The sequence below is a fragment of the Silene latifolia genome, chromosome 6 (assembly GCF_048544455.1).
Source record: "Silene latifolia isolate original U9 population chromosome 6, ASM4854445v1, whole genome shotgun sequence".
NCBI lineage: Eukaryota > Viridiplantae > Streptophyta > Magnoliopsida > Caryophyllales > Caryophyllaceae > Silene > Silene latifolia.
The window spans coordinates 138,464,832-138,536,920 of NC_133531.1; the positions used below are offsets into that span (position 1 = coordinate 138,464,832).

At 42.3% G+C, this 72,089-nt stretch overlaps 1 protein-coding gene across 1 annotated transcript; it reads right to left on the reverse strand.

Moving 5' to 3' along the window:
* Positions 1-21,902: 21,902 nt before the first annotated feature.
* Positions 21,903-23,822, reverse strand: LOC141585811 (protein phosphatase 2C 51-like). Its single transcript, XM_074406850.1, has 3 exons — positions 23,261-23,822; positions 22,784-22,826; positions 21,903-22,295 (listed from the first exon to the last, which is right to left on the reverse strand). Exons 1-3 carry the CDS (start codon positions 23,807-23,809, stop codon positions 21,988-21,990), a joined length of 900 nt encoding a protein of 299 aa, XP_074262951.1. The 5' UTR covers positions 23,810-23,822; the 3' UTR covers positions 21,903-21,987.
* Between the last annotated feature and the right edge of the window lie 48,267 nt (positions 23,823-72,089).

Consider the following 72,089-nt stretch of genomic DNA (forward strand, 5'->3'; position numbering starts at 1 on the left):
TTTTTTTTTTTTTTTTCCGTTTTTTTTTTTTCGTTTGGTGTCTAATACTGTCTTGGTAGGTTTGGCTCATGGAACGCTCCCGATTGCTTGAGCCCCAGGTTCATGCACTTTCCTATCATGCCCGTATGATTTCGATGAGGACACTACCTGTACATGGTGGACTTCACCCGGTCGTGACTATTGGAAGAACAAGTCAAGACCGATGACGGCCCTTTGATCGGGTGGATTGTACCGTGGTGGCACCTCAAGTCCGCACATCGGGGTGTCTTCTTTAGATCCCACTAGGTCCGTGCGCATCCCCGGATTGGAGTTTATGGTGTGCATCTTTCCGAGAGGTTGATGAGGCAAGTTGGGTTGAAGCAGATGATCCCTAGGCTTGACACCGTCAGATCGCTATGGCGTTGACTACCGAGAGCCGAAGAGAGTGGGCTATGAAATGGGCCCAGAGAAACATGTGGTTCCTGAGCTTCTCCTCCAGTGCTTTGTGGGTGTCGGACTCTTATCTGAGGTGGAGGAAGGCTGCAACTTCGGGAGAGCGCGAAGATCGAGGAAGCGCGAGCCGTTGATTACAAGGTGCGCGAGGGAGAGAAAGAGAAAGAGAAGCATCTGACCGAAGGAGAAGAAGAAGCCGGCTTTCAAGTCATTCATCCTTCGAAGAAATCAAAGACTACTCCTGCCGCAGAGATGGTGGTTGACAAGAACGGGAGAGTCAGGCCTCGAGAAAGACCGTTGGTGATTAGGTCTGAAGTGGTGCAAGAGCGCCCGGCTCGAGGTCGTGACAAGAAATATGACAAGAACGACAAGGGCAAGGGAAAGATGGAGGAGTAGCCCAAGTCTTAGTTATTATTATTTGATTATTATTATTATTGTTGTAATAAAAAGGAGGGATTTTTAGAATCCTAGCCTATCTATTTTTATTATTTGTCGTACTATTATTATTAGAAATTGAATGAAATAAAAGAGGTTAAATGGTTATGAAACTGTTGGCATTTTCTTTAATTATTCTTGTCGAATTTCAGATGCGATGCAAATGTCCTTCTATTTACATTTATTTTATATATGATGGCGGGTTGAATCCCGTGAAGGATTGCCTACGTATTCACTTAAAGAAAGCGAAATCAAACCCTTGCGCGTAGCTCGAGTAAATGTAAAAGAATAATTGTTCGAAGCAAGAGCTTGTAATGAACATAGAAAATAAGCATGAGCTTTGCTTACTCGGGAGGTGCGAATTTAGTTTGTTTGATGATATGAGGATGACAAGTTTGCCAAGATGCAAGAGCATAGTGACATTCAAATGGGCCAGGGGCCGCTTATTTAGTGCCACAAGAGCGACACTTAGGCTTACGCGAGGCGCGTTTCTGTTCTATCCTAGGCATAGTACCGTTTCAGTTGGTCGAGATTTGTGGGGTTTGAAAACTCATTTCCATCTAGGTCTGTGATTCTAACCGCACCCCCTGGGAGTATGGATTTGACTAGATATGGTCCGGCCCAATTAGGTTTGAATTTCCCTCTGCCATTGTAAAAGAGCTCTAACCGATTTGAGAACTAAATCTCCTTCTTTGATGTTTCTTGGCCTAACCTTCTTGTTGAAAGCTCGTTTGATACGTGCTTGATATGTTTGGACATTATGTAAGGCACGTAGCCTACGTTCATCCAAGAGGATGAGCTCTTCATATCTATCCCTCTTCCAATCGGCTTCCGGGATTTGACTTTCTAGCAGAATACGCAAGGATGGTATTTCTAGCTCAACTGGTTGTACGGCTTCCATGCCGTAGGTCAAATAGAAAGGAGTAGCCCGGTGGGCGTCCCGATCGATGTACGATACCCCCACAAAGCGAAGGGTATTTTGCTTGGCCAATCTCTATAATTGTCAGTCATCTTCTTGAGGATCGTGACGACATTTTTGTTAGCCGCCTCTACCGCGCCGTTAGTCTGTGGTCGATAGGGCGAGGAGTGATGATGCTTGATCTTGTACTTGGCTAGCAATTGTTCGGTTTCGGCTTGGAAGTGGGACCCATTATCGCTAATGATTTCATGCGGGCAACCATATCGACAGATGATGTTGTTTTGTATGAACTTTGCCACATTTTTGGCCGTGAGAGCGGTGTAGGAAGCCGCTTCTACCCATTTCGTGAAGTAGTCAATTGCTACTAGGATGAAACAGTGACCTCCTGTTCCGGCTGGGGTTATTTTCCCAATTATGTCAATTCCCCATGCGGAGAATGGCCAAGGAGATGTCATCGTATAGAGCAACGAAGGAGGGACATGTTGTACGTTCCCGAAGATTTGTGATTGTGGCAATGCCTCACATATTTGATGCAATCGGATTCCATTGTGGTCCAATAGTACCCTAGACGTGTGATTTTCTTTGCCATCATAGGTCCGCTCATGTGAGGGCCGCATTCTCCATCGTGGACTTCTTCCATTACTTTCCGTGCCTGTGAATGATCAAGGCAACGTAGGACTACACCCAGAGGTGTTCTTTTGTACAATTCTCCTTGCATCAGGATGTATTGGGAAGCTAGTAGGCGTATAGCTCGTTGTCCCCTTTTGTCCATTTCTGGTGGATAGGTACCGTTAAGCTTGAAGTTTAGGATTGCTTGGAACCAGGGTTCTTGTGCGATTTCTTCTTCATCGGTAATTTGATGGACATACGCTGGCTCCGACCGTCGTTCGATACACAAAGGCATTTCCATCATGTAATCTGGCATGTTTATCAAAGATGCAAGTTTCGCAAGAGCGTCCGCAAATTGATTTTCTTCTCGAGGTAGGTGTAAGTAGGTTACATGATCAAAGAATTGAGCCACTTGGTCTATCCTGGCCTGATAGGGTGCAAGGCTTTCACTTCGGATTTTCCAGGATCCCGTAACTTGGTTGATGATCAGTGACGAATCCCCGTGCACTCGTAGGTTTTTGATACCTAAGCTTACTGCCGCTTGTAGTCCAATGAGACAAGCTTCATACTCTGCAGCGTTGTTTGTCACCTCGAAGTCGAGTTTGACAAAGAATCGGTGTATGCTCACCTTCGGGAGAAATGAGCAACACTCCTATCCCAAATCCTCTTAGGTTTGATGCTCCATCAAAGTATAGATCCCAAGAGTCTACATCGGTTTGAAGTATATCCTCGTCGGGAAATGACCAAGTATCTATGGTTTGTGCGTCGTTGATGGGATTTTTCTCGCGAAGAATTCGGCGACGGCGCGACCCTTTATTACTTTTAGTGGCACATATTTGAGGTCAAATTCGGAGAGCATCATGGTCCATCTTGCCCGACGTCCGTTGAGAACGGGTTTCTCGAAGAGGTATTTGATGGGATCCATTTTGGAGAATATCTTGACAGAGTAGCTAAGCATGTAATGGCGTAGCTTCTTTGTTGCCCACACAAGAGCGAGGCATGTCTTTTCGAGTTGTGAATATTTGCACTCGTATTCCAAGAACTTCTTACTTAGATAGTAAATAGCTCTTTCTTCACTTCCTACAGTTTGAGCTAGCATAGCACCCATGGCAGTTTCAGTTACTGTGAGATATAAACCAAGAGGTTGATCTCGTTGTGGTGGCATGAGCACTGGTGGTTTAGCTAATATCTCCTTGATTCGGTCGAACGCCTTTTGACAATCATCGTCCCACATGGTGTGGTCTGTTTTCTTGAGTTTCTTGAAGATAGGCTCGCAAATCATCGTAAGTTTCGATATGAATCGACTTATGTATTGCACTTTTCCCAGGAATCCTCTGACTTCTTTTTCTGTTTGAGGTTGTGGCATTTCAATTAGAGCTTTGATTTTGGAAGGATCTATTTCTATACCCCGTTGGCTAACGACGTATCCTAGGAGTTTGCCAGATGTCACCCCAAATGTGCATTTCTGAGGATTGAGTCTCATGTTGTACTTCCATAGCCTTGCGAAGAACTTGCGAAGGTTCGCAATATGTCCCTCTCTTTCCTTGGATTTGACAATCATGTCGTCTACATATACCTCGACTTCCTTATGCATCATGTCATGTAGAAGCGTAGTCGCGGTGCGTTGGTATGTAGCTCCGGCATTGATCAATCCGAACGGCATTACTGTATAGCAATAGGTTCCCCATTGGGTGACGAACGCGGTCTTATGCATGTCTTCCATGGCCATTTTGATTTGGTTATAACCCGCATATCCATCCATGAAGGATAGTAATGCATGGTCTGCAGTATTGTCTACCAATATGTCGATGTGAGGTAGAGGGAAGTCGTCTTTTGGGCTTGCTTTGTTCAAATCCCTAAAGTCAACACAAACTCGGATTCTCCCATCCTTTTTGGGCACGGGTACTATGTTAGCTACCCAGTCAGAATACTCGGAAACTTTGATGAACCCGGCTCTGAATTGTTTGTCAACTTCTTCCTTAATCTTCAGAGCCCACTCTGTTCTCATTCGTCGAAGCTTCGTTTCACTGTGTTTGAAACCTGGCTTAATCGGAATCCTATGTTCGGCGATATCCCTGTCGATCCCTGGCATGTCTTTGTAGGACCAAGCGAAAACGTCTTTGAATTCATTTAGGAGGTCTATGAAATCGGTTCTTTCGGTTGAGCTCAAGGTGGTCCCTATCCTAAGTTCTTTGGGTTCTAGTTCGGTTCCAACATTGATGGGTTCGGTGTCCTCAATTACAGGTCCCCCTTCCCCTTCCTGTAGTATTTCTTTGGCTACGTAGGGAGGTATTTCGGTCAAGTCTGGGTTTTGGTCATCCTCAGTATCATCATAAACAGAATTGCACTCAAGATAACGCAAAGAGTAAGAACCCGATTTATTCATATTAAGATTTGAGTAAAGTTGAAACAAAGAAGCCAACTGATCCAAGGATAGTGGCGGCAAAGGGACGAATTGGGGCATTTCCGAACTACGTGACTACCCGAAAATAAGCTAGAGAAACGAGGGGAGTGGGGATGACGACGGGAGTAGACTCTCTAATGACTTCTCTAGACTCGACTCGACTCCGACTCGACTCGATTCGAATTCGTCGTCTTCTCGGTTCTTCTTTGAACATCTCTCCTTCTCCAGTGGTGAGCTTGAAGAGTCTTCCTTGATTGTTGGTCCATTTGATTGATTTCCTCCACCCTTTCTGCTGCTTTGTGTCGATTTCTGTGATCAATGCGGTGGGGTTGAAGCGATCGTCTTGAAGTATCGTAGTAATGATCTCATCCTGTGCGGCCCTAACAAATCGGTCCTCTCCAAACAGGAGGCTAACAGCTTGTTCGTCTAAGCAAGGTGCTTGACGGTTTTGACGGTAGGAACGTTTCGGAGGGATAAAGTAGCAATCGTGAAAGATCTCAATTCCGGCTAACTTCTTTTCGAGGTAATGCCAAGGTTCGGGAAATCCATGAAAGAGTTCCGAACTTCCTTCTTGAACGAAGTATCCATTGAGGGTAGGAAGATATGGCCTCATTTGGACTCCTACATACTTGCGGTTTTGGACTTGGGCGAGCATTTCGAGAACTTCTTTCATTTGTGGGTTTGTACCCTAGTCCAAGTGGTATTCTCGATGAGTTGCCTTTCTTGTATGGCGCGAAGGTGTTTTTCCGAACTGGGTTCAAAGGCATTCCAGGGAAGTATCCTTGGTTTTTGAGAATGTGGTTGACCACCAAGTTGGAGTAGGGATTATAGTATAAGGGTGCCAACTCACTTTCTATGACATTTACACTTTGGAAGCCCCCAAGTTCGTATATGGGATCCGCAAGGACTTGATTATTCGATTGCTTCTCGATTATGGCCTTAATGGGTGACGAAGTGATTGTCACAACTTTGCCATTTAGTGGGATCTTGATCTTTTGATGAAGGGTGGATGTTACTGCTTTAGAAGCATGAATCCAAGGCCTTCCCAGAAGTATGTTGAATGAAGCTTCGATGTCTACTATTTGGAAGTTGACCTTTCGTTCGATTGGTCCCGTTGCTATGGTTAGATTGGCAAGTCCTACCACTTTTCGTCGTGTACCGTCATATGCACGTACACCTTGATTTGTAGGAGTCCAGTCCGACTCTCTCATGCCTAGTTTGTGTGCCGTTTTGAGGGGTATGACGTTGACCGCGGAGCCATCATCTACCAAGGTCATTGGCACATTCTTCTTTAGACAGATGACGGTGATGTATAGAGCAAGGTTGTGACTGGCGCCAAAAGGTGGCAAGTCTTCATCCGAGAAAGTAACAGGGTTACTTAGTTTCGGGGGTTCTTGGAAGACCAAGTTAACTACATCTTCAGGAGTAGAGTTATGTGCCACATTTAATTTGGCCAAGGCTTGCAGTAAAGCTTGGCGGTGTGGAAATGAGCTTGCCACTAGTTGCCAGACTGAAAGATCAGCCTTGGTTCTTTGTAATTGCTTGAGCAAATGATCAGTGGGGTCGTCTTCGTTGTCATTTGGTGTGATGACATTGGTGGGACCGTTCTGAGTAGCGCTTTGGTATGGACGACCCGAGCGAGTTAGGTGATCCACATCTTGGTCTTCGCCATTTTGGACTATTTCTTTGACTAAAGAGTTTTCAATGAGATATTCGTCTTCATCGTCATCGGCCCAAACTCCATTGATTGCGGCTAGTTCCCTCATCCTCATGATATCACTTTCTAGTTGTATGATTTGATCGACTAGTTTATCGACCACGGTGATGACTTCTTGCATAGTAGCATCTTGAGAGAAGATCAATGGTACGAGTTCTTTAGGTGTTGCATTGGGATCGCGCAAGATCATTACCATGCTTTCTAATTCCCACACTTGTCTATCTACACTCCTTGCCCAGGCGATGAAGTCGGAAATGGTAGGGGAGATGGTAGAGTAGAGTCTTTCTTTCTCAATCGCATGGATTTCATCCTCGGCGGGAGAAATGAGATGTGAGCAATCTAAGGTAGATTCATCACTTGTAATCACTAGAACTCCAAGAGGATTCTGAGTGTTATTAGGCTTACCTCCTGGTGGAATTGGAAGTCGACCATCTTCGATCATATCTTGAAGCACGTGTTTCAACTTGTAACATTTTTCGGTGTCGTGCCCCTTACCCCTATGGTATTCACAGTAGGAATTTTCGTCCCAGAACTTGGACTTCCTTTCGGGTTCGGGAGTAGGTCCAATGGGTTGGAGTTTGCCTTGCTTCACTAGCCTTTTTAGAGCATTGGAGTACGTATCACCAAGGTTTGTGAACTTCCTTGGTGGGCTAGTTTTCTTGGATGGCTCGAGAAGGTTAACCTCGTCGGTCTTGCTAGTAGAGCCGTATGAACGACTTGTGGACCCTTGATATCCTCGACCTACCGTTTTGGACAAGAGCCCTTTGCGGATGTCATCTTCAATTCGTGTCCCCAACACGGTTAAGTCTTTGAAAGTCTTGATGTTTTGATATCTCAAATGGTTGGCATATATGGGCTTGAGATTGTCCACGAATTTCTCCACAAGAGTGGCCTCATCCGGGCGTTCTACTAGTTGAGTACTAGTCTTCCTCCACCTACTTAGAAAGTCGGTGAATCCTTCTTTGTCATTCTGGGTAAGAACCTCTAGAGTGCGCATATTGACTTGGATCTCGGCGTTATCCGCATATTGTTTTGAGAATTCGATCGCGGCGTCCTCTCAAGTAGCGACCTTCTTGTGATCTAGGGTATAGAACCATTGCTTCGGGATGGTGTCGAGAGATGAAGGAAAGATCCTTAAGAACATCTCGGGTTTGATGCCTTTGATAGACATGTAATCCTTGAAGGCACGGATATGGTTCAAAGGGTTCTCATGTCCCTTGAACTTAGGGATATCCGTCATGCTAAAGTTAGTGGGCAATTTGGAATTGACGGCTTCATACTTACGATTGTTCTCCTTGTAAATGTCATCCCCCTTAAGGTACATCAATTGCTCCTCTAGGTATTGGAGCCTTTTCACCGGTGCGGTCGTCCCCATGGGAGGACTTTCATCCTTAGACTCGTCATCGGAAAATTGTAGTACTTCACCTTTAATGGGAGGCAACCTTCCTTCTACGTCAAAGATACGGCCTTCGATGAGCTCGAGGCGGTCATAGGTTTGGTTTTGGGTAACTTGCATTTGGGCAGCCGCGGCTAGGATTCGATCACTATTCTCTTGAAGTTGCTTTGGAGGTTCGTATCATCACTTGACCCAGGCATCTTGGAAACCGGATAAGAGATCGGCGGCGAATCAAAACATGATCGACCATTCTATCACACTTGCTAAAAGAGGAAAAGACTTGACTCATGAAGTGGGTGTGTGCCACTTGTGTTGAGTGAGTTTTGAAGAAAGACAAGGTCTTTGAAAATGTGTGTCCTAGCCAACTGTAGTGTAGTTGTAGGAGTGGACTCGAAGTGAGGTTTTGAAATGGGCTTGTGGCCCGAATTTTGACACGACAAACGGACAGAGTTTTGACCGGATTTTGTACTAATTAAAGGCCCTATTTTCGAAATTCTTGATTGAAAACGGGTTTTGATTTTTGAAAGTTCGTTATGGTTTTGTCTAGAAATGGTGATCATGTAGAGTTTTACACATTTATACAAGCATTATAACGGGATGCTGAGTGCTTTTAGAAGGGTTTTGGTTTAAAGGGTGGGTTGCCATACCGAACCATCAAACCCGAAGTCTGTGGAGAGGCTCGTGCCAAACAAGAGTAAGGCCGATTCCTAGTCCATTTCCTCAAGTAGTGAAGGCCCTTGATACAAACAAGAGTAAGCATCATGGTATGGATGACGTCAACCGCTATCCATCCTTAGGCCCAAATAAGAATTAGGACCGTTTAGACGGGACGATTGGTCGAATAGGTTGGGTTGGGCCTAGGAAGGCCGAATTAAACGGTCTAGGAAGACCGAGTTATGAAAACCGACAATTGTCTTGCACAAACTTATTCCCTAACCTTGTTCAAGTTTCACCCTAGCTACACGTAAGTGTATATTCCCCAGCGGAGTCGCCAAACTGTGGACAGCGGGCCGCCCACGGGGGCGCTTGGGAGTGAAGGGGCTCGAAAACAAGCGTTTGCATTTTGTAAGGAGTCGCCACCAATTTTTATGGGAAATTGGAACCGTTCGAATACCTCGTGTCATGTCAAGACACAAAGTAGTGACATGAACACTAAGCAATCGTTACCCTTAGCATTCTATGTCTAGAATGACTCTCGCGGATGCCAATGAACACGGGTGCTCACGGAGATCCGGGAGTAAGGGTGAGGGTACGTATTAGGAAGCTCTTTTGATCGAACACCTAATCCCGCCCGCCTCGATAGCGGCCTCTACTAATGATTAGGAGTTTATTCGTACTTGATATATCGTCGGCTATATGCATGCAATGCAACATCCATTAGATTAATCCTAACATGTGAAATTAGCTAAGTCGGTGAACAATTAATTAGGCAAACAATTGGGTCGAAGTAGGATTTAAGGTTCAATTACATGTGGAACATACAAAACAATGAAATAAATGAAATAAATTACAATAATGGAAATTACATTAATTACATTGGATTAGGCGGTTTATGTCGAAAATACCTTTAAAACGGATAATTTGATAAAAAGGAACAAAAGAATAAAATAACAAGTTAACGAACAGGAATTAGCGATATTACGAATATTAGTTAATTGATACGTAAACTAATTAATCTAGGTCAAGGCGTAAAAGGAGTTCGGGACGTAAGTCGCCCCGGAACAGCGAAGAGACATCGCGCCCTTTGGAAGAGGCGCGGCGATTCTTCTGCGTCTGCTTCAAGGAGGACGAACTCTGGCTGTGAAGCCAAAACTGCAATTGTTAACGTTAATTGGTGAATTTAAGGGATTGATTATGATAATTGACCCGGATGAAAGTGATTTACGGATTATTTACATGTGATTGAGGTCATAAAAACAACAAAACATGGATGAAGACGGAATTAAAAGACATTAATTATGTGAAGGGTCGATGTTAATGAACGAATCAATCAAGTGAATAATTAACTAAACATGATGAAATATCAATGAATACGGATGCAAATATATCAATGACGAATCTCAGAAACTCAATATGGACAGATTGAACTTCTAAAACCCGAAACTTGAATCAATGACGAAAACCCGCAAATATGAATTATAAGGGATTTAAGTCGGACTAGATGACGATTTAAACATGTTAATGATGAATTATACAATATACATATGATTTATAAATTACCGTGATGAAGAATTAAAGAACAAAACGAAAGGAACAATTTTTGGTACGAATTACAGAGGACGGAGGAAGAAGAAAAGAAGCAGGAACTGTGGCAACCTCACGAAGAGGCGCGCAAAGTGCTGCGCTCCTTCAAGAGGCGCAGCGATTCTTCGCGTCTTTTCTCGACGTCTGTCTCTCGGAAATCCGCAAAACAGGTTTTAAAGACGGTTTTAGAAATCGGTTTTAATGAGATACTTTCGACATAAACCTTACAATTGTTATACAATAATAAAATACAATAAATAAAAGGAGATTAATACACCCTCAGACTTACATGTTGACGGAACGAGAAGAACTAAGAAGATCGATTAGTGAATGCTCGACGCGAATGCAAGGAAAGAGTGCCCTCGAAAGAGGAAAACGATTTAAACAGATTGATTAATTAGATTGATTGAGTGTAGTGGTCAAATTGGTCGGTCATGCAACGGAGAGGCTGGTACCCGGAAAGATCCGAGCTTACGTGGTCGAAGGTTCAAGCACGTAGGCGCCAATTAGTAAGAACAAAGTCTAGAATGCAAAGGGAGAAGAGAAGGGCGGACACTCGCGTGAGAAATATGAGGAACGAAAGCTCCTATTTATACTAATCACGTGAAGAAATAGGGTTTCGGAGACTCTTTGGAAGTGAATCTCGGAAAGATATAAAAAAGATACGTAAATCATGCAAAGAAGGGCCTGGGAAGAGGCGCAGCAGCCACTGCGTCTCTTGGAAGAGGCGCAAAGCAGTGCCGCTGTCTGTTCCCAGGAGGTTTCCTCCGCTAAGAAAGATTTCGCGTTTTAGTTATGGTAGGACGGATTTAATTTGATTATCTTTTGAATATTACGGGATATTATTTGCCAAAAGATAAAATTTGATGAATATGGAATAGAAATATCCGGAACATTCCGAACATTCGACCCGGATTTAACAAATATCGAAAATGGAGACGGTTTTTGACCCGGACTCCGAATGTACTCTAATTACTGCCAAAACGACCGTATCGGCACGTAGATGACAACTAAGAGGTTGACATTTTTATTTGAGCAATCACTTGACGATAATCTTACGAACTGTCACTAATCGTTCCGCGAATCAAACATGCGGCCCAATCATCACCGGGTGGTTTGCGAGGGGTGCAGAAACGAGGTGTCTACAACACCTCCCCTTAATTCAAATGTCACAAACTCCAATTCTTTCCATGAACAGCTGATGCTTGGCCTGTGGCAAACTCTTGGTGAATAGATCAGCATTCTGATCATTGGTGCCACAAAATTGTAACTCAACTTTGCCTGAACTGACCAGCCCTCTAATGAAGTGATGTTGAACTTCAATATGCTTAGTCCTAGCATGATATGCAGGATTCTTTGTCATAGAGATTGCAGACTTATTGTCACACCACAGAATTGTAGCATTCTTCTGCACATTTCCCAAATCAGCCAGCAATTTTCTTAACCACACTGCTTGTCTTCCTGCTGCACTTGAGGCAACATACTCTGCCTCAGTTGATGACAGTGCAACAGTATCCTGCTTCTTTGAACTCCATCTCACAGCCCCTGACCCAAGCAAAAATACAGACCCAGATGTGCTTTTTCTATCATCCAGATCCCCTGCCCAGTCACTATCTGTGTATCCAATTAAACTGGACTTGCTAGACACATCATAATGAATTCCTGTGTCTGCAGTTCCAGCCGCATACCTGAGTATTCTTTTGGCTGCTCCCAAATGTTGCTTGGTTGGACAATGCAAGAATCTGGAAACCTTACTCACACTAAATGCAATGTCTGGTCTGGTGTGAGTAAGATAATTCAGACCTCCTACAATGCTTCTGAATAAACTTTCATCTGCAGGCCCAGTGCCATCTTGCTTCTGCAGTTTCTCATTTATATTCATGGGTGTGATTGCTACTTCACAGTTTTCCATCTTGAATTTTTTCAGAAGATCTCGAGTGTACTTCTTCTGTGAAACAGAGATTCCATCCTTACTCTGACTTACTTCCAATCCAAGGAAATATTTCAGTAATCCCAAGTCACTCATCTCAAATTCATTCATCATAGAGTTCCTGAATTGCATAAATAACTCTTGTGATGAACTTACATAGATAATATCATCCATATAAACACATACCATAATAAACCCTGTATCAGCAGTTTTCTTAGTGTACAAAGTGGGCTCATTCTCACTTCTTTTGAACCCATTCTTTGCAAAGAAATCATCCAGTCTACTATACCAGGCTCTGGGAGCTTGTTTCAATCCATACAAGGCTTTCTTCAGCTTATAGATCTTATGTTCTTCTCCTTTCTTAACAAACCCCAAAGGCTGATCTACGTAGACATCCTCTTGCAATTCACCATTCAAAAACGCTGACTTTACATCAAATTGATAAACTGGCAATTTTAATTGTGCAGCCAAAGCCAGAATTACCATTACTGTTTCAAATCTTGCCACAGGTGAAAATGTTTCCTCAAAATCAATTCCCTCTTTCTGAGCATAGCCTTTAACAACCAACGTTGCCTTATGTTTCTGGATGCTCCCATCTGTGTTAAACTTTGTTCTGAACACCCACTTTAACCCAATTGGTTTCTTCTCAGTTGGTGGATCAACCAATTCCCAAGTCTCATTCTTGTGAATAGACTTAATTTCTTCTTCCATTGCAACCTGCCACTGACTTTGCTTTGCAGCTTCAAAGAAATCAGCTGGTTCTTCAGTAACAAGAGAAAATCCACACTGCTCATAAATCTCTTCAAGAGATTTCATTTTCCTGGGTGGAGAATCATCTGAATCTGTGTCAGATGACTGTCGTTCAGATGACACACTACTTTGGGGAGTTTCTGGTGGGGTACCATTCTCCTAAGTACCTCCAATTCCCTGAATTATGTCACTAGAATGTTCAAATGTAAACATTCTGTGACTTGCAGCATCATTTACCCAATTCCATTCTTCATTTTCAGCAAATACCACATTCCTACTAATTATTACTTTCTCAGTTAAAGGATTGTTAGCCTATATGCCTTAGATTGGGTTGCATATCCAACAAATATACATTTCACAGATTTGTCATCTAATTTTGATCTTAAATTGACCAAGGCATAAGCTAAACAACCAAAAACTCGGAGATGACTTACATTGGGTCTTCTGCCTGTCCATAGCTCATATGGTATTTTGTCTGCAACTGCCCTTGTTGGTGAAATATTCAAGATATAAACAGCAGTTGATACTGCCTCTCCCCAAAACTCATTTGGCAGATTCTTTGACCTCAGCATGCTCCTTGCCATTTCCACCACTGTTCTATTTTTCCTTTCTGCAACTCCATTTTGCTCAGGAGTATATGGAGCAGTCAATTCTCTCTTGATTCCCTTGCTTTCACAGAAATCATTAAATTCCTGTGATGTGAACTCACCTCCTCTACCAGTTCTGAGACTCTTCAGAATTTTTCCACTTTGAGTTTCGATCATAACTTTCCATTTCTTTAAATACTCAAATGATTCTGACTTTAATTTCAAGAAATATACCCAGCTCATCCTACTATAATCATCAGTAAGCAAGAGAAAATACTTACTTCCACCAAATGATTCAGTTTGCATTGGTCCACAAAGATCAGCATGGACCAATTCTAAACAATCAGTGGCCCTTAAAGCCTTACCAGTAGGAAATGAGCCCTTAGCCTGTTTCCCATAGATGCACCCTTCACACAGACCTAGTTCACCAACTCTTGGCAACCCTTCTACCATTTCCTTACTACTCAACAATCTCAGACTTTGCATATTTAAATGCCCAAACCTTAAGTGCCACAATCTAGCCTTGTCATCTTCTTTCACAGTCAAGGCTCTATTGACATTTCTTACCAAATCTAGGGAGAACATTTTATTCCTTCCCATTGATGTCATGGCCACTATCTCATTTGATTTTTTATCCTTAATTTCACAAGAATTATTATCAAATATTAGTGAAAAACCAGATTCTAGCAACTGACCTACACTTAGTAAATTGTAGGCTAATAGAGGCACATACTGCACATGATGGAGTAGTTTGATGTTACCTTGCTTAGTTTTGATAGCAACAGTCCCAACGCCTTCTACACTCAACTGCTTGTCATCTCCAAGTCTCACTTTGCTTGTCTTGGACTCATCCAAGTCCTTGAACATAGACTTGGTACTTGACATGTGGTTTGAGCACCCACTGTCAATATACCAAACATTTTCAGCAGCCTCTTGTGCTCCATATCTGGTGAGAAAAAGTCTTTCTTCTTCTGCAACAGTCACTTTAGAATCAGTCTTCTGTTCATTCTTATCCTTTTCTTTCTGCCAGCAATTAATCTCCTTATGCCCTGGCTTGTTGTAGTAATAACATTTCATTAGACCCCTTGGAGTTTGAGTGTCCTTTGCTTGAGCTTCAGATGACTTGTAACACCCCCATACTCCAAGTGCCTTACCAGGACCACTCAGGTATGAAGACATTACCATCTCGGTTACCCGAGGCAATGATAATCAAACAACAATAAAGAAACAACGTTTATTATAAATAGTTTAACGAATAGTTACAATCCATGAAACCAACTAAAAGTGCGATACATTATTCTCAAATGACTGTTCTAACTGAAATGTAAATAAACTAAGGCTACAGCGGAAGACTCATATCATCATGTCGTGGCATCCCAGCTATCCCAGTACTCATCTCAATACCTGCTCAATATCTGCTCACCATCCCCGAATGGATCACCGCAGGTTTACAAAACAACACCGGGGTCAGTACTAATCACACAATCAATATAGATAACAATAATAAGATAAACAGACAGCTGAACTGTCACACACACACACACACACACACACACCACCAACCAACTCCCATCATCTCAATCCTGACTGTCCACTGGACCAGCCCTGCCAGTGGGGGACCGCAGCCGTTCCCACCTAAGCCCCGCTCATCATACGAGCGATAACCCTGTCCATTAATGTGCACATCCCCTTCCGTGGCGGGTTCCACGAAGGGTGAAACTAGGGCGTGAAGTCACTCCCGCAAGTGACCCCACTCAGCCGAGAACGCATCTCGAGAACCATCAACAGCAATCACAACCACAAACACAGTACAATCATTATATCAAACAACCAAATACAGCACATCACCAATATCCCATTATGGGACTAATACTGAGTAGGAAATCCTACCTGGAAAGCACAACAAGCAGACGGTATCTACAGTTGTATCAAAAAGCCTCTTCTACGAACCCTCCTCCTATCATATAACACATAGAGACTACACATCACATACTACACACAAAACCCCCAATCTCTAAATTAGGGTTTAACCAATCTTAACAAAACATTATAAAAATTGTATTAAAAGCTTACCCTCGGCGCAAGGAACTCAACGATACGAACAACGACAAGAACTGACCGTCTGAACTCCGGGAATTGCTAAGAATGCGATTAGGAAGATGAACTGGTTGCTTTCTCTCTTAAACAGGGTTTTAGGTTTTGCAAAAGTGATTTAAAACAATGACGGCTATGTTTAAATACCTTAATCGCATAATTAACAAAACCCGAGAAAACTCCCGTAAAAAGGACACTCGATCGAGTACCCAAGGTACTCGATCGAGTACCCCCTTACTCGATCGAGTACCCCAGCTACTCGATCGAGTACCCAACAGGTCAGAAACTATTTTATTTCGCAACTTACCCTTACTCGACAGAGTAAGGGCTACTCGATAGAGTACCCCAAGACTTATAAATACGGAGTATTACATGACTGGCCAGATGACCTGCCACGTCCTTTCCCTCTGAAGCCTCCCCTTCCTCTACCTCTTCCTGACTACTTTGACTTGTCTTTGGACGAATCACCTTTGGAGACAAATGCTTGTTCCTCCTTTTTCTCTGAGGATCTGTTTGATCTTTCCTCATGAGCTAGCAGTGAACCCATCAAGTCATCAAATGAATATGTTTCTAAATCATTTGCTCACTAGTAGAAAAAGTCCTATTAACATCGCCACAAAGACATCGGTTTTAGTTAAAACGATGTAAATGTTTATAAATAACATCGGTTCATACAAAAACTGATGTAAAATGTGTACAGTTTTTTCTCCTTACATCGGTTATTTAAAAAAACGATGTATAAAAGCATTTGTGACATCGGTTTTAACATAAACGATGTGAATACGTTATCATTAACATCAGTTTTAAATGACCGATGTAAATGCTTTCTCATTAACTGAATAAGATTAATAGGCAAAAAGCCCTAGCCTCTTCTCTTCACAGGAGTAGACGACCCTTCACTTTCTCATATAACCTGTTCCTCTTAACGTCGCCTCTTCATTCGACCTCTCTCCATCACCCTTACCCTCTACCACCATAGCATCACAGTCGACCACCGCCATCACCACCCTGCATCACCACAGACGCACAATACCATTGATACCACCCTATATCTCGCGCCTTACATACGGTGCTACGTTCCTTCAACTGCGTTATTGCGATCTACCCTCACCCTCGCACTGCACTACTTTGATTACTCCACTTCACCACCATTGTTGCCCCTTCGACAATGACTATGTATTGATGCAGGTATTTTTTCCCTTTTTGATAATTTCATTTAGGTTAGGGTTTATTGATTAATGAATTGGGGGTTTTTTATTTTTGTTGGAAATAAGATTTTTTTTGTGAAGTGGGCACATCTCAGGGATGTGTTTTATGAACTCAGTTTCAGATACACTTAAACGATGTGTGATTTTCCTATTTTCTGTTTTTTTTTTTCAATTGCAGGTAAATGAAGTTACAATAATGGTCCAAATCAAGGGTTGAATCTTGTGTTACACAGTAACGATACCGCAACTATCATTTCTCAACTTCCTCAGATCTGTTGCCTCTTTCCGGCCAAAGTATGCTTCTTTATTTTTTAATTTATTTCTAATTTTTCTCAAGCTACTATTCTAATGAGTGTTTGTATCGGTTATGATACATTATTTAACTTATTACCCTGACTTGGTCTGCTTGTATCAGTTATTAGTAAATGAGATTATTAATTTTCACATTGATTTGATTTAATCATGTAGGAGTTTTGATATAGTAATAGACTCGGGTCTGATGAAGATTGGTAAATAGGATTAAATTCAACCAATTCTGAAAAAACACTAAAAAAAAAGACATTAAGTTTCAGAGTAGCATCATCTGTTTGCTTTGGAGTGCTTGTAAATTGTCTTATGAATTATGACTTACTTGTTATTATATAAAGATCATAGCAAAGTATTGATAACTATTGATCGTTTTACCCAAGTGTATCAGTGGTTTAACATATGTCTTATTCTCTTCATTAATCCTCCTATATGATGAAGGTTCATGATAATCGTAATAATATGTTGTGTCGTCTTAAATTCATGTTATGTGGAATAAAAGAGGAGAATGTGGTTAAAGTTGGATGAAACTGTTATTATTGGACTGTTAAGAGTGCTAAGAGTAGTTCACCTGGGATATTGATGGATTTAGGATGAGTAGTTTATAAAAATTCTCTAGCAATATATGATACGGAGTATAATAGAGTGATACTATAAGGGTAATTGGTATCTTAATTGTGGGCTGATCATTTGTCAGCAATCAAAAGCAAACTATTTCTTTATTGTTTGCAAATTTGACAATATTCTCATTATCTTTTTATATCCTTTCTTAATTCTGTTTATTATTTATTTTCCATGTATGCAACGGTTGATATACTCGTAGAGTCTTATTTCTGAATGATATATTGCAAATGCCTAGAATATAACTGTATATGATTGGTGAACTTTTCAGATTTTTAGTGAATATTAAGTTGATTGACGGACTCTCCTACATCAGACGAGTCAGACTGCCAGGCATCTCCCACCTCCGATGACCTCCGATGGTACACAACTTCCACTACAAATCGACCGCAGTGTTAGGTAAAGTTTTAATTGAATAATTAATTTCATTCAAGTTAGTTAGGATTTGTAGATTAATGAATTGGGTTTTTTTCAATTCTTTGGAATTAGATTTTTTTGTGAAGTGGGGACATCTCAAGGATGTGTTTTATGAACTCAGGTCCAGATAGACTTAAAAGATGTCGTATAGCCTTGAGAAATTCTACTCGCATAGTTTTGCCTGCATTTGGATATATATGTGATTCAGGAGCTGTAGTTTATGAGAAATAGTTTACGGGGTATATCAAATATAATTAGTTAAAGTCAGATGGTTGCTTCTGATGCTACATTGCGAGTTTGAGACAGTATAAACTTTTGGAGGTTCTGGTGTATATGCTTTTGGCACTACTTCCACAATGTCTCTGTCGCTCTTGTTATTAACTGTAATCATTTTAGCAAACTATACATATTTTTTGGAGAATCCAGTTGGAGAGCATTAACAAGTGATTGAATTTTCATGCCCAGTTTTTGTCATTTAATAGGATGAACATGGTTAATTGCTTATGAACTTATAATATATTGTGGTAATTGAGCAAACAGTTTCCAGCTTTTGGTTCAAAGCTTAATTTTGAACAACCTTTGACACATCTCACTTTTTTGGTGTCACTCTTTTGTTTCTCCCTTTGTATTCGCATGCTGTTCAGTAGCTATAATTATTCTATTGCCATGACTATATACAGTGGATGATGCACGATAATCTTCACTGATACGAAAGAATCGCTTCTGAGCTTGCTTTGTCACTTCCTATGGCTCGCGCTTTGCACTGTGACATACGGCAGTCACAACGTGAGGTAAACTAATTCTCCACAGTTTTCCAACTGTCTTTCTGATCCTTTTAAACTTGATATGCTTTCTTGGATTGAGGGTTGACTTTTCAGCCATTTATTTCGATTGTTGGAAATTTAGAATGTTGTGATACTCTTCAACCAAGTCATTATATGTCTGTCTCCTGGCTCAAATGTGACAATCAATAATCTAACCTTTTGAAATGATGGCATTTGAAGTGGTCGTAAAATTGTGTCTGTCTCACTGTCTTTTGATGACAATTGACTGACACTCTTTTATCCTGTTTTTGGGCTACTATCAATGTGTGTACTGCTATAGACCCTGGTAGTTTCTTTTTGCTTCTTTAATAGCTGAAAAGGCACGTGCTTTCAAACATGTCCCTCTTCTCTTGTTCGCTTTCTGGTTGTACCTCTCGGATCCTAAGACGCAACTTATTGATTGACGTAACTTATTGATTGACGCAACTTATTCAAACATGTCCCCTTTTCACTAACGAAATAGAGTCGGCCCATTTCTGCAGTTGTCAAGTTTCTAATTGTGAAATATCTTCCTTCACTCATAATTTGAAATCAAGTACCACTATTTCGCTAGTGACCTACCTAAATAATGGAATTATTTACTCTCCTCTTAACAATTGATTACCGACAGACATGCTGCTAAGTAAATTGAACAATTCTAGAGAAATAGAGTACCTATTTTGGTTTCTGGGTTTTCAACAATATTGAGTTCAACTACTTTCAATATAATCTGAGTGCTCTCTATTTTCCCGTCATGTCCACTGTGCAGGATGCTGATTGCAACTCATTAACCTGCAATATTCCATCAAACAAGCTTCCGAAGTTAGATAACTTAACTTGTGATAGTGTAAGTTGTTATCAGTCAATAAGTTCAAGGATCTTTTTGCTAGCAATGACTCAATATGGTGCTTGACTTCTTTGACTGTTCATAACAGATTAGAACCTCACTTACAGATCTTGACCATTTAACCTATTTGTGATATGCAGCAAACTTGTGTTCTTAAGTTTGATGGTGCTTCAAAAGGAAATCCCCGACCGGCTTGTGCTGGAGCTGTGCTTCAAACTCTCAATGGAAATTTGGTATGGAGTTGCTTCCTTTAATTTACAAGTTTAGCTCTCGTATGCTTATGTAGATTTGTAAATTTGTAAAATACGTCAAGGCTTAGGAACACCTACCAACAATGTTGTTGACTATCAAGCCTTCAAAATCACTGGCTATTCAAATGAGTTAAAATAAAATAACAGCTTATCTATTTGTGATTCTCAGAGCACAAATGGTACTCCTCGTAAGATATATATGTTTCTCAATAGTAATTTGTAGTATTGTACATATGCAGGCTCAAATAAACGTTGATTTATATATGTTTCTCAATAGTAATTTGTAGTATTGTACATATGCAGGCTCAAATAAACGTTGATTTGTTTTCAAATTGCCCCGCCAAGCCATGAAGAGTTAAGGATGAAAACTTGACGCAGTGTTGCTAGTTAGAAGGAGCTCAAATATATGGAACAAATAAGGAGTATTACACTATTATATTAGTTTTTTAATTTCATTTTGTATCTTAGCATCATTATTATCATTATTTGGTCAAAAGTATTCTACAGGTATCTATTTATGTGTAAATCTAAGAATATTTATGTTCAAAACAATGTATATTCATAAATTATGGGTTTTGGAAATGTAATTTTTCTAACTGATTGAAGCTCTCATTTGAGGTGTTTTCCCCACTAAAAACGCCTCAAATCTAATATTTTTTTTAAATAAAAAAAAAACCTGTTTACATCGTTTTAGTTAATAAATGATGTAAATAAGTTGATATTTACATCGGTTTTGCACCAAAAGCGATGTAAATCAGATGCTATTAACATCGGTTTTACTTAGAAACCGATGTAATTTAAATGCTATTAACATCGATTTTACCAGTAAACGAGGTAAATTATATACAATTAACATCGGTTTTAGAACCGATGTTAAGTTAAAAATACTATATACGTCGCCCCCAGAAACATCGCCACAAAACCGATGTAAATGGGGCAAAATAACCGATGTCAATGGCACTTTTTCTACTAGTATTGACTCCTCAATGGCAGTCACAATATAGTCATACTTCTTTGTCAGGCTCCTCAACACCTTCCCAACAACCTGCTTATCTGTCATTTTTTCTCCATATGCCCTCATCTGCTGCACTACCCCTGATACTCTGGACAAATAGTCTTGTACAGACTCTTTGTCACCCATGAGAGAAGTCTCAAACTCTCCCCTTAATGTTTGTAGTCTCACCTTGACCACCTTCTTATCACCTAGATATTCTGATTTCAGAATATCCCGGGCCTCTTTGGATGTAGTAGCAGATGCAATACGAGAGAAGACCACCTCATCCAAGGCCTGTTGAATTATAAACAGAGCCTTGGCATCTTTCTTCCTCGTTTCTTTGAGTGCAACATCTGGTTCAGCAGGCTTAACATCTTTAAACCCATGCTCAACCAAATCCCACAACTCTTGTGACCTAAACAGGGTTCTCATTTTCAATTCCCAGAATTGATATTTTTCACCCTTAAATATTGGCAAATGAGATAAACCATTTGAGCTCGATCCATTTGATGCCATGACAAGTCCTAGGATACGAAACCTGAAGACCTGATACCAAATTTGTTGTATATTTTGTGAGGTTTATTTGAAAACACAATATGAGGAAGGGAGAAAGTTTCTTATTCACTTAATCAAATTCTGAATAAATTACAATCCTTAAATAGGAAAACTAAAAGAGGTATCCACCTCTCAATGCATAAATGAGAAATGCCTACAAACCAGGAGCATTACTCTGAAACAAACAAACTGAAATCCTAAAAACCTGAAAGCAACAACTAAGTCATGATCCACAAACTAAGGCCATGACTTGACTGGGTCCTAAACTTAAGCAAACATTTGAATTATGCATTCTAACACATCCGAGTACTAAAATATCAGAAAATTCTTAAACTAGTGCTAAAAAGTAAAAACCGAGGGAAAAGGGTCTATATCTTCTACTACAAACTGCCATACAACCGGTAACAAGTTTCTTCAAATCGACTGTAACAGAAAGTGTGCAACACGATATGCAACTGAGGTAGCTTATTAAGTACTAGCCTCAAAACTCTGGAGCTGAACAACAATCACGCTAATGTTATCATTACTTCCTCGAGCGATAGCCAACTCGGCCAACATGGTGGCGGCCGCTGCAGAACAATTCCCGTGGACTTCCTGCAACACTTTCTTACTGAACTGACCGTAGAAGCATTTCCTGACTAGGTCACACGCGGTCTCGTTTGCCAAGACGTCCCATAGCCCGTCTGTCGCTATCACCATGAATTCATCTGTTGGCCCTCGTTTGCATATTTGAACCTCGGGCTCTGATGTCATGTATGGCTTAAGATTGTAGTCCCCTGCAAAGCTGTATAGGTCAATAACTGTTTTCGACCTTTGATATGCAAAAGCAGAATAAAATCTGTTCAATATCAGTAATTCTTAAAATAGAAATGAAAACACAAGCTGATAAAAGATTCGGCATCAAATCTCATATGGACCTCAAGCTGATCGATAAAAGTTTAATCATCGCACCCAGTGGCGGAACCAGAATTTGAACTTGAGGGGGCGAAAAATTTTAGGGGGAGCGAACGACTAATTTCATAAGGTACACTCGAAGCTTTTTCGAAAAATTTAACTAAAACTTCGAAAATTTCATCCGTCCCTGACGGCGACCGCCTCTGCTAGGCCCTCCCTAGCTCTACCACCAATCGCACCTGAAAACAAACAAGAAAGCTATCCACAGGATGAGGAATTAGTATGCATGTTTTTGAAGATATACCTATGGATATTGATGTTGACAGAACGCCCAAAACACGACTGCAGTCCAAATACTCGACCACTTTACCTCCTGCAGCCTCCACTCTTTGTTTTTCGTCAGGTCTCTCAGGCTACATATAACAACTTACGAACATTAGCATACCAAAATCCGTACAAATATGCATGCAAATCCCTTGTTATCACATTCGCCGATGAATATCGGGAAACTCTTTTGAAAGCTATGCTATTTGTTGTTAAAGAAAAAAAAAAAAAACATTCACCCATGACAAATTAATTGAGCCTACCGGATTATATTGTTTAATTATTCCTACTCAAAATTTCTAATTTTAATGAAGATATCAAGTCAGATCATATATAGCACTTACGAGTTATGACACATAATATTCGATCTGTCTTAATACTAAAATAAATAAATGAATCATAAGAAAACAAAAAGATGCATGAATGCACAAAATTTTACGAGTATATTAGACGTGTAATACAAAACAATTGTCATGCAAGACACAACCCAAAATTAAAAAAACGGGTGTTACGACCGTAATACCTTATGATCACGTGACAAGGGAAAAGGAGCACCGTCACGAAACAAAACCGCTCTACAATCACCGCAATTGGCCACCACAATCACTTCCTTTCCTATAACCACCACCAATGCGGTGGACCCGACCGTCCTCGTAATGCTACGATTCTTCCCACAGGCCGCAACCACCCCCGCCTCGGCTACCTCAACGTCCATCCTAGAAAAGCTAGTAGACATAACACTATCCCAATCCACATCCCTCCATCCTCCACGCGCTGCCACCTCTTCCGCAACGAGATAGTGTAACCTCTCCCTACACTTGTGGGACACCTTATGGCCACCGTGTCCGTCAAATACGGCGAAGAAATCATAAGCTGTCTCTTCTTTGTCGGCCGCTTGTTTATCATCGCCTGTGAGTTGGACGAGGTTTGGGAAGACCGTAAAGCTGTCCTCCATTGATCTTTGACGTCCAATTAGCGAGATAAGACCGTGTCCGAAGGTTGCTGTGTTACTCATTTTTTCATCCGCTACTAGTAATCCGGATACGATTTGTTCTGCATATATGTCACACATTTGATATTTATAAGCTTCGTAAGACGGTCTCGTGTCTATGGCAGGTTCATTTCACGTATTTAAGACGGATTAATGTACCAAAAAAAAAACGCGGTTTTATCCCCCTACACAAAAAAAAAACGCGGCTTCATCCCCCTACAAAAAAAAAGGCGGCTTCATCCCCCTTTATGTACCAAAAACTAAAGGCGGATTCATCACCCTTTCCTCATATTATATTACTATTTGTTTCCTAAATATCTTGTCATATGAAATTTGTGTTCAATATATATGGTACTCTATGCATAGCTACGTGAAAGATTATAAAGCGCACATATATTCTTATTAATACAGGTCGAGTCGTGTCGGGTTCATGTTCGTGTCACATGTAAAGAGTGTAAATGAGTCACAAATCCTTTAACCCAAACCTAACCCAATTAAATATCGTGTCGTGTTTGTGTCGACTCATTTACATAAATGGTCATCAAGCCTTAACCCAAGCCCGTTAATTTCGTTTCAGTTCCGTGTCGTGTTTTTGTGCCATGTCAATTTTTCGAAAGTTTACATATATTTATTTATGTGATGAAGGATTATACGAATCAGGATTAATTTAAAATAAGTTATTCGTGCCGCGATCGGTTTCGTGTTTAAATAGCTCAATCTAAGGCTCAAACCAAACCCGTTAATTTTACGTCGGGTTCGTTTTGTGTTTTTGGGTCGTGTCACGATATGAGACCCTTTTTTATTGTTATTATTGTTATTATTATTGTTATCAAATGCGCGCAGCTTTCATTATTGTTATTGATGGGGCATATTCTGCACCGCTGACCAAGTCAACATATTGAGCAAAGTCAAGGGTATCCACAGCAAAGTCAACGACTTAGACAGTCTAGCCGATGGAGCCCATCGGCCTGTCACCTGGGTCTCGGCCAGAGAACTAGCCAGCCGGGACACAAATCCGCGTACTCATATCCAAGACCCTCGGCGAGCCTGCCACAGGTCCATCGGCCGAGGGTACAACGGTCTTCTCACCTGATAGCCACTTGGCCACTTGGCCACTACGTGACAAAAGGTGAATGCCTATAAATACTCCTCAACCTTCATTGAGGAAAGGATCCACAAATTGACCTAATAACCACTATTCATCTGGTAATATCTTCCTTATCTCTCTACAATATACTCTTAGCCAAGTTACAACAACTTCTCTCTAAGTTCACTGACTTGAGCGTCGGAGTGAGTACGCTCGGCCAAAGCCGAGCCCTCAGTTTGTTCATCGTTTCAGGAGACCGCAAGGAGGATTCAAGCAAGGACATCGTTCTACTAGCTACGAGTGGTAACAAACATCTGCTCTGGAATTACACCCGGAACAATGGAGAGCAGGTGCCTAGGAATTTGTTGAGGGAGATGAACAGGCGAAGAGATGTGAATGGGCGTGTTGAATACGCTTGGTAACTGTAGCATTGATTGACATTCAACTGTTGCAACGATTGACATTCCGTGGTTGCATGTCTGACACGTGTCCGCTTCCGATTGGTTGACGCTTCATGGGCCGTGTCCTGATTGGTCCTTCTTCATGGGCTTTTCCCTATAAATAGGGCAGTTATTCCGTGATTTTGGCCATTACTTTCATTTCCTCAAATTTTCCAAAATTTTCTCCCAAAATCTTCCTCTTTAAACTTTCAAGGGCTTTCTTTTCTTCCAATCTTCGGTCTTCGATCCGGCGAGTGTTTTTCTTTGAGGTAAACAAACAAATTTTCTTTTATTTCGTTAGTAATTGTTGCGAACATGTCCTCTGTTGATGCCGGGGCTAGTACTTCACGGGGTTCCCCATCGCGCTTTGACGAGGAGGGGATACTAGAAGCCGTCCCGTTAAGGTTTGGGGGCCCTAGGTCTCCCTCTCCCGTTCTGCCGATCCGCCCCTCCCGGAGGAGTTGGAGGATGAGGATGATGCTGATGCTGATGCTGAGGGGGCTCCCGTTGATGGTGGAAGGACGACTATCCCGGATCATGGTGAGGCCGGCACGACTGGCCTCGACCGTGCATTTACAAATAAATTCGCAAGCAGTTCCGGAGAGACTCTTTTCGGAGATCATTTCTCCTTCGGTGAGGGGTATAAGATTGTTATCCCTGAGGAGGGTCAGGCGGTCTCTTTGTCCTCCCGGTCATATCGGCGTGCATATTAGGCATCCGGAGTATGGGCTCCGGTTTCCTTTGAATGAGCACGTCATGGCCATCATCAAAGCTATGAACGTTGCCGTGGCCCAACTGCATCCGTTGGCCATGAGGACGATAGTCGACTTTGTATGGATCTGTCTCTTTAGGGGTGAGGTCCCATCAGTTAACTTGTTTCGCCGCCTCCATAGTCTTCGGCCGTCAAAATCCGGCAAAGTGGGGTGGTACGGCGTACGAGACGGAGCGGGCACGTCTCTCGTGAACAAACTCACTTCTTGCAAAGATCGCAAGGGCGATGGGTGTACGTCCAGTCCGGATGACTACCCATTGCCTCGGTCTTTCCGAGCCCCGTTCACTTACGGTGTGAGACCGGGAAGAGTATGAGAAACACATCTCCGGGGTAGCAAGGTTAAGATGGACGCTTCGTTTGTCCCCCTTCTTGTGGATGAGAAGCGGGCGATGCAATTTGTTTGATCCGAGGAGGGATGGCGCCCCGACTCGGATTATTATCCGAGGATGAGTGCTATGCCGCGTCGGCCTCATACCGGCCCTCAATCGGGGTGAGTGGGGTCGGTGTGAGGCCCATCTTTGCTTGTTGTGTTCCTTTTTTGAGCCTTGTTTTACTTCCTTTATGTAACTCTTGTTTGATTTCTTGCAGATCGGTTTGGGCGGGATCATGCGAGAAGGACTTGAAGAGGCTAGGGCTTGACAAGGACGGGAAGGTTGTCAATCGGCGTCCTACGGCTGAGTTGAAAGATCGCAGGCTATCCCCCAACGAAATCATGGAAAAGCGAGACGAGGGGTTGGATCGGGAGACGGCCCATGCACGGGTTCTTGTAGGCGTGCCGAAGAGATCGAAGAAGGCGGGAAGCACGGCACGGGGCAATCAAAAATAACCTAAGCACTGCCCGGTCTCGGCCACGTCATATTATTTCCCACATCGGATACCCTTTACGCATCCATGTGGAGGGGGGTATATGGTACGGCCTAACAAGAACCACGCCGATGCTTCAGAAGAAGCCGATACTGAGAAATTTTGCAAAAATACTTGCGCGAGAATATACGCTCAACATACCTCGGAGCCCATACCACGGCATAGACTACGCTGGGGGCAAATTGATGGGGCATATTCGCACCGGCCGACCAAGTCAACATATTGAGCAAAGTCAAGGGTATCCACAAAGAAAGTCAACGACTTAGACAGTCTAGCCGATGGAGCCCATCTGTCACACTGGTCTCGCCGAGAACTAGCCAGTAGGGACACAAACCGCGTACTCATATCCAAGACCCTCGGCGAGCCGCCACGGGTCCATCGGCCGAGGGTACAACGTCTTCTCACCGATAGCCACTTGGCCACTTGGCACTACGTGACAAAAGGTGAACGCTATAAATACTCCTCAACCTTCATTGAGGAAAGGATCCACAAATTGACCTAATAACCACTATTCATCTGGTAATATCTTCCTTATCTCTCTACAATATACTCTTAGCCAAGTTACAACAACTTCTCTCTAAGTTCACTGACTTGAGCGTCGGAGTGAGTACGCTCGGCCAAAGCCGAGCCCTCAGTTTGTTCATCGTTTCAGGAGACCGCAAGGAGGATTCAAGCAAGGACATCGTTCTACTAGCTACGAGTGGTAACAAACATCTGCTCTGGAATTACACCCGGAACAGTTATTATTATTATTATTATTATTATTATTATTATTATTATTATTATTATTATTATGTACGTGACAAACCCATGACACGCTACACTTAAAAAAAAAAAAAGGACAATATAAAATCACCTTATATACTAAGAAAATAAAACTTATCCAAAGTTTTCCGTCTAAAGTGCTGTAACTTATATGGAAACAAATTAGATTTTATTTATTAAAGTAATTTTTAACGGTGGTTCATAGTAGTAATATGCCTACATGGTTGGATTTGCTTTTCTAAAATACACTGTCTGTATGACTGTATGAGGTAATGCACTAATGCCATTAATTTGTCTATTTTTTTTTATTCAATGTATTTTTCAATCTACTACGTAGAGTGTTTACAAATAAAGTACATGTGTGACAGTGGCGGATCCACGTTGTCCATTGGGGTGTCATAGGACACCGGAAAAGCTGAAGAAAATTGTTACAAGTATAAGTTACACTTGTTAGAGTGAGAGGACACCATAAAAGACGACTTGTCTTCTCTTGTGAAGTTGTGAGTAAGATTTACAAATAAAAAATACTACTCTTAGTGAATGGTGGGGACAAATTGTCATACCCGAAAGTCTATACAGCATGACTTGTACGTCATTAGGTGTAGCTTTTTGCATTTGTGTGATAAAATTTAATTAAAATATAAAAGGGTTAAAAATACTCACATCTTTGTCCATTTTTCTCTCTCTCTCTCTCTTTTTTTTTTTTTGGTGCGAAAGGTTTTCTTTCTAAAAAAAGGACAAAATATTACCATTGTTTACTACTTCCTCCATTCAACTCCACTCTACCACTTTTTTTTTCACGTTTGTCAACGCGTGTTTTACGTGCTAAATATCATTAGCTACGTATTTGCAAAAATTATAAAAGCTAGATATTTTTAATTTCTCAGAAAGATTTAATCAAACAAGATCCCACATGAATATATTTCCACTTACGTATCGAGAGAAAATCGAAATTGAATACACAATTGTGAATAGTGTACAAAAGTGAAATAGGTAGAGTGAATTGAATGGAGGAAGTAGAATGTAACCATTTAACGACAAAACATTATAACTAGGATTGTCACTTTTTTCCCTGAAAATGATGTGAGAAATAATGGTAATATGTTTATTAGAAAATAGCAACATTTTAATCGTGTTTACAAAATATTATAACTAGGGTTGTCACTTAACCCTATTTAAAATTTAAGCCGACTATTATTATCTTAAACATAAATTTTGCAATTTTCCTCCTAAACCAACACACATAGTAATACGGAGTATAGTATAGTCGTATAGGTTATTCTTATTCATTTTGTCTTGTACAAAATACTTTGTAATTTACTCCTTATTTGTCTATGTTTTATTTGCGTTTTTAATCGTGTTTATTTATGTGTAATTATATGAATATTTAAAAAAGAACACTCATTGTTGGTGAATTTTATTAATTGTGTACTTCAAAGTTCAAAATATTCACCTTTGTCTTAGGTTTTGATAGAATTGCCAGAAACTTTGTGTCATTAAAAGTTTGAAACATAGTTTTGACTTGTACCCTTCAAGACTTCAAAAAACCATTTTAGAATTTCAAAATAAAATGTAAATTTGAGTTTAAGAAAGTCGCCCCATTTTACAACAAAAAGAAAAAAAAAAGCTTCTAGAGTAAAATTTTGAATTTTTATTCAATACTCCCTCCATTCAACTCCACTTTGCAACTTTCTCTTTTGCGCACAATTTACAAACGGACATTCAACTTCAATTTTCTCTCGATACATAAATGAAATATATCTACGTGGGATCTTATTTGATTCGTCTTTAAGAGTACATTAAAAATATCTAACTTTTATAATTTTTGCAAATACGCAGCTAATGATATTTATAGCGTAAAAGTTGCGTTGGCAAACGTGATAAAGCAAACTTGCAAAGTGGAGTTGAATGGAGGGAGTATATATAAGCAGACCAAAATATAAAGGACCCCGTAAACTTTTTTTCCTGGATCCGCCACTGATGTGTGATGTGTGTAGAATGTTTATGAATATAATACATGTGTTTGTAATTTATGAACAAAGTATATAGTTTATCAACTTAGTGTATGATTAACCTTAAGGTGTGAAATTAGAGGATTATGGATAAATGAATTTAGAGAAAATAGTTTAGAGAGAAGTTAGAGAGAGAAAATGGAAGTTGAAATGAGAGGGGTATATAATTGTCAATAATATATTACGATGAATAAAATGCGTACTGTGAAAATTAACACCCAATATAAACTGGGTTCAATTATTATAAAAATAAAACCTCTTTATTAAAGAAACAACCACAAAGTTGATGTGTTTAAAGTAAGAATTCTAAAAAATCATTTTTATTTTTTTTATGTAGGCCACCCATGTTTTTTAGTGCAATTTAATTTGGAAGATGAATACTCAGTAATACCGACTTTGTGCTTGGCTCATTAATAACTTTTGTGGTTTCAAAAATCCCGTATGGAAGCTATATGTGATGGTGATAGGAACACACGTTTTTTCCATTTGAGCACGATTATCCGACGAAAGCATAACCGAATTGAAGGTCTGCAAGACGCATCAGGAAATTGGGTTTGGGATGCTGGTACCATTAAGAGGATGGTGATTGATTTTTTTCGAAAACTATTTGCTGGGCCGATTTCACCCATAAATCTTGAGGGATTAACGATTGGCCGTTTCCCGGCTCTAACAAGTTAAGAGACCGAGAAGTTGAACCGTCAATATGTGATAGCCGATGTCCAATATGCTCTCAACCAGATGTCCCTTTTTAAGGCCCCCGGACCGGATGGTTTTCAAGCACTGTTCTACCAATCTCAGTGGGAAACGGTCTCGCCGAGCCTTTGTAAATTGGTATTTGATGTGCTGCACAATGGCTGCTTCCCAGACAGATTGGCTGAGACGTTTATCTCGCTTATCCCAAAGGTCGATCACCCACATACTATTTCACAGTTCCGGCCTATTGGATTGTGTAACGTCGCGTACAAGATCATCACGAAAATGATTGTGAATCGCTTAAAGCCAGTACTTCCCATTCTTATTAATCCCATGCAGTGTAGTTTTGTTCCCAAGCGTCAGATTACGGACAACATCATCATTGTCCAGGAAGCATTACAGTCCATGCGGGGCAGAAAAGGGAACACGGGTTTTATGGCTCTCAAACTTGATCTTGAGAAGGCGTATGACAGACTCGAGTGGCTGTTCATTCATTTCACACTTCGAGATATGGGACTCCCACCTCGGATGGTTCAAACTATTATGAAATGCATCAAATCTTCGTCGTTGAATGTATTGTGGAATGGATAAAGGACGGAACCGTTTGCACCCACACGAGGCATCCGTCAAGGTGATCCTCTTTCACCATACATATTTACGATATGTATGGAAACATTAAGCCAATTGATTGAAGAATACAGTGGAGGAAGCCAATGGAAAGGGTTTCAAATTTGTCGGGGAGGCCCTACTTTAACGCATTTATTTTTCGCTGACGACATTATCTTATTTGGAGAAGCAACAACTCAACAGGCCCAATTGATTAATCGTGTTTTGAATGCCTTTTGCCAAGCATCAGGTCAGCAGGTAAATAGAGCAAAATCTAGGGTCTATTTCTCACCCAATGTCGATGGAGAGGATGTTTCACTCATCATTAACGAACTGCAAATTGCGAGTACTGACGACTTGGGCATGTATTTAGGCGTGCCTACCCTCAATGGCCGGGTAACAAGAGAAACTTTTGAGTTCATTGCTCAAAAAGTCGACAAAAGATTATCGGGATGGAAGTCCAAAAACCTTTCGTTGGCAGGTCGTGCGACATTGGTTCAATCGACCCTATCATCGATTCCATCTTACGCCATGCAGATAGCTAGGCTGCCTCGGACTATTTGTGATGACCTTGATAAAAAATCCAGGCGTTTTTTGTGGGGCGGAAATCAAGAGAATCGAGCCCTAAGTCTTGTGTCGTGGGATATGGTTACTAAGGAGAAAGAGAATGGGGGTCTTGGCTTGCGCTCGATGCGTCAAGTTAACACTGCTTTCATGGCCAAACTAGGATGGCGCCTCCTATCAGAACCTAATGCTCTTTGGGCGAGGATTCTACGTCATAAGTATTGCAAAGGGAGATGCGACTTGGACATGTTCAAACCTAAACCTTTATGCTCTAATGTTTAGAAAGGAATGGTTGCAGGTTTTAATGCGCTGAAATCGGGTTTTAGTGCGTCGATTGGTAATAGAAAGAAAACTCTTTTCTGGAAGCATGCTTGAGCCTTGAACGTGCCCCTTGAAACTCTCACTCCCATTCCAGTTGATGCTTCCATTGCAGGCTGTTCAGTGGAAGAAATGTGGGATCCCTTGATAGGCTGGCGGTGGGAATTATTTGCAGATTATTTGTCCTCGGAGATTCTTCAAACCATCGCTTCTTATGAGGTAGTTAGCGGGGATAACAATGAGGATACTATTTTTTGGACAGCGACTTCGTCTGGGCAGTTTTCTATCAAGTCGGCTTTCAAAATTCTAAGGAATGAGACGGTGGAGGAAGTAGAACCATTTTGGAAATTACCATGAAAGACATGGGCTCCCCAATGAATCAGAATTTTCCTTTGGCTATTACTCCATGACAAGATTATGTCTAATTCTAATAGATTCAAGAGAAGGATGGCGGAAGACCCCTAATGCGGGGTATGTAACGCGATTGAAGAAACAACACTACACCTTTTGCGTTATTGTCCGGAAGCTAGAAAGGTATGGGCTATCTTCCCTCTTGCTAACTCTCCATCGTTTTTTGCCTCGACCTCAGTACGTAGTTGGGTTACTGAAAATCTTTTGAGAGGAACGAGAGATGGGATGGATGGGTGGCCATCCACTTTCTCGGTTATAGTCTGGTGGTTGTGGTGTTGGCGGAATTGCAGGGTGTTCAACCGTGGGGAAGACATTGCACAGAACCCGGCTGGTTTTCTTAGGGAACGTATATGGGAGGTGATGAATTCTAAGGAATCAACGGATGTATGTGTGCGGGATAAAGATAATCGCATACAGGAAATTCTTATTCGTTGGATAGCACCCCCTGCTGGATGGGTGACCCTTAACATCGATGGGGCGTCCAAAGGGAATCCGGGTTTGTCAGGAGCTGGTGGTGTGTTTCGAGATGCGACTGGCCGAATCATTAAAGCTTTCTCAGAAAGGCTTGGCTTGGCAACAGTGACTCGGGCTGAGATTATGGCCCTTCGTCGAGGTCTAATGATGGCATTGGAACTTCAACTTACTCATGTAGTTGTTCAAACGGATTCGAAGGTGGTCAAATCTCTTATGGACTCGACTTTTGATGTCCCAACAGCCCACTCGCACATGATACAAATTTGCCAGGCCTTTGTCCGGGATAATCCGTGGAGAGTTAAAATTCATCATATATATCGTGAGGCCAATTCATGCGCGGATTGGTTAGCAAATCGGGGGGTTAGCCAGGATGTCCAGTTGATTTCGTATGATCTTTCAAGCGTGTCGGATCAATTGTTTTGTCTGTCGGAGCAAGACATGGGAGGGGTCTCGTGGCCCCGAGTTGTGCCTTTCTATTCCTCTTAGTTTTTGCAGTAGTTCAGATGGTTTGCTTTCTTTGTTTTCGGTTTGTTTAGTTTGATCTTAATAGGGTGTATTACCTTCTCCTCTTCACCAAAAAAAAAAAATTAATAACTCAATTACCAATTTTCTATCATTAATTAACCATTGTAGATTAATAATCACCATATTACCAGTATTTTACTAATAGTATTTTTAAACCTACTATTATCGGGGCAAAAAATTACTCGAAAATGATCAATTAACGAAGAAAAATAACATAAAAATGAAAAAAAAAATGGATTATTTCATAGGAATAATCCAACCTAAGACCACTTTTCTCATATTAATCCAACCTAATGTTTAACTGAGAAAAATCCAAACTTTAACATCATTTAACTTATATTGAACCGATCGCATATTTGACCTGATAACATAGGTTACCCAATAGGTGACTATGTGGGTCCATCTTTTTTTTCTATTTTCTTTTTCCATTTCTTCTTCTCACTTCTTCCTCCTCTCGTGCATTGCTTGGGCCAATCGTTTTTCTATAATTCAGATTCTTCTTTTGACTGTTTCAATCTTAAACTAAAAAATTGAGTGAACAGGAACAAGAAACCAGGGACAAGTTGAGGCATCTGCTAGTGAGTGAGCTGCCATTTCTTTTTCCTCATTTCGAGCTTAAACCCGCATTTGATCCCAACTCCCTCCTGCGTTTGATACTAATTATGCACAATCCCTTTTCTTTTTCTTCTTCTACCTCGGTTTATACTTGGTTTGATTTCTTCCTCTTCCTCATTCATTTATCATTCTTAATTAATCATTAAAACACAACATCACCAAGCTGCGTAAGTTAATCATTCTTAATTAATCATTAGCAGCGACAAGCTCACCGTTGGCGACATTACCGGCTAAATTTCCGACGAAAACACCGGTAGCAACACACTGGTGATATGTGGCGGCGATTTCGAGGAGTTTCTAATGGTGGTGCGTGCGAAATTTATGTCGACAATGACGGAGTTTAATTGCAGATTTGAGGAAAAATGGTTAAAGTCGCCTGGGCTTGTAATCGGGCAGACGGGTATGGTGGTTGATGGTGTTAGGGGAGATTAGGGATTGAGATGTATTTGCGTGTGGTCGTCCGTCATCGGCGTTCAGTGGTGATTAGAGTGGGGTCAGGTTGGAGTTTAAGGCTATAGAGGAGGGTTGGGTGGATTACTCCCAGTAACTGGTTGGTGTTGGTGGCAGAGGGTGGGGGCGTGGAATCTTAGTTGTAGCGTGGCGGGGTGGCGTGTAGGAGCTTAGTGGTTGATTCATCATCCACCACCATCTTTGATGAAAGGGGTAATTTTTTTTTTTAAGGGAGATGAAAGGGGTAAATTGAATTGTATTGAATTGTGTTTTTACGGTAAAAGAAAGACAAAGGGGTGACTAAGTTAGTCATTATACTAGAGGAAAATGGTTGTTCAGGTTGCCTTTTCAAAAGTTCAATATAAGTTAAACGATGTTAAAGTTTGGATTTTTCCCAGTTAAACATTAGGTTGGATTAATACGAGAAGAAGAGTCTTAGGTTGGATTATTCACATGAAATAACCCAAAAAAAAATACCCAAGGAACTTTTTTTTTTTTAATAAAAATTGAACAATGAGATAATTAAATAACATTCAAAATAAATAAATATGTTAAAATTGCAAAATGAAAAAAATAACCCAGAAAAAATGAAATATGATAAGTAACCTTCTACTATAAAATCAACTGAAAATGTTCAATTATCATCTGCAATTCTGCAAACGCTATAAATCATTTGCAAAAACGGTCCATATAAACATGTTTTGAAATCTTTATAGTTACACTTCATGCATGAACCTGTAATGGTGAGATTGAGGGTGAACATTGAGTGAGAGAGAACGGAACTTTTAGGCGATTATAATTACGATTTTATTTTTACGGGGTCTGATTTATTTTGACATTAAGGCGATAAGAATTACGAGTATGAGATTATGAGCTAAGAGACAAAGAGTAAAAGAGGTAGGCGACTGAAGGAGGGAGAGTAGGGTAAAAGAGGGGTGTAAAAGAGTAATTTATACGGGGTGAGTCATGAGGGTATGTCTGCATAGTGATAACTGATAAATATATAGGCCAACGACGTAGATCATATTCTTAGATATATAGGTCCGTTTTAGAAGATATTTCGTAGGCCAATTTTCGCAAAAGAATGATACGAGAATTGACCAAATATCCGTCTTAAGGTTAAGACATGTCAAGTAGTTAGAATAAATAAAAGTAGAATATTATTTAGGAAAAGTAACATATTTGTCTTACATATACAAGTGGAATAATAATTAACCCATTTAAAATTATGACGGATACATCCGTTTTAAAGGAAACTTATTAGATGAGTGATATCAGCTGGAGCCTGGAAATGTAAGTGAAAAAAGTTCGGATATATAGGTCACTTTTTTTAATGAATTGAACCAGTACATTTATATGAAATCTTTGAGCAGTTAAACGGGCCGGATGGGTCAGAGTACTGGTTAAGTCATAATACAACCTTAGGGCCGGATGGGTCAGAGTACTGGTTAAGTCATAATACAACCTTATTCAGGTCAATCATATAAAGGCAGGGTCGAAAAAAGGGTCACATTAAAGTTATCTAAATAATAACAGGTATTCATCTAAATAATACAATGTTATTGATTTGAACTAAAAATAAAATTCCCTCACATAGACATAACCCTTCAATCAGATCGGTTAGACGGGTAACGGGTCGATTATTTTGGATTTCGAGAAAAATGTTAGTTAAGTGTATTACAAAAAATGGAAAATGGAAAATGGAAAATACGAGTTTTTATAGTCAGGTTTGGGTCTACAAGTCGGATTCACATTTTTTTACAAATGTTTATCTTCAATTTTTGTGTAATAAATATATAGTTATTTTTAATTTTTTTAATTAGTTAGTTTAATGGAGTGTATGATATAAATAAGAATGCACATTTTTATTTTATATATTTAATATTGTGTCAGATTCGTATTATTGATCAAATGTTACATATACATGACAGACAGTGTCTAGATCTGTATGTTAACCATTTTTTAGCATTTATGTGCTAAAGTATGTTTTAAAACAAATAAAAATATATTTTATCTCAAAATTTCAAAAGTAAATACATAATACAACTTTGAGGATTATAACTAAATACAAAGTTTGAATAGATTATCTTATCACGGGTCGGATGGGTCTTTACCCTAAAAACGAGGGTTAATACTAGATCGGGTCATTTTCGAGTTTGGGTATTTCAGGCGGGTTTTGGTTTGTTCTTGAGATCGAGTCATTTTTTGTCAGGTTTGCCTATAATCGACTATATTATATAGAACATTATATAGAATAGTCGAGACACACATCTTAATATAAACATTGCGATTTTGCTTAAATTTAGTCGAAGGGAACATTATTGTTTAAGATTTTTAGTATTATATACTCCCACCTATTCAAGATAAACCTCCCTATTTTCATTTCCGTCTATTCACAATAACTTCCCTATTTCCTTTTTTGGTAAGTGTTTGTGTTGTGCAAATTTAATTGTATGGTAGGGTACTAGGGTAGTGTATTTGTGTGGTTCAAATTTATTTATATGGTGGGGTAGTGTGTTTTCTTAATTTTTGTGTCAAAATGAAATGAGAGGTTTATTGTGAATAAGAGGGAGTATTATATTTATTTTAAAAAAACTACATGACATTCATATTGTATATAATGCGGCGATTTGACACTTAAAACAAACTTTTTCGAGAATTTGTAATCATATTTACGTTTCAGCACTTTAATACTATTTTAAATATGGTTTAATACGGTTCCATAAAAAAACCTAACCATGTCTATTTACACTATTCTACTTGTGATTGTACACCGTAACAGCTTATTGTCTAAAATATACTTATGATTGTACATCGTAATAGCTTATTGTTTTTTTTTTTCAAATTTGTCTGCTTTTGTTATGCTTTGAAATTTTCGAAGAGTTATTGTTGTATTTTTATTATTATTGTCCTACCCCTTTTAACGGAATTACTCTTTCACATACAACTTTTACTTTTTTCACATATATTTTTTTCGTAATGTTTCCAAATATTACCCTTCCCAAATTAAATAACCTAAATTTCTATTTCTCCTAAAACCTAATCGAGTACCTCCCAAATTCTTCAATTATGTAATTCGTTTTATCAATAAATGACTTTAATTTTCAGTGGATTAAGTTGATTTAATCAGTTTTGTTTATCAAAATTAATATTTGGGATATTGATTTAAGGAGGGGCAATGTTGTTGTGAAATAATCACTACTCAATTAATGAATTGGAGAATCGGTCTTAGTGCTCATCTATACAAGGTTCATCAAGAATTAATACGCACAACAAATTTTCCGAATAAAAGAATAGTATGCGTAGTATATAGAGCAACATAAATTACTTCGATTTAAACTCTTCTGCACATGTTTTTCTCAAGAATGACAGTGCCATACACAGTCTAAGTAATTATTTGGATTCAAGATCATCAATGATATACATAAATATGACAAGAAATAAATAAAAATTGCACAGGTTGACGTTGGTGAACGGATGTGGTGTTGGTGGTGAAGAGAAGTGGGGAAAGGGGAAAAAAATCAATTGAGTGAGAGAATGAAAAATATGTGACAAGGGTAAAATTGTAAAAGATGTATGTGAAAGAGTAAAATCCGGATGTGAAAAAGCAAAACCTTTTTTAAATACTCTCGATAAATACAACTTTATTATTGCTATATTTTAGATAATCTCGATAGATATTTCAGTTAAAGAACAATCACTATTAACACATTTTACTGCAACAACCTAAATAATAAACCCGTGCAATTTGCAAGGGTATAAAACTAGTAAAAAATTAAACAAGTCACAGAAACACACAAATGGATACATAAGAGTTACTTTTTAATAACTTAATGATAAACAATGTTTTCCAAATACTACGTATTTGCCAGTTTGCTGTCGCATGTGAGTTGGACGAGGTTTGGAAATACCGTAAAGCTGTCCTCCATTGATCTCTGACGTCCAATTAGCGAGATAAGACCGTGTCCGAAGGTTGCTGTGTTGCTCATTTTTTCATCGTAATCCAAATCCAAATAGGATTTATTCTGCATATTTTTAAGCTTCGTAAGACGGTCTCGTGTCTAATTAGGCAGGTTCATTTCACGTATTTAAGGCGAATTCATCCCCCTCAATGTACCCAAAAAAAAAAAGGCGGCTTCATCCCCCTTTAAATCCTCATATTATATTACGAAGTACTATTTGTTTCCTAAATATCTTGTCATATATACATATATATGGAAATTTGTGTTCAATATATATGGTACTCTATGCATAGCTACGTGAAAGATTATAAAGCGCACATATATTCTTATTAACTAGTATTGGTGCCCGGCTTCGCCCGGGCTACTCTACTTACCATTAATTTTTTTATTAAATAAAATTATTTAAAGTTGCATAACCCATAAATTTATCATTAATATATTTTTCTATGACATATCCTAAAATTACGATGAAATAAATTTTGAGACAAATTCACTACTCTCGCTATTAATATTTTACTCTTATTAATAAAACAATAGTAATAACATTTCACTACTTGCCCGTAATCATTGTTACTTTCCCTACTCCCGCCCTAGTAATTATCAAATTCATCAGTAACTACTACCGCATTAATATTGATAATTTCACTACTCTCGCCGTAATTATTGTTACTTTCACTATTGCCGCATTAATATTGATTATTTAACTACTCCCGTTCTTGTTTTTACCACTTTCACTAATCTCGCTGATAATATTGTTACTTTTACTATTCAAATGAGTGATTACTATCATATAATTATATCCAATGTTACTATAATTCTTTTCTTTACTTACGAAATTACTTTTACTACTTAGGCATGCAATTTTAAGAAGATTATATATTTATATAAATATATTACATATATGTATTAAATCAAATCGAAAGAATTATGCAACATAGTATAATTTATTTTAAGGAAATTGACCATCTTAATTAATTATTTTATTTTAAGGAAATTTCCATGTTTAGAAAAATTACCAAGCTTCTATATAATTTAATTTTAACCCAAGCTATATAATATTTGCATTGAGATCCCTCAATTGGGTCCATCATACAGTGCTATTGATTTAAAACTATATAGTATAATTAATTTGTATAACTTTCTTTAATTACATTGACGTCCCTTGGTTTCTGGATTTAATATATAGTATTGATACAGGTTGAGTTGTGTCGGGTTCATGTTCGTGTCACATGTAAAGATTGTAAATGAGTCACAAACCCTTTAAACCAAACCTGACCCAATTAAATATCGTGTCGTGTTTGTGTCGACTCACTTACATAAATGGTCATCAAGCCTTAACCCAAGCCCGTTAATTTCGTGTCAATTCCATGTCGTTTTTTTGTGCCATGTCAAATTTTCGAAAGTTTACATATATTTATGTGATGAAGGATCATACAAATCAGGATTAATTTAGTAAATAAGTTATTCGTATCGGTTTCGTGTTTAAATAGCTCAATCTAAAGTATCGTGTAATGTTCGTGTTGACCCACCTACATAAATAAATCATAAAGGTTCAAACCAAACCCGTTAATTTTATGTCGGGTTTATTTTGTGTTTTCGGGTCGTGTCACAGTATGAGACCCTCTATTATTATTATTATTATTATTATTATTATTATTATTATTATTATTATTATTATTATTATTATTATTATTATTATTATTATTATTATTATTATTATTATTATTATTATTATTATTATTATTATTATTATTATTATTATTGATGGGGCATATTCGCACCCAATTAATCGAGTCAACATATGAGCAAGGTCAAAGATATCCACAAAGAAGTCAACACCTAGATACCTTAACCGACGCACTGTCGGCTGTCATCATTGGGTCTCTACTGGTCAATCACCCGGAGACATATCCGCGTACTCATATCCAAGACCCTCGGCATGGAGTCAACCGGCCTGCCATGGGTCCCTCGGCCGAGGGCAGAACGGTCTTTCCACCGCTAACCACTTGGCCACTTGGCCACTACGTGACAAAAGGTGAAAGTCTATAAATACTCCACTTCTCTCAACGAGAAAAGGATCCACAATCTAACCTAAAACTCACTATTCATCTGGTATAAACTCCATTTTCTCTCTACAATATACTTTGTCAAGTAACACACAACTTAATCCCTTTAAGTTCACTGACTTGAGCGTCGGAGTGAGTACGCTCGGTGCAAAGTCGAGCCCTCAGTTTGTTCATCGTTTCAGGGGAGACCGAGAGGAAGAGTCAAAGCAAGGAAGGACATTCATTCACCAAGCTTGCGTGGTACACAACACTGCTCTGGAATTACACCCGGAACAATTGGCGCCGTCTGTGGGGAAAGATACTAGAAGCTAGTCAAATCCCTTACAAAAAAAAAACACAAAACCCACCCAACAAGCTAAGAAAATGTCAAAGCAACAAGAAATAGTTGTGACTGACGAAACCGAATTCTGCCAGGATGATACAGTCCACAATTCTGGGATTGGGCAGTCCCCCACCGGCCGAGTAATTCAGCCGGCGTTCGGGATGCCAGTAATACCAGAAACACCGCTGCCCACCGACCAAGTCACTATCATGGGACATGTGGTTGATGCAGCTAAACTAAAGCTAATCCTGGACCTAATGGGTAGCGCGCCGACTCACACTGTCACGACGACAAGAGCGGCGGCACCCCCACAAGAGACCAGGGTCCAAAAAGTGACTCCGAGAAACTTGAACGGAGCATTGGAGGAAGCTGACCATGTCAAGACGTCGGGGGAACCCAGAGCGCCAGTGGCAGACCTGAGTCCTTCCCGCACCCGCGGGAGGACAGCGTCGCCGCGGCACCAACGAGGCCTGCCCCGGAGGAGTGAAAGAAGTCCGACTCACCAGAGTCGGAGAAGAAGTCCGACTCACCAGAGTCGGGGAAGAAGTCCGACTCACCAGAGTCGGAGAAGAAGCCCTTCCCGCCACGGGGAGAGGAGCCGGACTAAAGATGCGAGGAGGCGATCGCCGCGTGTCACTCGACACGTGGTCAGACAGCCCCTCAGTGCCTATGTCCTGGAGGTCCCGGTGCCGACTAAGCTAAAGTTGCCACCCATATCATACAAAGGAGAAAGCGACCCAACCGACCATGCCGAGGCTTTCGAGTCTTACATGTCGGTATGGGAGCAACCTGATGAGGTTTGGTGCCGAGTCTTCCCAACGACTCTGCATGGGATGGCACAAAGTTGGTACAAGGGGCTACCCGATGGGTCGGTATACTGTTATGCCGACCTAAGGGACACATTTTTGGCCCAGTATTCTTGCAATAAGAGGAGGGCCGTCGAGACATCGGATCTCCTGACTATCAGACAGGAGGGGGGCGAGTCTCTCCGAAGTTATGTAAAGAGGTTCGATGCCAAGGTTCAGCAGATTCGTGAGCCGAGCAATGAGCGGGCGGCCTTCGACCGATGAAAGGCCTCCCAAGAAGGGACTTAAAGAACGAGCTCATCAAGTGCGGGGCCTCGAGCCTAGACTCCGCCGGGAAGATGGCCGACCAAGCCATAAAGGTGGAGGACTATCACAAAACCTGGGTAGGCCACAGCGAGGCCGGGCACTCGAGAGTAAGAGCGCCGGGAGGACAACCGGATGAAGGACGCCGTGACAATAATAGGTCACGGTCTGACAAGTCCGCCAGAAATGTAAACTCGGCGGGCGCCGGGGAGTTCGGGACCGTACTACCAAAAGCGGTACAATGGTCATACCCCCGGTCGTATCCGCTGCCGAGGTCTTCTCCCGAGCAAGAACGAGGGTCGAAGTGGGAAAGGCCTCCCAAGGCGAGGGGGACGGTGACACGAGCCAAGATCTTGAGTACGACGCCACACCGGTCACTTAATCGACAATCGCCGCATCGAAGAATGCCATTGAAGAGCGATCCGGAAGGGGAGCCTCAAAGAAATATGTTGCCGGAGGCCAAAAGACTAATACCGGCGGCTCAAATAAAAAATCCGTCTTTGAACGGATAGGAGTAATCCATGTTGTCATCGGGGGCAACGAGAACGGTGGGTCCGCTCATGGGCACAAACGGCACCTGAACGAGCTATATCAGGCCATCAACTTTGTGCCCAAAATAGCGATCCCCGCTTCCAACATCCCCGATATGACTATTGGGAAGAAGGACTACGAGGGAGTCATCGCCCCGCACAGCGACCCACTTGTAGTCCACTTGGACATAGCCAACCACCGGTCAAGAGGTGCCGATTGACACAGCGCCTACACGAACATTATGTTCAGGGAGTGCTTTCTCAATCTCGGTCTGAAGATCGAGGACTTGAGCCCCTGCACCAATCCATTGTACAGTTTTTCCGGGGCCGGCCTGGTACCCCTGGGGTCAATCAGACTGCCGGTGATGTTCGGCGAGGGGAACACGGCTAAGAACGTCTTATCTGAGTTCTTGGTCATTGACGGCTCGTCCGCCTACAACGTCCTCATAGGCCGAGTCACTCTGAGCGAGGCCGATGCAGTAATGTCCATCCGGGCCCTGACACTGATGTATGTCTCGGACCGGGGGGAAGCGCATAAGCTCGTCTCAAAAGACGAAAAAGACGAAGTAGTCAACGTCCAGATATCTGCCAGAGGGTGCAACATGCAATCCCTCAAAGTGGCGAAGAAGTCAGAGAAGGGGAAAAGCCCATCCTTACAACAGGAGGGCGACCTCATAGATGCCACTGTCGGCATGGTCGAAGGAGCCGAGACCGAAGAAGTGGAAATTGACCCAGGGCGCACCGTGAATCGTCGGTGTCAACCTGGAGCCAAAATTCAGGGCCGCTCTCCTAGACCTGCTGAGGAAGAACAAAGACGTCTTCGCTTACTCAGCAGTCGAGATGCCGGGCGTAAGCCGGGAGGTAATTGTTCACAAGCTGAACGTACTCTCCACCGCTCGCCCTGTCAAGCAGAAGATGAGGAACTCCTCAGCCGAGAAGGATGAGGCCATCAAAGCCGAGGTAGATAAATTACTAGCGGCGGGCTTTATCGTGCCTTGTACTTATCCTGAGTGGTTAGCTAATGTTGTAATGGTGAAGAAATCATCGGGGGCGTGGAGGATGTGTGTAGATTTTACCAATCTTAATAAAGCGTGCCCCAAAGATTGCTATCCCTTGCCTCGAATAGATAGTTTAATCGACGCCACGGCAGCTACACTATCCGAGCCTGCTGGACGCCTTCTCAGGGTATCACCAGGTATTCATGGCCGAAGAAGACATGCCTAAATGCGCATTCATCACCGGTAACGGCACATACATGTATAAAATGATGCCGTTCGGTTTAAAGAACGCAGGCGCAACTTACACAAGACTGGTGGACAAAGTGTTCCAAAATCAAAAAGGGCGAAACATTGAGGCTTACGTCGACGATGCTATTGTAAAAAGCAAGTCTGACAGCGAGCACTTAGCCGATTTACACGAGACATTTTGTTCACTAAGGAAATACAAGATGAAACTTAACCCAATGAAATGCAACTTCGGTGTTCGGTCAGGTAAGTTCCTCGGCGTGCTTGTCAGCGCCAGGGGAATTGATGCCAATCCAGAAAAAGTCCAAGCAATACTGGACCTGCCGGAGCCGAGGAATCGAAAAGAGGTTATGATGTTGACCGGGAGGATGGCGGCTCTCGCCCGTTTCATCTCTCGGTCAGCCGACAAGAGCACCTCATTCTTCAAAGTGTTGAAGGGAAATAAAGACTTCAGCTGGGGGGAGGAACAGAGCACAGCTTTCAGGCAACTGAAAGCTCATCTTCAAACTCTCCCAACCCCGTCTGTGCCGATCTTGGGGAGAGGCTATATCTATACATAGCGATTACCTCGGCCACGGTCGGCCGTGATCATCAGAGAAGAAGACAAACAAAGCAACATCCAATCTACTTTGTCACCATACATTGTTGCCCGCCGAAAGAAATTACCCGCCGATTGAAAAAGCGCCTTTCTTTGTCGTCGTTGCCGCAAGGAAATGAAACCTTACTTCGACGCACATTCCGTGACGGTCTTAACCGACCAACCATTGGAGAAAGCATTGGAAAAATTTGAGCAATCCGCAGCAGCTCATCAAATGGGCAAGAGAGCTATCCGCCGCATTCAATACAAGCCGAGGCCCTCGATAAAGGGACAGACACTTGCAGACTTCTTGGCCGAGTGCACATATCAAGAAGAGCCAAACCCCGGAGTATGTGAAGTATACACCGACGGGTCCTCCACGGCGAACAGCTCAGAGCCAAAGATACTTATCATCAGCCCAAACGGGACGAGTTTGAGTACGCCTTGAAATTTACCTTCTCGGCCTCAAATAACGAATCCGAATACGAGGCGGTGATAACCGGAGTCGAGCTAGCTAGAGCACAGGGGCGGAACACATCATTTTGAAAACAGATTCACTTTTAGTGGCTAATCAAATCAGAGGAGAGTACGAGACTCGAGACGACGGGATGGTAAGATACCTGGAAAGGGTAAAAGCTGACACTTCAAAATTGAAATCTTTCCAGATACAATGCATTCCCTGTGTCCGAGAACAACCGAGCCGACGCTCTCTCAAAGCTTGCCAGTTCAACCATCAAGAATGTCGAACTCGAACCGTCTTTGGTGGACATCAGAATGCCAAAAGCATTACTGAGACCGTCGGCATGGTGGGCGACATAGAGGCCGAGACAACGTGGATGACTCCGATAATGAAGTACAAACTGATGAATGAATTACCGGAGGACCGCAGTCTCTCACAGAAGATAAAGAGGATCGCAGCAAGGTACTTGGTGTTTGAAGGAGAATTATACAGGAGGTCCGTGATAAGGCCATCTTTGTTGAAATGTGTCGGCCCACCGACGCGGAGCTAATATCCGACGTAAATTCACGAAGGCATCTGTGGTCATCACATGGGGGCAAGAACACTAGCCCACAAAGCTCTCCGAGCCGGCTACTTATGGCCCACCATGCTTGAGGATTCCAGAGCCAAAACCAAAAGTGCAACAATCTGTCAAATGCATGCTCCGGTGATACATGCACCTTCCCGAGACCTGCAGCCGGTACTTAGTCCCCTTCCTTTTGCACAGTGGGGGATGGATCTACTAGGGCCATTTCCAACGGCATCCGGAGGATGAAAGTACTTGATTGTCGCCGTTGACTACTTCACCAAATGGGTTGAAGCGTAGCGGTACTCGCCAAGACCACGGCGGCCGTAAGAAAGGTAACGGGAAAATGTCATAACTCATTTTGGGTTGCCCCAAGTCATGGTATTTGACCACGGCCGAGAGTTTTGGAGTGACACAATAATGAACGGTTCAAGAACTTGGTATCAAATTTGCATACTCCTCCATCCGCCACCCACGAGCAACGGACAAAGTGAGGCGCCAATAAAACAATCCTCAACGGTCTCAAGAAGAAAGTTGAAGACCTAAAGGGAAGATGGGTCGATGAACTACCCGGCGTCCTGTGGTCCCTTCGAACCACGGAGAAAGAAGCAACGGGTACAGTCCATTCCACTTAGTCTACTGGTCCGAAGCAGTCTTGCTTAATTGAAGCGGTGCCGACATTCGTAACGGCCACCTTTAACCCGGTTGAAAATGAGGAAGGTCCGAGAACCTCCCTAGACCTGGTCGAAGAAAGCCGAGATACAAAGACGCCTCAACCTCGGGCAAAGTATACCAAAACCGAATGAGAAGAGCCTACAAACCGAAGAGTCCACAAAAGGGACTTAAAAGTAGGGGATCTAGTCCTAAGAAAGTCGGCCACCACCAACAAAGGAAACATTCATGGTAAATTGACGGCCAACTGGGAGGGTCCTTACAAAGTGGTTGAAGAAATGAGGCCGGTACATACCGGGCCGACAGATATGGAGGGTGTGCCTTTGATGAGCCATTGGAACACCGACAACCTCAGGAAATACTTTGTATAGCGGCGGAGGTGTCCAAAATCGTTGTTGGCACCCCAACGCGTGTTTATATCTATTGAAAAATCATCCAAGTTTTCCATCAAAGTGTTTATCCCCTCCGTAGTCATATCGAGGTAGACGCCACGCCCAAGCCGGCAAGTCACCCCAAGAAGTAGACGCCACGGCGATCTACTACCAGCGCAGATTGATACTCGCGAAAGCGACCAACATGCCTTAGGAACGTATAAGCACGGTTGAGACGCATTTAGCCGCCTCGGCCAACCGAAGGCCTGGCAGAGGAAGCGATCAATATGTCTACAGATACGAACGCTGTCGAGCCGTAACCTCTAGCCGCCTCGCCAACCGAAGGCCTGGCAGGGGACACAACGGTCGATACGCTAACATGTTCACAGCGGCGGTTGGAAAGCGCAAATCGGACGCCTCGGCCAGACCGAGAGTGAAAGAGGAAGCGACCAACATGCCAACATGTTTTAAAAAAAACGTTAAACACAGTTGAGATACGCATTCTAACTGCCTCGGCCAGGCCGAAGGTAAAAATGAAAAAAGCGCTCAATTAATAACGTAAGAAGACAAGTGAAGGATTGTGATCAAAGCCCCGGCCGAGCCGAGGGCAATAAACAAGCTTTATTGAAAATGATTACAAGTAAGGAGAATACAGACGACGGCCGTCCCCATAGGGATAAGCCAAAACACAACCTACCAAAATTTTACAAAAAACAAGGAAAAGAAGAACAAAAGGTTACAGACATATCATTTGAAGCGCCAAAAGATGGCAGGGAGGAAAGGCTTAATAATTGGCCCCGAGCACCGGAAGCTATCCGAGATGGGGTGAACCGGTGACGACCGCCCATCTCCCTATGCTATTCTTTTCGCCGCCATCGGCGACACAAGAACATCATCTTTGGTAGGCGACCCAGAAACTGTCTTGGCAGCTTCAGCCTCAGCAGCCTCAGCTGCCCTCATTCTCTCAGCTTCCTCCTTGGCCGCCTTCGCCTTCTCAGCATGGGCCGCCTTCTCCGCGGCCTCCTCTTCCTCCTTTTTCACCCTTGCCTCCTCAGCGGCCTTCGCCTCCGCGGCCTTCTCCTTAGCATCAAGCTTGTCATCAAGCAGCTCGTCAAATTTTTGCCACGGAAAGGAGCCATCAAGAAAGAACTCCCCTATCACTTCCCTGGCGGCTTCTTCGGCCAGGTCCCAGTATTGGGCGCACATGTTAGGAAGAATCTTGCTTTGGAGCGTCTCAATGTCCAACTCCCTCTGGGCGATGATAGCCTTCATATTCTGAAGCACCTTCCCTAGGCCTTAAACATGGACTTCCATTCGGCCCTCTTCGTAGCATTGAAGTCGGCGACGGCCTGAAGCTTGTCACGCTCCTCCAGCTGCTTAGCGGCTTCAGCCCCTGCAGCCTCAGCCTTGGCTCTCTCAGCAAGGACTGCCTTTTCAGCGTCCTCCCTAAGTTTTCTCTCAGCACGGACCGCCTTTTCAGCCTCAGCCTTGGCCCTCTCAGCTTCCTTCTCCGCAGCAGCGAGTTCAAGCCTGAGCCGCTCGAGCTGTGGGGCAACTTCAGCCATGACCTTTTCTTGCTCCACAATATGAGCACCGGCCACCTCAGCTCACTTCGACAGCATCCTGGATAAACTTAGGCCCTCCGACCTAATCTGGGCGGGGGTAGGCTTCGGGAAGGAGGAGACGACGGTGGCATCTTTACCACCTGCCTGCGCAGTTCGCTTCTCAGGACGCCGTTCAACAGTGTGTCCGGTAGACGGCGGCGGTTGATCTACAAAAAATTCAATCAAAGCATCCATGTCAACATTCATGGACATACCAGAGAGCGTGTCATCAGGAACGCCTAATGAACCGGCTAAGTCTGAGCCACAAGATATATCTGTACCAGGCTTGGCCTTCTTGGCCGGAGGACCCATTTCTTTGCCGGCCTCGGTAGCAGCAGTGGCAGCGGCAGCAGCAGTCTCTTTTCTCTTGCGGAAGAGAGGAGATTCCACTGCCAAGGTGACCTCCTCCTCGGTAATATCAACGATCTCCACCGTCTCCTTTTGGATTGAAGGGAGTGGAGGTGGAACTGATGTTGACGCCGTGGCCGCCGAAGACTTTGTTTTCCGCGTTCGGCGCGGTATGTTACCAGCAACCTTCGCCTGGGCCGCCGTCGTATCTAGGCCCTTCAACTGCTGGTCCATAAGGTCGTTTGGCGCCGGTCTGCGATCACGTACATCGGCCTTCGGATGCCTCTCAACGACTTGCTTATTTTTGTCAAGTCCCATCTTCTTGAGGATTTCTTCAGACAGATCCGAGCCGAAACGGTCTGCATAGAAAACGAAACAAGAGTTAAGTGAAAGAAATAAATCCAAGTTCAAAAACAGAAACATTGAAAGCAGAGATGGGCCTCACACCGACCCCACTCACCCTGTGCTAGGGCCGGTATGAGGCCGACGTGGCAGAGCGGCTCGTCTTGAAGAATGATCTGCGTTGGGGGCATCCATCCCTTCGGCGACCCATCCTTCTCAGTCTCAAACAACTTCATCGCCCGCCGTTCGTCCGGATTAAGAGGGACCTTCAAGGCGTCCATCTTAAGCTTGCCCCGGGAGACATATTTCTCACGCTCCCCTTTGCTCTCGCACCGCAAATTGACTTGGTGCTGGAAGGACCGAGGCAGTGGATAATCCCCTGGAACCTCAACATATACCCACCGTTTCTTCCAGTCCTTGCAGGAAGTGAGCTTGGGGACGGTGAGATAACCTGGCTCGGTCTGTACGCTATACCACCCCCGCCACCGCGACGTTCGTCGAAGGTGATGAAGCCGCGGAATAGGTTCACCGTTGGAATCTCCCCTTGAATCGGCATAGCCACACAAAACCAATGATCGTCCTAACGGCCAACGGATGCAGCTGTGCCACAGCGACGTTCATTGCTTTAATAATGTTAGCAACGTATACATTGAGAGGAAACCGGAGCCCATACTCCAAGTGTCTCATGTACACGCCGATACAACCCGGAGGAGGGCAACAGACAGCCTGACCCTCTTTGGGAATAACAATCCTATACTCCCTTCCAAAGGAGAAATGATGTTCGAAGAAGTCAGGACCAGAACAACTGGCAAACTTGTGGGTCCAAGCACGGTCAGGGCCGATCTTACAGGCGTCGCCGTGATCCAGGATGTACGGCCTCTCGTCATCAAAATGAGCCCTTTCCTCATCATCACCGTCATCATCAACATCATCATCATCCTCCCAATCCTCCAGAACTTTTGGATCAACTTCAGGAGAAGGAGACCTAGGGCCCCCGGACCTTATCGGGATGGCGGCTAGTGCCTCCTCTTCATCAAGACGCGACGGAACCCCGGCGCGCAGATTACTAGGTCCAGCATCGCAGAAGACACGTTCACAACAAAAACTTAAACAATTAAAAGTTGAAAAATTTGTTTGTTTACCTTGGGAAGAGTGTTACGCCGAGTAACGTCAAGACTAGAGAGAAGTTTCACAAAGAAAACTAAGCAAGAAGAAGAAAATTTTTGAGAGAATGAATTTGGAAGGCCAAATTCAGGGGCTAACTCTCCTATTTATAGGGCAAAGCCCACTCAATCCGACCAATCAGGGCAAAGCCCATGAAGCGTCAACCAATCAACGACGAGACACATGTCAAGCATGCAGCCAAGGAATGTCAATCGATAAACAGTTACAAAACTTCCTCAACACGCTCCTTGACAAAATACCAATCGACGTACCTTCTTCAACACGCTCCTTGGTATCTACTTGCCAAACGGCCCGCTGACGCAACCAAGCTTGGCAAAGAGGGGGGGCAATCAAAAGCACACGGCACTCACAACCTCCTGGCCGCGGCCGCCATTTTCTTTTCCACATTTGATGCCCTATACACATCCATGTGGAGGGGGATACTGATGAGACGGCCTAAGCGTAACCAAGCCGAGGTAGAAGAAGCCGGGGCAGAAAATTTTACTTGCGCAGAATACGCTCAAACATTTATCGAAGGTCCATACCACGGCATAGACTACGCTGGGGGCAAATTAATGGGGCATATTCTGCACCCGTTGACCGAGTCAACATACTGAGCAAGGTCAAAGATATCCACAGCAAGTCAACACCTTGGATGACTTAACCGACGCACTGTCGGCTGTCACTGGGTCTCTACGGTCAATCACCACCGGAGACATATCCGCGTACTCATATCCAAGACCCTCGGCATGGAGTCACCGGCCGCCATGGGTCCTCGGCCGAGGGTAAACAGTCTTTCCACCGCTAACCACTTGGCCACTTGGCCACTACGTGACAAAAGGTGAAAGTCTATAAATACTCCACTTCTCTCAACGAGAAAAGGATCCACAATCTAACCTAAAACTCACTATTCATCTGGTATAAACTCCCTTATCTCTCTACAATATACTTTGTCAAGTAACACACAACTTAATCCCTTTAAGTTCACTGACTTGAGCGTCGGAGTGAGTACGCTCGGTGCAAAGCCGAGCCCTCAGTTTGTTCATCGTTTCAGGGGAGACCGAGAGGAAGAGTCAAAGCAAGGAAGGACATCCATTCACCAAGCTTGCGTGGTACACAACACTGCTCTGGAATTACACCCGGAACAATTATTATTATTATTATTATTATTATTATTATTATTATTATTATTATTATTATTATTATTATTATTATTATTATTATTATTATTATTATTATTATTATTATTATTATTATTATTATTATTATTATTATTATTATTATTTTTATTATTATTATTATTATTATTATTGTTATTATTATTATTATTATTATTATTATTATTATTAGGATAAATTGCAAAATACTACCTATTATAGACAAGATTTTCAACATACTACATATTATACTCTTTTATTCAAAGTACTACTTACAAAGTTACTAATCTTCCTAAATTGCTACCTTACACCTAAATTAGGTCTTAATTGAGGTAAACTAATCAAAAACTCATATTATAAAATTATTATGTGATTTACCCAACTTATTCCTCTTTAAACACCCACTTAACACCATCTTCCTCACCTTTTATAACACCACCACAAGAATCATCTTCCACAAAGTCACCAGGCCATAGTCCCACTATTTTCAATGTTTGTCATACCCACCACCACCACCTAATCCAGCCACACCCTAATCCGCATCCGCCATTCATATTGCCGCCAGAGTCCCACCTTTAACCCACCACAACTACAGCTCAAGTCCCCATCAATCGAAAACCCTAGATCTAAGAAGGACGGTTCGGCAATGATAATAAGAGGCTAACGACAATGTTAGTCATGGTGAGGTTATGGTGGTGAAACATTTCCGGTGAGTGTGGCTATAATCGTGGAAGTTGATGGTGGCCAAGTGGTCACCTAGAGTGAGATAAATAGTGGTGGGTGTTGAAGGTGGTGATTATTAATGGTGGTTGGTTTTGAGAGTGGTGGATGTTGATGGTGGTAGTGGTGGTGGGTGGATGAAGATATGAATAAGAAAGATTAAAGATGGATTAAGAATTTAGGATTAGTATAAAGGTAGTATGAGTAGATTATTTAGGATTAAATTTTAAAAGGGGATTACTCAATGGAATTTACTTAATAACAGTCAATTAAATTCTTAATCCAGTGATTAAGTAGTAACTTTGAAAAAGTTGTAACTTTGTAGGTAGTAATTTGAATAAAAAAATCACAAAATCTCATTGAAGACGGCACGTATCCGTCACTTTAGAGTGACGGATACCATTTCCTCTCACAAATGACCCAAATAGAGGAGAGAGGGAAGCACATGGGGGTGCCCCCACCTTGTAAAAAAAAATATAATATTATGTAGTATTTTGAAATTTTTTTACTATAGCTGATAGTAGTTTGCTAATCGGCCTTATTATTATTATTACGGTTTTGTAGGTAGTTATTATTATTATTATTATTATTATTATTATTATTATTATTATTATCCAAGACAAACCCATGACACGCTACACTTAAAAAAAGAATAGAAAAGGACAATATAAAATGTCTTACCATAAGATTAATTATCGCTACACCATCTCATATTTTCATATAAGAATTGGTGCCAAAATCGCAAGGCCTAGTTATTTGCTGCCAAAATCGTAAGTCTCTTTTGTGACGGGTATATACTTCACAAGTTTATAACGGATCGAGTATCTCCCACTTGTGTAGATAAGACAAGTCTGGGGAATCACAAAGTATTTGTCTTTATCTACTCAAGTGGGTAATATTTGACATGTTACAAGTTTGTGACGGATATGTTCGTCACAAATGAGAATTTGTGTTAACTTTAAGGCGTGAAATTAGAGGATTATGGGTAAATGAAATTAGAGAGAATAGTTTAGATAGAAGTTAGAGAGGGAAAATGGAAGGGAAAATGAGGGGTATAATTGTCAATAGTATACTACGATGAAGTAAAATGCTTAGCACCCAACAATGTAAAATGATTTCAATATTATAAAAATAAATAAGAAATTAAACAAGTCCCAAAAACACATAAATGGGTATATAAGAGTTATTTTTTAATAACTTAATGATAAACAGTGTTTTCCAAATATTTGCCATTTTGCCTGACTCCTGAATATTAAACTCGCCAAAATGAATAGTTTACGAAATGAATCCTTAGCTAAAATCTTTTGCTCATTTAATTTATCAATGAATTTACACTCTTCGTTCCGTTCAATAGTTTACAATTTCCTTTTTTTTTTAGGATTTTACTCAATAATTTACGTTTTTATTTTGAGTATATTTTACGCTCAATCTATTTTATTTTTTAATAATATTAAAATATATTCCCTTCTTTCTATCCATGATATTTATGTATAAAGTATATGTAAACTTTTATTGAAAACCGAAGGAGCAGAGTATTTTACATATAATACAATAAAAATAATACGAGTACCTTGGAAAAAGGGCGATGGAGCTGATGAAGATGTTGATGATGAAATAGACGGTCGTACCTAGGGATGGCAGTGGGTCGGGGACCCGACCCACACCCTGAGGGTCGGACCCTAATGAGTCGGGTCTGGGTCTCATTTTTTCAGACCCAATGGGTATGGGTCGGGTATGGGTCTTAAGAAAATATTTCTGGTCCGGGTCGGGTCTAAGTTATGAGACCCATACCCGACCCTTAGACCCTTTAAAAAAAATCATAACTTTTCTGAATTCATACTGGCAGACCGTAGAAACCAAAGCAACTAAAGTCTATTTCTCTTCCCTTAGGCCTCAACCCATAAAGTGATAAAACTCAACTAAACTCTGCTGACAATATCACCACTCCACCATTGACACAAGGAAACCACCACCACAGCACTGATACGCGACTGACAACCACCTATCTAATAGGGGGCGACCGACAACCACCATTGACGGCGGCCAGCAACGGTCAGATGGAGACGGCTATCAAGTACGGTATTGATTTTAGGGTTCCGAGTTTGATTCTTTCACATGTATTTGGAGGTAAAATTAATTTAGGTTTTCTTTGTCTTTCTTAATCTCAGCCGACCCCAAATCATTTTGGGATTAAGGCTCTGATGTTGTTGTTGTTGTTTGTTTGTCTTTCTTAATCTCTTTGGTATGTATATAGGATTTGGTAGCGTACAGTAGAGATTAATAAACTCATAATGTTATAACCCATGTTTGTTAATCCCTTGTTATTAAACAAACAAACTGACCATGAGAAGAGACTCAGACCCGACCCTTACCCATAGGGTCCGGGTATGAGTCCTCAAATTTTAGACCCTTGCGGGTCTGGGTCGGGTACGGCTCCAAAGGGAAAATCTCGGATCCAGGCTCAAATCTGGGTGGATCCGACCCAAACCCTACCCATTGCCATCCCTGGTTGTACCTTAGACCTCGGCTTTCTGGCTTTTGACAAGTTTCTTTTTTTGTTTGATTATTACAATATCAGTGTCATCATCCACGATACACATATTATCATCGTAATTGCAATTATTAAAATATTTTTTATTCAGATGACTAGGATTATGTTTTACCCTTTCCACCTGAAACTTAATGTTTTCTTCAGTATACTTGTGCATAACTCCACATTTTTTTTGTACGTGTTTGAGAGACAAATTAAATGAATAAACTCTTTAAATATTGGACCGTTTATAATATACAAGGTACTTAAATATGAAAAAATAGGAAATAGAAGCTTAATAGTTCTATATGTGACACGTTTATACAAACTTGGTTCGGTTGAATATGACTTAGTTTCTATTTCTGACACTTCAACATTCTTTGCTAAGGCAATAGGTCTTGGTATAGACGGGTGGGACGAACAGACGGGTAAAGACCTCTAATAAAATGGGTAGGGGGGACAAGGTGGGGCACCTCCATATGCTTCCCACTTTATGGCAAATGGGTATTTTGTGAGGGAAAATGGTATCCGTCTATGCGTATAGACGGATAGTGTCCGTCTATAATGAGAATTTGTGTTGCTAAGGATGATCAAAAACAAATCCATCCTATAAAAGATACGTACCATTCTTGCTAACTTGCCAATGGTGGTGATATGAGTGTGTAGTTGAATGACATGGCATTTTATTATCATCATTACAGCATTTTTTTTTTGGTACTCATCATCACGGCATTTTCATGAACGGGTTTTACTTAATTATATACTTTTTTACCATAATATTTCCACAAATAACCTTTACTCTAAAAACAAATAAACAAATTCTCTCTTTTACTCCTCCTCTCAAAATTAATCAAATCTCAACAAAATACTTAACCAAGAATTTTAGTTCTCATATTAACAAGAATTCTAACATCATTAGTTTTGCAGTAATGAATTTAGGGTTAATAAAATTGGGTTATGAAAAATAGGGTTTAAAGGGTAGGAAGGGGTGGTAGAGATGGGGGTTGATGGTGGCGGAGGGGCAAGGGTGGGGACGGTGCATGGGGGTCGGGTTTTAGGTGGTCGCGCGAGGGTTTGGCGGTTGGGATCTGGGCAGATTAGGGAGAGGAATTCGAGTCTGGGTAGGGTTGGATGAGGGAGAGGTGGTCTGGGTGGGGGGCAGAGTGGTTGTCGTCGTTGGGTCTAGGTGGGTGGGGAGCGGGGACGGGTCTAGCCCGAGGTAAGTGGGGGAGGGGAGGGCGGACTTTGGCATGTAGGGGCATGGGTCGTCTTACCGGCGGTTGCGCTAGCAGGGACAGTAAGGTGGATGGCTGGGGGTGGTGTGAGCGGGGTGTTGGGTTGTGGTTGCAGCCGGGGTGGTGGTTGAGTGGTTGAGATGGGATATGGAAGTAGAAATTAAAGAGGTGAAGTGGTCAATTATGTAACACCCCCTTCTTACCCGGCCAAGGTCATTGGGAGATGTTACCTACTCGATTTCCCAAGGTAGTGAAATCGGAGATACAATCCAAGAACAATATTATAAATAACATGTTTAATGGTTTACAACGAATAAATGAATAATGAAAGATTACAAGTCATGACCCCTAAGATAATCTAATCAATCATGTCCGACTCGGAGATCATCTAGCCTCGTCCCTCCTCCCGTATGCTACCAAAGCTAACATGTAAACAACTGCTCCCCATATGATCAATATCATATGGATCAACACAGGCCACCCCGAAAATAGTTGACATTTACACAGACAAACAAACGTCAGTTTCAATGGTAAATGCAAGACATGACATAATAAGGAAATATGCAACATGTTGATTATATGAATGAGACACGGACAAATCAACATCCTGCCGGTACCGGGACACGCCCAGGCATACCCCCAACCTCTACTCCGGTACCGGGGCACGCTCAGGCATACCGATCATCACACTAGGTACCGGGACACGCCCAGGCGTACCGGGTCCAGAAGCCAACCGGATCCCCTGCCAGACGTCGTGTCTCAACCACACGCGTCCCTCCGTACTCAAGCCATTAATGTGCACATTCCCCTTGGAGTGGGAGGCTCTAAGGGGCGACCCTAGCGCAAGACGGTTTCCCAACCATCTTACGTCTCCTCAGCAATCAAGTACCACCATCAAAGATCTCCAACACAATCCATTCACAACTATACATAGAAAATGGAAGAGCCACATTAAGCATATAACCAATTCATGAATTCCATCCCACATGTTATGAATAAGAACCCTTCCAATATCCACATGACATACTAACCAATTCATGAATGCATATGACAAGGAAAGACATACAAACATGCTTATACAACATTGGAACCGAGTAGCATAACCTACCTTTAAGCATAATCCCCAAGCTAATCGAAATCGCCAAGTATCCGTCTCATAAAACCGTTTCATCCTACATAAATCATGTAATAACTATCACAATTCACTCTATACTAATTTAAAACATAAAATCCCTCATCATTAGTTACTAACTATTCATGTTACATAACTAAATACTAATTAATCTCTCTTAGTAAACCATAACTCGAATTTACTCATAAGATAAAGAGGAAAAGGTGAGATTTCTACTTACAAAGGTAAATCGGGGCATAGGAGGTGTGTTCCACCATTAATCCAAGCTTGAAGGCCAAAGAAAGAGTATTGGAAGCATTTTAGAGAGAGGAGAGAGAGTTTGGAGAGATAAGGAGAAAGGTGGAAATGATTTTACGGTTAGGGAGAAAGGGGGTAAATCCCGTATTCTGAAAACAGCGGCACTCGATCGAGTGCCGAGTCCACTCGGTCGAGTGGACTCACTCGGCCGAGTAGCACTCCACTCGATCGAGTGTACTATTTACTCGACCGAGTAAACCCACTCGATCCGCTGCAACACCACACGGTTTAGGCTCAGGTCTAGTGTAAGGTTATCCTTTCCTTCCTCTCACGCGTCCCAAGGTCTAAATATGGTTCCACAAAGGTCGGGTATTACAATCTTCCCCTCTTAAAATGAACTTCGTCCCCGAAGTTCGCCACTCACTCTCTTTCCCAATTATTCTTCGGTCTACTTTTGAGCTTCTTTCTCGGTTCTCGTGTGTTCTCTTGCCGTCATCACTCTTATTGTTACACAAATATTTTCTATCTATCCTAGGTATTGTTCACTCTTAATACTTAGCCACGTATCGTGCTCTTTCTTCTCTAAACTTTCCGAGTTCTTACATTCACTCCCCCTAAAAGAGAACTTCGTCGCGAAGTTCGCTATAAGTTTTATGTTGCACTATTGGTATGTCTATTATCACTATAAGTTGATATCCACTTGATGTGTATATGATTACCATATATGAACGTCCTTCGTGACTAGGCCCCAACTACTCTTTAAATTCGACATATTATTTGCATACTACATTGAACCGCTACTACTCTTACTAGTATTACATATTCGTCATTATTTATTTACTTATCATTACTATTACTAAGACATGTATGTTTTTATATATACTCTACGATATTATATAGTCACTTGTAGCTCGACTATTCTCATGTACTACCCGAACAATGACAAGGTTAAATGTGAACAATTCATAAAAGTCCTTCGTGTGAGGTTCCTATGGTCGATCAAACCGTAAAATGTCGGCATAGTCCAAAAATAAAGGTCAAATACGTCATAGGTCGTCTACGGTTCCTAGAAATGGTCAAATTTCATGGTACTCGGTCCATTTTGGCACTTACTCGGTCGGGTAAAAGTCACTCGGTCGAGTGACAGAGTCACTCGGTCGAGTGAGGGTCTTTACAGGGGTTTCCAGAACCTGTTCCTCGGCCTACTCGATCGAGTGAAGGGGACACTCGGTGGAGTGGACCACCACTCGGTCGAGTGAATAGGGCACTTGGCCGAGTGTCACTGGGTAGTCCAAATTTCGGCCATTAATGGCCTCTAAGCTTCCTTATGGTTGAACATACATGCAATGGGGTCCAAATGGTGATCATTACACCATCCTACTATGCAAGGTCTTCCAGTCTTGGCCTTATGGCCAGTTTCAACATAAAAATTAAATTGTTCCAAGTCTCAAATGATAATTAGAAGTGTCAAGGGATCCCGAATCATAAGGCCACCACTACTTGGAGGACTTCCTCTTCTTGCCAATGCTAGGCATCCACTTTTCCCATCCGGAGCGACTCTTCATCGTCTTACTTCCTCCTTCCGCTTGTTCCTCCTTCTCTTCTTCATTTGTCTCTTCCTCTTTCGGTCCTTTGCAAGCCGCCGCCTCCTACACTTCATCAAGGTCCATGGCCTCCGCCTCCGTGGATGTTCCCGCCTCACTTCCACTCCCTTGGTAGGCATAGCTAAGATAGATTCCGGTATCACCCATGTATGGGTCACGCAAGTGTCCTACGCCGAAAGGAAAGTTGATCTTTGAATCCGATGGTTGGATACCATAGGCCTTGAAAACTCCGGAGGTGTCTCCGGGTCCGGACCAAAAGCTAGGGCGGTGGTCGGGTCGTACTCCTTGATTATAGGTTGCCTCGTGCATGTCTCTCAACACAAGGTCGGTGTTTACTTGGTGTATGAGGTACGACATGGGATAGTTGGAGTCAAAGGTGGGTGGGGCTTAGCCAAAGTTCCCGGCATAAGGTGGGGGCATCATAGTTGTAGACATGGAGTGGGGAAAAGATGTAGGAGCTTGCTGGGCGGGGTGATCCCGCTCTTTCTAAAGGAGAAGTCGGGGGTAGATCCTCACCGGCGGGGAGCTTTATATACCACTCATCATCAACCCTCCAAGAATAGGTGCCACCCTCTTCTCCATCTACTACCCAAGACTTAGCCCTCAATCAATCTAGATCAAAATAAACTACTTCTTTGGACATGGGTGCATCCACCGCCCCCGGTTCGTAAGCTAATAAGTTATTGGCCAATAGAGTCACCAAGGCTCCACAATCCAAGGAGCATTGGTCCACCTCAGCCATCCTCACAAAGGCAAGACACACCAAGGACACGGCATTGAAGTGGAGACGGCTTTCATGGCGGGGGTTAAGGTAGGAGCTCAAGATCAATACCTCCGTGGAGTTGAGCTTGCTCGGGTCCCTCCTCCCATAGAGGAGGTTGTGTAATACTACGGTTTTCCTAAGCCTGGTATTCGGCCGAGTATGTCCTACTCGGTCGAGTAAAGTGTGTCGTGTATCCTGATTGGCTACTGCCCAGGAACACTCGGCCGAGTATGTGGAATATTCGACCGAGTAGAGGGTACTCGGCCGAGTATACTCTATACTCGACCGAGTATCCGGTCGGACGAGTGTTTTTCCGCGGTTTGATTTGGAGATGGTTAGAATTATATAATACACGTAATAAGTTTCTAATTATATTTTTTACAAAACCTAAACACTCAACGACGCTCTAATACTCTCAAAATCTCCACCAATTGTGTGGATCGTTCGTGAGTCTAGTTCACCTTTTCTTGCGTCGATTATGTCGGTAAGCCTCTGATTTCGTAAGTTTCATTAATTTGTTTTTAGGGTTTTGCCCTAAATTGTGATTTGGGGGAAAGGGGTTTTGGCATGTGGTAATTGGAATTATGTGATTATTGTGTGTAGGTGACGCTGTCATGAGGAATTGCTGTTGAATTGATTGCTTGTGTGTGCTTGGATTGCGAAAAGGTAGGGTTTCCCTACTCAGTTCATGTTTAATTGATTTGAGATTATGTGGTATTGCGTATGATTGGTTGTCTGCTGATCATTGTTGGAGTGTTAGTGTGGTGTTGTTGTTGGTGTTGTGATGATTGTGGTGGAGTCACTTGCGGGAGTGGCTTCACACCCTAGTTCGCCCTCCGTGGAACCCGCCACGGGAGGGGATGTGCACATTAAGGGACAGGGATATCGCTCGTTGATGAGCGGGGTTTAGGTGGGGATTGGCTGCGGTCCCCCACTGACGGCGAGGATTACCTGTTGTGATAGGTAATCTGGCGGGGCTACTCACTTCGGTGTCTAGTCGGTTACTGTGTGAGTTCGGGAGACCGGAGGAGGATGATGATCAGCTAGTTACCTTTTGTACTTGTCTTGCTTTGATTATTCAGTAACTGCCCCTGTTGTTGTTTTATAAAATCTGTGGTGATCCATTCGGGGATGGTGAGCAGATAATGACAGTTGATGCAGTCCTTTAGCTATGGGCAGTCGTGGGGAGTCATCACTCGAGTCTAGTTTCCACCGTCAAGAGACTTAGCATTCATTTCTAGTTGTCTAGCTTTTCCAGTTGTACTTTGGTTTTGATTTTGGGAACATGTAATCGTTAAACTCAGTTACACTTTAATAAATGTGTTTTGGATTGTTGCTTTTGATATACTAATCTCGGACAATCGAGATGGTAACAGCCTTTCATGCTAGGGTAGTCCTTGGTAAGGTACCTTGGTATGAGGGGGTGTTACAGGTTGGTCAAGGAGTGCAAGAAAACCTTTAGGACGGGATGCTCAATGTCACTAGTCTTCATGTTACTTACACTAACCTTTTCCTTGCTTGTGTAAAGGTGGTAATACTTTGAAGCTTTCATGTCCTTCTCAATATTGTCATGGTGACCTACAACTCGCTTACCCACCCCTAGACGGTCGACTAAAGCATCACTTCTTAAGTTGAAAGGGGTATTCTTGAGCCTAAATTAAACTCACCTTATGGGTCCCCTTGTCATAGGTGAAGGAGCTCAAAAACTCGAGGGTGAGGTTGTGGTAACTTATCTCCTCCAAGGTGTACAAACCCTCCAATCCAAGAACCGTGAAGATGTTATGCGCCTCCTTTTCTATTCCTAGGGCTTCCAAGGTACTTACCGACATGCACTTGGTCGGGGCCATCCTCCTAGTGGCTAGGACTTCAAACTTGTCCCGGTGTTCCTCTGTAGACACCTCGTTTCTGCACCTCTCGCAAACCACCCGGTGATGATTGGGCCGCATGTTTGATTCGCGGAACGATTAGTGACAGTTCGTAAGATTATCGTCAAGTGATTGCTCAAATATAAATGTTAACCTTTTAGTTGTCATCTACGTGCCGATACGGTCGTTTTGGCAGTAATTAGAGTACATTTGAGTCCGGTCAAAAACCGTCTCCATTTTCTCGTAGTGTTAAATCCCGAGTCGGAATGTTCGGAATGTTCCGGATATTTCTATTCCATATTTATCAAATTTTATCTTTTGGCAAACAATATCCCGTAATATTCAAAAGATAATCAAATTAAATCCGTCCTACCATAACTAAAACGCGGAAATCTTTCTTAAGCGTGAGGAAACCTCCCGGGAACAGCGCGCGCACTGCGCGCCTCTTCCAAGAGACGCAGTGGTCGCTGCGCCTCTTCCCGTGCCCTTCTTTGCATGATTTACGTATCTTTTTATATCTTTCCGAGATTCACTTCCAAAGAGTCTCCGAAACCCTATTCCTTCACGTGATTAGTATAAATAGGAGCTTTCGTTCCTCATATTTCTCACGCGAGTGTCCGCCCTTCTCTTCTCCCTTTGCATTCTAGACTTCGTTCTTACTAATTGGCGCCTACGTGCTTGGACTTCCGACCACGTAAGCTCGGATCTTTCCGGGTACCAGCCTCTCCGTTGCATGACCGACCAATTTGGCCAACTACACAATAATCAATTTAATTAATTAATCAATCGTTTTCCTCTTACGAGGGCACTCTCTTTGCATTCGCGTCGAGCATTCACTAATCGATATCTTAGTCCTTCTCGTTTCGTCAACATGTAAGTCTGAGGGTGTATAATCCTTATTTATTTATTGTATTTTACTTTTATCATCATCCATTGTAAGGTTTACGTCGAAAATACCATTAAAACCGATTTCTAAAACCTTTGTTAAAACCTCTTTTTACGGATTTCCAGAAGACTAACCGTCGAGAAAGGACGCAGCAACTGCTGCGCCTCTTCGAAGGAGCGCAGTTCCTGCTGCGCCTCTTCGTGAGGCTGCCGCAGTTCCTGCTTCTTTTCTTCTTCCTCGTCTTCTGTAATTCGTTTTGTTATTTGTTCGTCCGTTAATTCTTTGATATAATCGCCACTGATAATTCACATGTATATTGTATCATATTAATCATCATCATTAACTTGTTTTAATCATCATCCAGTCCGACTTAAATCCTAAATAATCTATATTTACGGGTTTTCGTCATTAAATTCAAACCCGGATTTTAGAGATTCAATTTAACCATATTGTTTCGAATTCGTCATTGATATAGTTTTCGTTTGTTTATTCACATGTTTGTCGTATATTCGTTGTACATTCATCATGTTTAGACTAGTTAATTGATCTCAACAAAGGACTCATTCATTAACATCGCTTCATCATGTAATTAATTCGTTATATTCCGTCTCATCCGTGTTTTATCGCTTTTATGACCATCATTCACATGTAATTAATCTGTTAAACACTTCCATCCGAGTAAATAATTTTAATCCATCATTAAAATCACCAATCGACATTAACGGTTTTGCGTTCGGCTTCACGCCAGAATTCACCCTTGGAACAGACGCGGCGTCTGCGCGCCTCTTCAGAGGGCGCGATCCGCGCCTGTTCGGTTGAATTTCGTCCCCGAACTCCTTTTCTGCCTTGACGTAATTAATTAGGCTACGTATTAATTAACTATTATCCGTATTATCACCTTCTGATTTGTTCGTTAATTTTATTCTTTTATTCCATCTTCTCAAATTATCCGTTTTAAAGGTATTTTTGACATAAATCGCCTAATCCATTGTAATTAATGTAATTTTCATTATTGTAGTTCTTTTATTGTATTTCTTTTATCATTTGTATGTTTTCACATGTAAATGAGCATTAAATCCTACTTCGACATTAATTGTATGCTAATTACGTTGTTCACCGACTTAGTCTAATTCTCACATGTTAGGATTAAAACTTGGATGTTGCATTGCATGCATTATAGCCGACGATATATCGAGTACGAATAACTTCCCTAATCATTAGTAGAGGCCGCTATCGAGGCGGGCGGGATTAGGTGTTCGATCAAAAGAGCTTCCTAATACGTACCCTCACCCCTTACTCCAGATCTCCGTGAGCACCCGTGTTCATTGGCATCCACGAGAGTCATTCTAGACATAGAATGCTAAGGGTAACGATTGCTTAGTGTTCATGTCTCTACTTTGTGTCTTGACATGACACGAGGTATTCGAACGGTTCCAATTTCCCATAAAAATTGGTGGCGACTCCATACAAAATGCAAACGCTTGTTTTCGCTTCTCACCAAGCGCCCCCGTGGGCGGCCCGCTGTCCACAGTTTGGCGACTCCGCTGGGGACAAATACACTTACGTGTAGCCAAAAGGGTGAAACTTGAACAAGGTTAGGGAATAGTTTGTACAAGACAATTGTCGGTTTTCATAACTCGGTCTTCCTAGACCGTTTCAGTCGGCCTTCTTAGGCCCAACCCAACCCATTCGACCAATCGTCCCGTCTAAACGGTCCTAATTCTTATTTGGGCCTAAGGATGGATAGCGATTGACGTCATCCATACCATGATGCTTACTCTTGTTGGTATCAAGGGCCTTCACTACTTGAGGAAATGGACTAGGAATCGGCCTTACTCTTGTTTGGCACGAGCCTCTCCACAGACTTCGGGTTTGATGGTTCGGTATGGCAACCCACCCTTTAAACCAAAACCCTTCTAAATGCACTCAGCATCCCGTTATAATAAATGTGCAAACCTTACGTGATCACCATTCTAAACAAAACCATGACGAACTTTCAAAAATCAAAACCCGTTTTCAATCAAGAATTTCGAAAATAAGGCCTTTAATTAGTACAAAATCCGGTCAAAACTCTGTCCGTTTGTCGTGTCAAAATTCGGGCCACAAGCCCATTTCAAAACCTCACCTCGAGTCCACTCCTACAACTACACCACAGTTGGTTAGGACACACATTTTCAAAGACCTTGTCTTTCTTCAAAACTCACTCGACACAAGTGGCACACACCCACTTCATGAGTCAAGTCTTTTCCTCTTTTAGCAAGTGTGATAGAATGGTCGATCGTGTTTTGATTCGCCGCCGATCTCTTGTCCAGTTTCCAAGATGCCTGGGTCAAGTGATGATACGAACCTCCAGCAACTTCAAGAGAATAGTGATCGAATCCTAGCCGCTACCGGCCCAAATGCAAGTTACCCAAAACCAAACCTATGACCGCCTCGAGCTCATCGAAGGCCGTATCTTTGACGTAGAGGGAAGGTTGCCTCCCATTAAAGGTGAAGTACTACAATTTTCCGATGACGAGTCTAAGGATGAAAGTCCTCCCATGGGGATGACCGCAGCTGAGAAAAGACTCCAATACCTAGAGGAGCAATTGATGTACCTTAAAGGAGATGACATTTACAGGGAGAACAATCGTAAGTATGAAGCCGTCAATTCCAAATTGCCCACTAACTTTAGCATGACGGATATCCCTAAATTCAAGGGACATGAGAACCCTTTAAACCACATCCGTGCCTTCAAGGATTACATGTCTATCAAAGGCATCAAACCCGAGATGTTCTTAAGGATCTTTCCTTCATCTCTCGACACCATCCCGAAGCAATGGTTCTATACCCTAGATCACAAGAAGGTCGCTACTTGGGAGGACGCCGCGATCGAATTCTCAAAACAATACGCGGATAATGCCGAGATCCAAGTCAATATGCGCACTCTAGAGGTTCTTACCCAGAATGACAAAGAAGGATTCACCGACTTTCTAAGTAGGTGGAGGAAGACTAGTACTCAACTAGTAGAACGCCCGGATGAGGCCACTCTTGTGGAGAAGTTCGTGGACAATCTCAAGCCCATATATGCCAACCATTTGAGATATCAAAACATCAAGACTTTCAAAGACTTAACCGTGTTGGGGACACGAATTGAAGATGACATCCGCAAAGGGCTCTTGTCCAAAACGGTAGGTCGAGGATATCAAGGGTCCACAAGTCGTTCATACGGCTCTACTAGCAAGACCGACGAAGTTAACCTTCTCGAACCATCCAAGAAAACTAGCCCACCAAGGAAGTTCACAAACCTTGGAGATACGTACTCCAATGCTCTAAAAAGGCTAGTGAAGCAAGGCAAACTCCAACCCATTGGACCTACTCCCGAGCCCGAAAGGAAGTCCAAATTTTGGGACGAAAATTCCTACTGTGAATACCATAGGGGTAAGGGGCACGACACCGAAAAATGCTACAAGTTGAAACATGTGCTTCAAGATATGATCGAAGATGGTCGACTTCCAATTCCACCAGGAGGTAAGCCTAATAACACTCAGAATCCTCTTGGAGTTCTAGTGATTACAAGTGATGAATCTACCTTAGATTGCTCACATCTCATTTCTCCCGCCGAGGATGAAATCTATGCAATTGAGAAAGAAAAGCTTTACTCCACTATCTCTCCTACAATCCCCGACTTCATCGCATGGGCAAGGAGTGTAGATAGACAAGTGTGGGAATTAGAAAGCACGGTAATGATCTTGCGCGATCCCAATGCAACACCTAAAGAACGCGTACCATTGATCTTCGCTCCAAATGCCACTATGCAAGAAGTAGTCGCCGTGGTCGATAAACTAGTCGATCAAATCATACAACTAGAAAGTGACATCATGAGGATGAGGGAACTAGCCGCGATCAATGGGGTTTGGGCCGATGACGATGAAGATGAATACCTCATTGAAAACTCCTTAGTCAAGGAAATAGTCCAAAATGGCGAAGACCAAGATGTGGATCACCTAACTCGCTCGGGTCGTCCATACCAAAATACTACTCAAAACGGTCCAACCAATGTCATCACACCAAATGACAACGAAGATGACCCCACTGACCATTTGCTCAAGCAATTACAAAGAACCAAGGCTGATCTTTCGGTCTGGCAACTAGTGGCAAGCTCATTTCCACACCGCCAAGCTTTACTGCAAGCTTTGGCCAAATTGAATGTGGCACATAACTCTACTCCCGAAGATGTAGTCAACTTGGTCTTCCAAGAATCCCCGAAGCTAAGTAATCCTATTACTTTTTCTCGACGAAGACTTGCCACCTTTCGGCGCTAGTCACAACCTTGCTCTATATATCATCGTCGTCTGTCTAAAGAAGAATGTGCCAATGACCTTGGTAGATGATGGCTCGCTGGTCAACGTCATACCCTCAAAACGGCACACAAACTAGGCATGAGAGAGTCGGACTGGACTCCTACAAATCAAGGTGTACGTGCATATGACGGTACACGACGAAAAGTGGTAGGACTTGCCAATCTAACCATAGCCACAGGACCAATCGAACGAAAGGTCAACTTCCAAATAGTGGACATCGAAGCTTCATTCAACATACTTCTGGGAAGGCCTTGGATTCATGCTTCTAAAGCAGTAACATCCACCCTTCATCAAAAGATCAAGATCCCACTAAATGGCAAAGTTGTGACAATCACTTCGTCACCCATTAAGGCCATAATCGAGAAGCAATCGAATAATCAAGTCCTTGCGGATCCCATATACGAACTTGGGGGCTTCCAAAGTGTAAATGTCATAGAAAGTGAGTTGGCACCCTTATACTATAATCCCTACTCCAACTTGGTGGTCAACCACATACTCAAGAACCAAGGATACTTCCCTGGAATGCCTTTGAACCCAGTTCGGAAAAACACCTTCGCGCCATACAAGAAAGGCAACTCATCGAGAATACCACTTGGACTAGGGTACAAACCCACAACAGAAGAAGTTCTCGAAATGCTCGCCCAAGTCCAAAACCGCAAGTATGTAGGAGTCCAAATGAGGCCATATCTTCCTACCCTCAATGGATACTTCGTCCAAGAAGGAAGTTCGGAACTCTTTCATGGATTTCCCGAACCTTGGCATTACCTCGAGAAGAAGTTAGCCGGAATCGAGATCTTTCACGATTGCTACTTCATCCCTCCAGAAACGGTTCCTACCGTCAAAACCCGTCAAGCACCTTGCTTAGACGAACAAGCTGTTAGCCTCCTGTTTGGAGAGGACCGATTTGTTAGGGCCGCGCAGGATGAGATCATTACTACGATACTTCAAGACGATCGCTTCAACCCCACCGCTTTGATCACAGAAATCGACACCAAGCAGCAGAAAGGGTGGAGAAAATCAATCAAATGGACCAACAGTCAAGGAAGACTCTTCAAGCTCACCACCGGAGAAGGAGAGATGTTCAAAGAAGAAGGAGAAGACGACGAATTCGAATCAGAGTCGGAGTCGGAGTCAGAGTCAGAGTCTAGAGGAGTCATTAGAGAGTCTACTCCTGTCGTCATCCCCACTCCCCTCGTTTCTCCTAGCTTATTTTCGAGTAGTTACAGTAGTTCGGAAAATGCCCCAATTATCGTCCTTTGCCGCCACTATCCTTGGATCGGTTGGCTTCTTTGTTTCAACTTTACTCAAATCTTAATATGAATAAATCGAGTTCGCTTACTCTTTGCGTTATCTTGAGTGCAATTCGTTTTATGATGATACCGAGGATGACCAAAACCCCAGACTTGACCGAAATACCTCCTACGTAGCCAAAGAAATACTACGGGAAGGGGAAGGGGGACTGAATTGAGGACACCGAACCCATCAATGTTGGAACCGAACTAGAACCCAAAGAACTTAGGATAGGGACTACCTTGAGCTCAACCGAAAGAACCGATTTCATAGACCTCCTAAATGAATTCAAAGACGTTTTCGCTTGGTCCTACAAAGACATGCCAGGGATCGACAGGAATATCGCCGAACATAGAATTCCGATTAAGCCAGGTTTCAAACCGTGAAATGAAGCTTCGACGAATGAGAACAGAGTGGGCTCTAAAGATTAAGGAAGAAGTTGACAAACAATTCAAAGCCGGGTTCATCAAAGTTTCCGAGTATTCTGACTGGGTAGCTAACATAGTACCCGTGCCCAAAAAGGATGGGAGAATCCGAGTTTGTGTTGACTTTAGGGATTTAAACAAAGCAAGCCCAAAAGACGACTTCCCTCTACCTCACATCGACATATTGGTAGACAATACTGCAGACCATGCATTACTATCCTTCATGGATGGGTATGCGGGTTACAACCAAATCAAAATGGCCATGGAAGACATGCATAAGACCGCGTTCGTCACCCAATGGGGAACCTATTGCTATACAGTAATGCCGTTCGGATTGATCAACGCCGGAGCTACATACCAACGCACCGCGACTACACTTCTACATGACATGATGCATAAGGAAGTCGAGGTATATGTGGATGACATGATCGTCAAATCCAAGGAAAGAGAGGGACATATTGCGAACCTTCGCAAATTCTTCGCAAGGCTACGGAAGTACAACATGAGACTCAATCCTCAGAAATGCACATTCGGGGTGACATCTGGCAAACTCCTAGGATACGTCGTTAGCCAACGAGGCATAGAAATAGATCCGTCCAAAATCAAAGCTCTGATCGAAATGCCACAACCTCAAAAAAAAAAAAGAAGTCGAGGATTCCGGGAAAAGTGCAATACATAAGTCGATTCATATCGAAACTTACTATGATTTGCGAGTCTATCTTCAAGAAGCTCAAGAAAACAGACCACACCATGTGGGACGACGATTGTCAAAAGGCATTCGACAGAATCAAGGAGATATTGGCTAAACCACCAGTGCTCATGCCACCACAACGAGATCAACCTCTTGGTTTATATCTCACAGTAACTGAAACTGCCATGGGTGCTATGCTAGCTCAAACTGTAGGAAGTGAAGAAAGAGCTATTTACTATCTAAGTAAGAAGTTCTTGGAATACGAGTGCAAATATTCACAACTCGAAAGGACATGCCTCGCTCTTGTGTGGGCAACAAAGAAGCTACGTCATTACATGCTTAGCTACTCACAAGATATTCTCCAAAATGGATCCAGTCAAATACCTCTTCGAGAAACCCGTTCTCAACGGACGTCTGGCAAGATGGACCATGATGCTCTCATAATTTGACCTCAAATATGTGCCCGAAAGTAATAAAGGGTCGCGCCGTCGCCGAATTCTTCGCAGAAAATCCCATCAACGACGCACAAACCATAGATACTTGGTCATTTCCCGACGAGGATATACTTCAAACTGATGTAGACTCTTGGGATCTATACTTCGATGGAGCATCAAACCTAAGAGGATTTGGGATAGGAGTGTTACTCATTTCTCCTGAAGGTGAGCATACACCGATTCTTTGTCAAACTCGACTTCGAGGTGACAAACAACGCCTGAGAATATGAAGCTTGTCTCATTGGACTACAAGCGGCGAGTAAGCTTAGGTATCAAAAACCTACGAGTGCACGGGGATTCGTCACCGATCATCAACCAAGTTACGGGATCCTGGAAAATCCGAAGTGAAAGCCTTGCACCCTATCAGGCTAGGATAGACCAAGTGGCTCAATTCTTTGATCATGTAACCTACTTACACCTACCTCGAGAAGAAAATCAATTTGCGGACGCTCTTGCGAAACTTGCATCTTTGATAAACATGCCAGATTACATGATGGAAATGCCTTTATGCATTGAACGACGGTCGGAGCCGGCGTATGTCCATCAAATTACCGATGAAGAAGAAATCGCACAAGAACCCTGGTTCCAAGCAATCCTAAACTTCAAGCTTAACGGTACCTATCCGCCAGAAATGGACAAAAGGGGACAACGAGCTATACGCCTACTAGCTTCCCAATACATCCTAATGCAAGGAGAATTGTACAAAAGAACACCTCTTGGTGTAGTCCTACGTTGCCTTGATCATTCACAGGCACGAAAGGTGATGGAAGAAGTCCACGACGGAGAATGCGGTCCTCACATGAGTGGGCCTATGATGGCAAAGAAAATCACACGTCTAGGGTACTATTGGACCACAATGGAATCCGATTGCATCAAATATGTGAGGCATTGCCACAATGTCAAATCTTCGAACGCGTACAACATGTCCCTCCTTCGTTGCTCTATACGATGACATCTCCTTGGCCATTCTCCGCATGGGGAATTGATATAATTGGGAAAATAACCCCAGCCGGAACAGGAGGTCACTGTTTCATCCTAGTAGCAATTGACTACTTCACGAAGTGGGTAGAAGCGGCTTCCTACACCGCTCTCACAGCCAAAAATGTGGCAAAGTTCATACAAAACAACATCATCTGTCGATATGGTTGCCCGCATGAGATCATTAGCGATAATGGGTCCCACTTCCAAGCCGAAACCGAACAATTGCTAGCCAAGTACAAGATCAAGCATCATCACTCCTCGCCCTATCGACCACAGACTAACGGCGCGGTAGAGGCGGCTAACAAAAATGTCGTCACGATCCTCAAGAAGATGACTGACAATTATAGAGATTGGCCAAGCAAAATACCCTTCGCTTTGTGGGGGTATCGTACATCGATCGGGACGCCCACTGGGGCTACTCCTTTCTATTTGACCTACGGCATGGAAGCCGTACAACCAGTTGAGCTAGAAATACCATCCTTGCGTATTCTACTAGAAAGTCAAATCCCGGAGGCCGATTGGAAAAGGGACAGATACGAAGAACTCATCCTCCTGGATGAACGTAGGCTACGTGCCTTACATAATGTCCAAACATATCAAGCACGTATCAAACGAGCTTTCAACAAGAGAGTTAGGCCAAGAAACATCAAAGAAGGAGATTTAGTTCTCAAATCGGTTAGAGCTCTTTTACCTGTCGACCCCAGAGGGAAATTCAAACCTAATTGGGCCGGACCATATCTAGTCAAGTCCATACTCCCAGGGGGTGCGGTTAGAATCACAGACCTAGATGGGAATGAGTTTTCAAACCCCACAAATCTCGACCAACTGAAACGATACTATGCCTAGGATAAGACAGAAACGCGCCTCGCGTAAACCTACGTGTCGCTCTTATGGCACTAAATAAGCGGCCCCTGGCCCATTTGAATGTCACTATGCTCTTGCATCCTGGCAAACTTGTCATCCTCATATCATCAAACAAACTAAATTCGCACCTCCCGAGTAAGCAAAGCTCATGCTTATTTTCTATGTTCATTACAAGCTCTTGCTTCGAACAATTATTCTTTTACATTTACTCGAACTACGCGCCAGGGTTTGATTTCACTTTCTTTAAGTGAATACGTAGGCAATCCTTCACGGGATTCAACCCGCCATTATATATAAAATAAATGTAAATAGAAGGACATTTGCGTCGCATCTGAAATTCGACAAGAATAATTAAAGAAAATGCCAACAGGTTTCATAACCATTTAACCCTTTATTTCATTCAATTTCTAATAATAATAGTACGACAAATAATAGAAATAGATAGGCTAGGATTCTAAAAATCCCTCTTTTTTATTACAACAATAATAATAATAATCAAATAAAAATAACTAAGACTTGGGCTATTCCTCCATCTTTCCCTTGCCCTTGTCGTTCTTGTCATATTTCTTGTCACGACCTCGAGCCGGGCGCTCTTGCACCACTTCAGACCTAATCACCAACGGTCTTTCTCGAGGCCTGACTCTCCCGTTCTTGTCAACCACCATCTCTGTGACAGGAGTAGTCTTTGATTTCTTCGAAGGATGAATGACTTGAAAGCCGGCTTCTTCTTCTCCTTCGGTCAGATGCTTCTCTTTCTCTTTCTCTCCATCGCGCACCTTGTAATCAACGGGCTCGCGCTTCCTCAGTCTTTCGCGCTCTTCCGAAGTTGCAGCCTTCCTCCACCTCAGATAAGAATCCGACACCCACAAGGTATTGGAGGAGAAGCTCAGGAACCACATGTTTCTCTGGGCCCATTTCATAGCCCACTCTCTCCGGCTCTCGGTAGTCAACGCCATAGCGATCAAGGGACGGTGTCAAGCCTAGGGATCATCTCGCTTCAACCCAACTTGCCTCATCAACCTCTCGGGAAAGATGCACACCATAAACTCCAATCCAGGGATGCGCACGGACCTAGTGGGATCTAAAGAAGACACCCCGGTGGATGGACTTGAGGTGCCACCACGGTACAACCCACCGATCAAAGGGCCGTCATCGGTCTTGACTTGTTCTTCCAATAGTCACAGACCGGGTAAAGTCCACCATGTACAACCG

Coding starts and splice junctions, on each gene's coding strand:
- LOC141585811 (XM_074406850.1), bottom strand. CDS start 23,809: ATGTGTGACATATATGCAGAACAAATCGTATCCGGATTACTAGTAGCG. Junction 22,827..23,260: donor CCTTGTCACGTGATCATAAG/GTATTACGGTCG, acceptor TGTTATATGTAG/CCTGAGAGACCTGACGAAAA. Junction 22,296..22,783: donor AAGAGTGGAGGCTGCAGGAG/GTAAAGTGGTCG, acceptor ACAGCTTTGCAG/GGGACTACAATCTTAAGCCA.